The sequence below is a fragment of the Corvus cornix genome, chromosome 2 (genome assembly GCF_000738735.6).
Source record: "Corvus cornix cornix isolate S_Up_H32 chromosome 2, ASM73873v5, whole genome shotgun sequence".
Classification (NCBI taxonomy): domain Eukaryota; kingdom Metazoa; phylum Chordata; class Aves; order Passeriformes; family Corvidae; genus Corvus; species Corvus cornix.
Genome location: NC_046333.1, coordinates 70,238,971 through 70,304,599, shown reverse-complemented (window position 1 = coordinate 70,304,599; position 65,629 = coordinate 70,238,971). Strand labels below are relative to the sequence as shown.

General features: G+C 41.0%; 5 protein-coding genes across 7 annotated transcripts in view; all 5 read left to right on the top strand.

The window, feature by feature from the left end:
• Positions 1 to 6,182: 6,182 nt before the first annotated feature.
• LOC104698169 (serpin B4-like) lies at positions 6,183 to 12,071 on the top strand. Of its 2 annotated transcripts, none has more exons than XM_019279678.1 (8): positions 6,183 to 6,258; positions 7,449 to 7,633; positions 8,141 to 8,203; positions 8,813 to 8,941; positions 9,150 to 9,267; positions 9,581 to 9,723; positions 10,463 to 10,630; positions 10,769 to 12,071. In XM_019279678.1, the coding sequence occupies exons 2-8, from the start codon at positions 7,466 to 7,468 to the stop codon at positions 11,171 to 11,173; spliced, it is 1,194 nt and encodes a 397-aa protein (XP_019135223.1). In that variant the 5' UTR covers positions 6,183 to 6,258; positions 7,449 to 7,465; the 3' UTR covers positions 11,174 to 12,071. The 2 variants fall into 2 exon arrangements, with proteins under 2 accessions (XP_019135223.1, XP_019135222.1); XM_019279677.1 differs by having other exon boundaries at positions 8,753 to 8,941.
• Positions 12,072 to 12,215: 144 nt separating this feature from the next.
• Positions 12,216 to 24,841, top strand: LOC104698156 (ovalbumin-related protein X-like). 2 transcript variants are annotated; one of them, XM_019279679.3, is made up of 8 exons: positions 12,216 to 16,895; positions 17,928 to 18,112; positions 18,676 to 18,738; positions 20,040 to 20,168; positions 20,937 to 21,054; positions 21,847 to 21,989; positions 22,273 to 22,428; positions 23,172 to 24,841. In XM_019279679.3, the coding sequence occupies exons 2-8, from the start codon at positions 17,945 to 17,947 to the stop codon at positions 23,583 to 23,585; spliced, it is 1,191 nt and encodes a 396-aa protein (XP_019135224.3). In that variant the 5' UTR covers positions 12,216 to 16,895; positions 17,928 to 17,944; the 3' UTR covers positions 23,586 to 24,841. The 2 variants fall into 2 exon arrangements, with proteins under 2 accessions (XP_019135224.3, XP_039405288.1); XM_039549354.1 differs by lacking the exon at positions 12,216 to 16,895 and having other exon boundaries at positions 17,879 to 18,112.
• An 8,507-nt stretch (positions 24,842 to 33,348) lies between these two features.
• On the top strand, positions 33,349 to 37,879 carry LOC104698155 (ovalbumin-related protein Y-like). The gene is made up of 7 exons (XM_010413337.4): positions 33,349 to 33,519; positions 34,157 to 34,207; positions 34,820 to 34,948; positions 35,717 to 35,834; positions 36,071 to 36,213; positions 36,549 to 36,704; positions 37,478 to 37,879. The coding sequence occupies exons 1-7, from the start codon at positions 33,352 to 33,354 to the stop codon at positions 37,877 to 37,879; spliced, it is 1,167 nt and encodes a 388-aa protein (XP_010411639.3). The 5' UTR covers positions 33,349 to 33,351.
• Positions 37,880 to 48,687: 10,808 nt separating this feature from the next.
• Positions 48,688 to 55,222, top strand: LOC104698154 (ovalbumin-like). The gene is made up of 8 exons (XM_010413336.4): positions 48,688 to 48,725; positions 50,143 to 50,326; positions 50,929 to 50,979; positions 51,550 to 51,678; positions 52,330 to 52,447; positions 53,117 to 53,259; positions 53,437 to 53,592; positions 54,689 to 55,222. The coding sequence occupies exons 2-8, from the start codon at positions 50,159 to 50,161 to the stop codon at positions 55,082 to 55,084; spliced, it is 1,161 nt and encodes a 386-aa protein (XP_010411638.3). The 5' UTR covers positions 48,688 to 48,725; positions 50,143 to 50,158; the 3' UTR covers positions 55,085 to 55,222.
• A 10,100-nt stretch (positions 55,223 to 65,322) lies between these two features.
• LOC104698153 (serpin B10-like) overlaps positions 65,323 to 65,629 on the top strand; it is a 7,700-nt gene continuing 7,393 nt past the window's right edge. The window contains exon 1 of the mRNA XM_010413335.4: positions 65,323 to 65,413. The gene's annotated coding sequence lies outside the window, so the exon portion shown is untranslated. The remainder of the gene's footprint in view (positions 65,414 to 65,629) is intronic.

The window sequence follows — 65,629 nt, the reverse complement described above, 5'->3', positions numbered from 1 at the left end:
CTGTCAAGACATTCTTGTTTGCATCCAGTGATTACTCAAGAACACAATAGCAGGGACTACTTTGCATGTTCTGCATGAAATAGTGGTTCTTGGAAGCAGAATGTGTTAAAGTCAAGTTTTCTTTAATATCTTATTCTGTATAGTAAAAGTATCTTGTTTTAGGAAGGTTGTTGGTAAGTGACGCTGGTCGCAGGTTCCCCGTTAGATTATACACAAAGGTTTACAACCAGCTGGGATACAAGTGTCTGGGATTCACAAGGTGATGTGTCTGGGTTACAGCCAGGCCAGAAAAGAAAGGGTTGTCAAATTTATCCAGGATAATATGAGAGCAAAATCTTTATCAATGGTAAAAATCAGTGGAACTGATGGAAAGCAGAAATGTGAAGAGATGTAGAGAACTTATTTTCAGGACAGTTCAGTAGTCCTTGGTTACCCCAGGAATGTAGGAATTTGAATTGCAGAATGATGAAATGATTTATTGTACAAATTCCATGGCAGTATGTGGAAACATACCATTTACACACCAATATTATTCTGTGGCCTGAAGAAGAACCTTTTTCCATGGGAACAAATTCTCTTTTCTCACCTCATCTGGAGCTGAATCAGTTTACATTGGCTGAAAATTTGACCCTGCGTTTTCAAGTTATCCACCTGCCAGTTCCTCACAGTGCTTGGCTGCTTAGGAAGGATATTTTCAAATCTCACTTTGTTTTCAAAACTCGGTCACTAACAATATGTGCACAATATTGGCAAATACTTATGCTCCATTTCTGGACCTATGATACATCTGATTTCACTAGCCGTAAGGACTGGCAAGAATATCCACACTAACATTTATACAAATAACATATAGGACTACTGAGCCACTGCACAATTTGACTAGCTATGGAAATCATACCACAAGGGCTGTCGCAGGAACGAGGAAGAGCAATTATTTTTAACATCCAGAATGATGGCCAAAAGCAGTACCTTTCTCCTCAGAGTGGTGAAAATTACACAATGTGCTACAGGGCTGAGCAGCCCTGAAGGGTATTTCAAGTTTCCAAGTCCATAATTTGTTAAAGTAGCTCAGTAGCTACCAATACCCACAGGTTTTGGGTAGTGTGATTAGCGCAGTGTTAATGTCCTGGCTATGAGTACATCTACAATAATTACATTTTATGACCAGGGATACACTCCCAAATGCTACGTCTTGTTCAAAGGATAAACTGACTAATAAGTACTTGAACAACTTGGCCATCAGCACATACCAAGTTTAAAGATAACTGGATGTAACAGTTTTAATTTACAGTCAGGACAACTTAGGACAAAGTTGAGTTAAAACTTCAGGAATAAGGAAGAACAGAAATGGAACAGAGGTTTGGAAACTCTTTGTCTAGAAGCTTCAAAAACAGGTTCAACAAACACCTATCAGCTGTAATCTAGATCTCTCATTCTACCTTAGGGCAGCAGATGCACCAGGAATCTCAAAGCTCCTTCCAGCCACAGTTCTGTCATTTCTAACCAAAGTTAACAACAACAGCTCCATTGCATGAAAATATTTATTATCTTTTTCACTGTCTAAGCAATATAGAGAAACAGACTCATTCTTAAAATGCAAAGGAAATTTCCTATTTTCTACTGCGTCCCACAGTGATGACTGACAAAAATAGTCATGCACTGAGGCAGAACCAGGAGAGGAATATGTATGGACATTCTGTATCACACGGCTTTGAAAAATGCACTTGCTCTTAAGGTAAAGAAATATGGCTTATAAAATGATTTAAATTGCCACAAAGAAATGATATCCAGACATACTATAAATGAGATCACTCACAAAGCCTGAATCAGCATTATAAAACAGGGTCATCATGCAGAAATATTTATCTGTGTAGTCATAACACCTTACACTATGGAAGTCCGTTAAGAAGACACATGCAGACATCCCTGCCTACAAATGTAATTTCCTGTTAGTCAAAGCTCATGAACAAGTGAGAAAGGGTGTGAGCAGAGAAGGTACAACAGGCAGAACTGGCTGTATTGCTAGAGCTGTTTTTGGATGCTGATAAGTGAACCAAAGACGAAGAATATTTTCGTGTTATTTTGTGTCATGTCTAAATTTCCCTGGAATGTAAATGGGGTTTACTGTAATCATGGAAATGCTTCTGGTGCACAAAGAAGTTCAAGTGGAAAAACAACAGCTGTGGGCTCCCCTTTTCCCTGGTGAGTTGAATGGCCAGCATGAGGTACCCCAGGTCTCTGCAAAGTTCACACTCATCAATTCCTGCACCTTGTTGCCAGTAAATCCAGTATTGGAGAGTCAGCAGACAGCAGTGCTATTTATAAGCTGATACTTGGTTTTCAATAGGTTCCTGACTCATACAACCTGAAGATCACAGAAATGAATATCAGACTCTGTTCATGTGGTGCTTCCCAGATGAGCTGAGACCATCAGTAACATCCGAAATCTCTCCAACTTTCTCAAATTCAAGAGGTATTTTTCTGTCACGCTAAAGTTTCTGTGGATCACCACAGACACTTTATCACCCTAATTGCTCTGATGTACTGTATAAGACTCATTATTTGTTGTAGCAGTTGTCTGACAAAACAGGGAGGGGGGCCCTCCTGGGCAGTGAAAATCAAAGGAGTCCTTGTTTTGTTCTTGTTATTCAGCAACTCCACTTTTCTAATGATACCTTTACTCACAGGCAACCTCAGACAAATCAGGTACTCTGTAATTACCACCTGAGCAGGGTGGTAGCAGAACGTTCATTTTGTAAGATGAAAGGGACAAGAAAAGCCTTTGGTGTTAAACTTGAGATCAGCCTCTGGTTCCTCGACAAGGATCTGCTTCCCTACTACGTCCTGCAGACACCGACAGCAAGGGAAGTGTATGGCTGCAAACAGTGAGAAAAAAGCCAAGGGAGAACTGTAGACATCCAAGTTTCCTGCATTCTCTTGAAGCAAAGAATAATCACAAGGGGTACGCTGGTGGTCTGTTCTGCTACAGAGTGAGTCATTGCTTCTCGATGTGAGGTTGTGTTCTGCTGATTGACATCAGCAGCTGGATCTTTGTTCCTTGCTTTGGCCTTCCTGTGCTTATCTCATCCATGTCATCAGAGCTCTTTGTGGTTTAAAGATCATATAGAAAAGTCTTCATTACCTTGGTCCTGGCTCCAAGACCATCAGAAACATTAAAAAAATGTTGCTGGAAAATGAAGGAAAGATTTGAGAATTTCAGCCCAAATAACTGCAAACAGGTAAAGAGTGCTGGACAAAACTTATCCCTAAGGACGTAGTGCTACTTACAGTCTTATCTAAATGTGTGGAATTTTAGGTGTAGAAAGCAGGTCAGTCTGCAATCCATTCCTCTGTGCCTGAAAGCAACTTTACTATGACAAGCATCTGACCACCAGCTAAAAGGGCTGTCTTTGAAATCTGCATTCTTGACAGAGTAGTCTAACTACCTGAAACAAAATCTGTCACTTCCGTTGTACTTGCAGTGCTTTTACATCTCCATCTTCCTTTCCACACAACGCATCTCAGCAACTACTACTCTGTAACCTTTAGAAAAAGTCCTCCTGCTATTTATCCTTTCCTGTTAGGAGGCTTATCCATGGAAAGGAATAAAGAGAGTCTCCTGATTCTGAGACTACTGCGACCATCTTCAATCCTCTTCATTTTTCTCTGACCTGCAATGAACCTCTGCATTATTTAAAGAGCAAGAAGGGAGTCAGAGATCTGGAAAATCCAGTGCAGGTCTTAGTCCAGCCCTCTGTTTAGCAGGATGATATGTAGCTTTGCCTTTCCCAGCAAGCACTTGCACAGTGAGTCTCCTAAAAACCTACAATTCAGAAGATCCTTCAATCTAGTTGAAAAAAAACTCCTGGGTTTCTCAGACATTCCCATTAAAAAACTATCTGTGACTAAGCCACGCTCTAACCTACACTAAACTAACCTAGAAGAGAATAGGAAAGCAGGGGACTAGAAGAACAGCAGAGAATGTTCCTTTCTGGGAATGAATGCCTGTCCAGCTCCATTATCTATAATTTGACCACTGACAGAAAATGATTCATGTGAAGCAAATCTCCACCAAATGGAACAATGGAGCCACAGTTAATCTTCAGATTAACTCAAAATGAATTAAGAACAGGAGTGCCTACAAAACCAGAGGAATAAAAAACAATGATGAACAAACCTGGAGAAACCTGTTCACTTGAGACAGTTAAGACAAGAGCTCAAAAGTGTCAGAAAACTAAGCAGTGGCTAAGAGTGTAGTGTTTCACTCTGAGAGCATATTAGATAACTTGAACTTTGCCTTAAAAGATTCCTACACAGAAGAATGTATTTTAAGTGTGCTTGTGGCTTCAGCACATACCCCTGTGCCCAAAGGGCATTATTTATCATGCTTCAGGATTGCAATTTTCCATTCACAATATTAATTTGGATTAAAAATTGCCAGTATCCAACCAAATACTTGGTTGTGTCTTGCTGCTTGAAAATAATTTCCTTTCTGTTCTGGGAGACACCTGGATGGTACCCTGACTTAAAACTGTTACATCTTGCAGCTCCTACCTGTGTATTTTACCCCTCTTATATTTCACAACATTTTTCCTCCAAGTGTGCTATGCCTAGTGCCCAAAGTCAGAATGCAGAGAACAGCCCATCACCACAAGAAAGGGAAGAGCATCTGCCCAGTTCTGCTCTGCAGTTCCCCTTTGGTGACAATGTGAGTTTTGGGGCATCCATTCAGTGCAGGTAGCTTGGGGTGCAGCTGCAGGCCGAGGTCTGGGCGGGAGCCCCAGGCAAGGGGCCATGAAGTGCCCATCCAGTGCAGAACAAAGGGCACAGGCACCTATGGCCTGGCCTCAAAGACACGGCAGGAGCCAAGGACCTTGGACTTCTCCACACTTAGATTGGGAGGGTGTAAAAGTGCAGAGTTTCCTTTGTTTGGGGTCCCTCCTTGGAGGCACCAGCTTGAGCTGGTATTTTGTTATTGCACCATGATTAAATTATTTTAAGGATTGAGATGTCTGAGGCTCTGTGATGGTAAGGAAACCTGGTGTGACTGTGTGAGTGTGGGGGATGCAGCTGCAAAGTGGCCTCCATCCAGCTTGGGTGGTGCAGCTGTGACTGCCAGAGTGGCTCCTGGATGGTCAGACAGGGAAATTTCCTTAGCACTGAGGAACAGGCTCAGCAGGTGGATTTTTAAGTGACTGTGTGGAGTCCAGCCAGAAGCCAGGAAAGCAAGCCAGATGCTTCTTTGGGAAATTTTCTTGCCCCAGTGTTGAGCAAGTTAAACCAGACTCCATGGCTTTCATTCCTTCAGGCAAAATCTGTGCAGGTCTGACTCTCTTGTTTTCAGGGCTTGAATGAACACTGTGTTTTTAATTTCTATTTCCTCCCAAGAAAAAGCTCTGGGAAAATTCAAACCGAAAGAGAATTAAACCCATGAGTACTTTATGACTGATAGGAAACTGCCTTCAGAGCTTCCTAAATACCAGATAAGCATAGTATCTGGTTGGGTTGATATGTAAATATATGTTAGCAGTGATAACTAAGTACTTGTAACAAACCAGCGTTGTAAGTGTTAGTGCTTGCATATACTCGTGCAGATACTTGCTTACCCACACACTATATCAACCTAAATGTGAAGAAATATTGTTTTTCAGAAAATAACACCAGAAATATACTACTTCTTATAAGTAGGTTGCTCTGTCCCTGCTGCCTATGCCTTGCTGAAGCAACATAAGACAATGATCAGACTTCCTCAGAGACACAGACAAAAATGAGGAGTAATGAGAAGTCCTGGACTAAACTTAGGATATAGTTTAGCCCAGAACTAAATCAGTGGGCTGGTTATATCAGTATAATTGTTTCTACTACAAAAACTATATATTGCATTCATTGGTGCCACTTCTGATGTCAAAACACATCAAAATTTGAAAAATTTACTTTTTACAGGTAAAACCCCCTCTGAAATCACCTTTGTTTCTAGGAGTTTGCTTTCTTTTTTTATAACTACTTAGAATTTTTTTACATCTTAGTATCCATTTAAAATTGTGACTACTTTCTGAACTCCTAGGGATATGGAAAAATTCAAGATTCCACAACAGGTCTCCTAATTATGCTAACTGGTTGCAACAGACAGGAATATGATTCATCATGAGTGAAATTTATGCTGCCACTGGGAGTGGCAATGGTTTTATATCCCATTGCTCCAGAGGCCCCATCAACAAGCTCGACTGTCAAGTTGACACCGTCAGTCCTGAGGAGAAGGTAAATATCTCCATGATCTTTAATTCTAAATGACAGAACTAGGAAATGTCTAAGGATTGATATGTCCATTAGTAATATACATGCATGCTTGGTACATCTATATGGCATGTGACATATTTTAAGAAAGTGAGAATATTTCCAAGTTGCATACATTAAAATTTATGGGCTGTGTGATGAATCTGTGCTTAACTCGCACAATGGAACTTCTAAACTTTCCAAGTGTGTGTCTAAAGATTAAAACCATTTGCCACTTCTTCTGTATGACCCAGACTAGTAATTTATAAGAGCATAATCTTTCTAAAATGCTCCATCTTTCAAATGTTTATATGGATAATTTAATTCTTCTTGTGTATTGGGGAAATATGTTTACTACATGTGTGGAGGAAATTATTCAGACACAGTTAGAATCAAATCAAAAGTGACTTAGAATAGTGCAACTTCTAAAATACTGAACTGACTTTCTTATAATCAGATGCTTCTACAACACTTTACTGGGTGAAGACACTGGGAAAAGTCTGTCACAAGAAAGGAACTCTGTTCTAGGTCTAAGATATGAAGAGTTTTGCAGAACACTCAAGATGATCTCCTTGTAATTATTGTGATTGTAACTGAAGGGTGCTTGGAAAAAAGAGTTTCAGCTGCAGATGAAATAAAAAAATATGACTGAAATTTTCTACAACTGCACAATGTGTCTTAGTTGAAAATCTTACTAAATGAGCCTGTCTGTAGCTCCATTTTCTGTTGAATATTTGTTAAGCAACCAGTTTTAGAAGGATACAGTATGTGAGGCACAGCTGACTAATACAAAGTTTTTAGAGAGACAAAGAATAAGATATGATCAAGGGTGTAATTAATAAGTGCTATGCCTGGACAACTCAAGGCAAAACGATCAGGATATAAACTGAGCTGGCAGTGTGGTTAGGACAAAGTTAGGGCTGAGTGGCAAAGCCATAGCTTTTGAGTGAGCTGGAGAAGCAGCTCAACTCAGAATACTGTTTCTGCAAATGTGTTTCTTCTGCTATGCAGGGTGCTGGTTTCCAGATTCACTGTGAAATCCCAAATGTAATGAAAAGGGAATTTCCATGAAATACAGAATAATATAGCCAAGCTATTGCAAAAAACTTACCAGGGCATCTAAACATAGCAGGTGTAAGGATGAGAAGCCTAAATTATTTTTTCCCATGTTTCAGGTGACCACAGTGCCACGATGTGCTCTCTCAGTGCTGCCAATGCCAGGTTCTGTCTTGACTTTTTCAGAGAGCTGAGAAAAAGAAAAAGAAATGAAAACATCTTCTTCTCCCCGCTAAGTCTGTCAGCTGCCTTTGGAATGGTTGTCCTTGGAGCCAGGGGCAGCACACTAGAACAGATTGAGGAGGTAGGTCTTCTCTGCTTTGAAAAGGGAACAATGGCAAGATATGAGCCAAGAGGCTGGTTTTACCATCTGATACAATTCCTAACATCCAAAGGATTGATGCACACAGAGAGCCCTTTAAAAATACATTATGCTGTTCCTAATACCAAACTTCTTCAGACTAAGCATTATTATTGAATTGACTGTTCAATGAATACACCAGTGCTAAAGAAAGTGTTTTGGAGGTATCCCTGCACTCTCCAGGGCTCGGAAGAGTTCCTTCCCTTTAATGTGGTTTTCTGCCTTCTCTGGACACCCAAAGCCTCCTTTCTCATGTAGAAAGATTTGAAAGATTTCATGCACTCACCATCTGCTAAAGCTACTTGTTCACTTGCAAGGATCTTATGGTAAAGAACAAAGGGGCCTTTCCCCAGGGACTATGTCTGGCTGTGATTTGGGACAGGCTTGCAACACTGCTTTAGCTTTGGAGTACCGCCACTCAGCTGCATTCACCCAACATTTACATTGCAGGTCTTTCATTTCAGAGAAGTTTTGAGCAGTACAAGACAGGAAAACAGATACCCTTCTGAGGAGGTAAGACACAATTGCAGCTCTGAGCTGAAGCAACAGGAGCCAGTTTGTCAACCTTTTTCCTTGAAGGCAATCACTTAATCAGAAAGCACAGCAGGGCTGATAAGCCTCTCCATCTAGATTTGCAGACCTACTTATTACTGGTCCTTTATTAGTTATTTAAGGGGCCTTGTGAGATCACACATTTCAACAGCTTAGCCTTCTCATTACAGGTTTCTAACCAAAACAGCAGTGCCAATCTAAAATGTGATAAGTTATTCAATTGCCACCTGCAAAAGTTTGACTACAGAGCATGCTAAAGGCACCTTGGAGGTTGCTTCTCCCAGTCTCTAGACCAGCAGCCCTTTGCTTAGAGTGCACAGAGACATCACTGTAGGATACAATGTAGTTTGGAGGTGAATTGGTGTGGGCCTGAAGGGGAACTGTTTTGTCATTCTGTACATCTGGCACGGGGGGATAGGTGGTGGTGTCCTGCTGCATTTATTCCAATGCCTCTATCAGCTGGGTGGAGTAGGGTTTCTCAAGCAGAGAGAGGCTGCAATTCACCCTCAGGTCCAACTTTGCATAGGAAAGATCAAGCCTACCACGAAACATCTGTTTTCCTGTTTGAAGTGTGAAGAAGATGAAGGAGTCCATTCCCAGTTCCAGGCTCTGTTGGCTGAAGTCAGTGAACCCGGACCAGGCTGTTGTCTCACCATTGCCAACAGGCTCTTTGGAGAAATTACTTATCCATTCTTCCAGGTAAGTGACTGTGGTGTCCCTTGTAACAGCTCCTAGGAGTGGGGAGCTCAGCAGAATGTCTTCTGTCATAAAGCACAAAGGGACATATGCCTTTTTCACTCATTTCTTTCTTGCTGGTCTACTACATGGAATTATCCTGAAGCCATGAAATCATCTATCTTATAAACTCATTGCATTGCAATAAACTTCTGCAATTTGTACTTTCCAGCAATACTTGGATTCCACAAAGAAATTCTATCGAGCAGAACTGGAACCAGTAAATTTTAAATACACTGAAGAAGAGGTCAGAGACAAAATTAACTTCTGGGTTGAAAATGAAACAAAAGGTAAAGAAAAAATGTGCAGGTTGGCTTGCAGTTGAACCACTTAGGAATATCACTCTCCATTTTTTTCCAAAGATAGCAAGATTTTTATGTATTAAACATCTGCACTATTTTTTTTTTCTCAATAGGAAATAAATGTAGTAAGAGGAACAAAAATACTTTGAGTTCCTTGTTTTCAAGGCTGTACATAAATTTCTTGTCATTTGTCTGACAGAATTATACCACTTTTCAATTTTAAAGAAATTACTATTAATAGTCGAAGTCAGCTGATTGCCAGAACAAAGTAATAATTCTTCTTAATTCATTATTTTTAAAGGTAAAATCAAAGACCTATTTGCTGCTGGTTTTATTGATCCCTCTACTGTACTTGTCCTGGTCAACGCTATCTATTTTAAAGGAAAGTGGGCAGTAGAATTTAAGAAAGAAGACACAAAGGAAACATATTTCCACCTGAACAAGGTACAGTATGGGCAGGAACTGAAGCAGCTGGGGGATGGAGGTCAGATGTCTGTCTCCTGTACCAACAGAAGAGGGTTTTTCTCCTTTCTGTTATCCCAAGACAAAACAGTGGTCTTCTGTCAGAACAGAAGGCTGTATTTCTGTCCATTTTCCTAACCAAATATGTAAATGTTTTTACCAATTCATATCAGAAGTTGTTCTTGTGCAGCTGAGATCCTTGTTGGACCAAATCCACTGAGTACATGCACTAACTTTGTTGGGGATTTTGCAGCTAAGTGTGCTGTTTCAAAAATAGTCTGCTCTCGAGATTGAAACTGAGGATTCTGTTTCTCTGCTACTATTTACGAAGAGAACAGTACGTGCTTTCGGGAAAAAATATACTCAAGGCAAATTATCTCAGGGGAATGTATGCATTATTCATGATGAATTTAATTTATGGTTGCATCAGATGTATCAGTTTCCTCATCTGACGCGCCAAAAAAAAGAAGGGTGTAACGATGAAGTTGTGAGTAAAGTAATTTGGCACCATTAGAAAGGGAAATGTAGCTTTTATGCTTCTAAAATGGATAACTTCATTGGGACTACAGCTGAGAGGAACACATCAATGTTACAAGTACATTAAACCCATGACCAGTTTAAATAATGCTTTTGAACTGAACTCTAACCTCAATACTGAAACCAATGAAAACCAAGGTGATAAGTTTTGTATTTTCCGATTAATATGTTTCATGTGTTTCAGAATGAGAGAAAGATTGTGCAGATGATGTTTCAAGAAGGGTATTTTAACATGGCCATCATAGAGGAACTGAAAACAAAAGTCATAGAGCTCCAATACTTCAATAATGAACTAAGCATGTTCATTCTTCTTCCTGAAGATGACTGTGAGGACTTCACTGGCCTAGAACAGGTAACACTTTGTTTTCTATCTAGTACTGTACATAGAGAGCACTGCTCCAGTGTGGTCAGAAAACAAGTGGGAAAAACTGGACTTCCTTTCCTTGCATTCATTGTGGTGCCAATCATTACTATCAATACCCCCTTACAGCTTGAATGTGCCCTCACCTATGAAAAACTTGCAGAATGGACCAGCTTGGCTACGATGCAACCGCTGAGAGTGAAGGTGCACCTGCCCCAGTTCAGGATGGAGGAAAGTTATGTTCTCAACAACACTCTCAAGGAGATGGGAGTAATGAATGTTTTTGACTGGGGAAAAGCTGATTTGTCAGGAATCTCTATGAAAGATGGCTTGGTTGTGTCCAAGGCCATCCAGAAGACAATCGTGGAAGTCAATGAAGAGGGCACTGAAGCAGGTTGTGCCATGGGGCTTCTTGCAATGCCTCTGTGTCGCCCAGTAACTTACGAGTTCAAAGCTGACCATCCATTCCTCTTCTTCATCAGACACAACCAAACCAACACCATTCTCTTCTTTGGAAGATATTCCTCTCCTTAAGAGGAGGTTATATTGGAAATTAGATCTTTCTCCCCACTTACATCCCAACTGGCAAGCAGTAAGGACGAAAGAGAAAACAAAAGACATTTCTCTAGATTTTATCCCGAAGTCTGGTTTGCTGTAAATAAAAAGACTTTCTGAGAAGACCCAGATTAAAGATAAAACCCTAAACCCTGTGAACCTTAGGGATGTTTTACTTTTAGGAGGCCTTACGAAAATGACACCTACCTTAAAATACACTCTGTGGTATTTGCCAAAAGGCTGTAGTCCTCTAGAGACATCTGCAAAGAAAATTTTACTTTGAGTCTTTCCTAACGCAGTATGGATCCAATAAACCCATGACTTTAGTGCCCTAAAGACAAGTGACACATTCTCTCACATGAAGTAGACAGGAGGATAGGGATCTGCACTAAAAGCATAACCTCAGGTACTTGGTCTCTTTTAGCCTTACCTAGCTAAGGTCTCAAAGAAAATACCACTTTATAGGGGAGTAGCAAAGTATTCCTTCAGGCCTCCTATTAAATATTGATTGGAGGCAGTATTTCAAGCTGGAGCTGTCAGGGTTTGTTCTCAGAGAGCAGAGAAGACAGAATATTTTTTGGTGTAATTTTGCTTGTTCTGAAGAAGGGAAGACCCATTGCTTATTTTTTTTCTGTGAAAAACCCTATATGTGTAAGAAAATTCTCCAACTTCTTTATAAGCTTCCCCATAACAGAGTTTCAGAGTAATGGGACAATTTTCTGACAAAGCCTGCTGTGTGATGACTGGGAATGATACACATAATTTCCACATCCGCCATTCTCACTCTAAAAGCCAGCTCTGTTTTTCCCTCAGGTAGTGTGAGTTTCTTGTCCCAGCTGTTTTATTCATTATTAACATAAAAAAACTTTAAAATCTCTGGGGATTGTATTTATATGGGTAACCTGTGTTTGTTTTATTATTTATTATTATTATTATTTTTCATGATAAACCCACTGCAAGCTAAATATTAAATGTAGTAGTCTGCAGAATTAAGTGGACAGAGGAATAGTCTAATATAGCAAGTATAAATAGTGATAATCCTTTTCAAAAATGTAGATGACACTGAAGTCTACCTTCCACTTTTAAATAGTCATCATGCTGAGTTTAGGCACTGGACAATTCATTAGGGTGCATAAACCCTGAGTCTGTTCCCTCTGTTACGTGACCACTATTAGTTGCCTGACTTGGGGATGAGCAGTTCTCTGGGACGCAAACCAAGAGGAAAATTTCTGGTAAAGCTAATTTGCTTGCTGATGATCTAGTTCCCTAAACCACCTCCTGGATGTTGTGCAGTAGGTGGTAGGAAGGAATAGCACAGGGTCACAAGAAGGGAGCAGCCTGCCCAGTGTGGCAGCAGGCAGTGTCCAAAATCCACAGGTACATGAAGAATACTTGCTTTTATAGGAAAAATATTCCACTCTTTGATGACTCACTTCTCCTTTTCCTGTTACTCACTGATGGGGAGAAGGTAAACACTGCGAGCATACTGGTGCCATTGTAGAACTGATGATTCAAAGGGCTCTTCCAAATGCTGAGATAGGTAGGAAAAATTACAGATTGAATTGCTAAATAAAGCAGGCCCATTATAGTCTGTGGAGATACCTCATATGGCTGCAATTGCAGTATGAAATACAGCCTGAAATAGTAAAATTACCTGTAGGGACACAGTTTTCATATCAATTAGCTGGTAAGAGAACACAAAACACAGGCTGTTAGCTCTGATAAATAAAGTATGCAAAAACCAGCTATACATGTTTTTCAACAACTGCCATTGGAATTTTATGTAGATCTGGTTTGTCTTCACTATAAATTACTAAGGTTAAAATTAAAAAAGAGTATGAACCGGATTAGAATTTATTAGCTTGCACAATCAGGCCTATATATTTTCAGATAAAATGTAAAAGAAAAAATTAATGTGATAAAGGCAAGTGCTTTAAGATATTATCCCCAAAAGCACGAGTCTCACAACAGGAATTCTGTATTTCAATTGTAATTTTGTTTTACAATTTTTATTAAAAAAACTTGCTCTAGGGATATCTAGATAATTCAGAACCAGCAACAAAATATAGTGTAAATTATAATAAAAAAATCTATCTTCTCCTTATGTCATCATTTTTTCTTATTGCCATTTTAATCTACAAGACATCTAAAAAATGTGGTGGCAAAACACCAGAAGCTGGAAAGTAGTCCCCTGCTGCTCTTGTAGTGGTAGCAGTTCCTAGTGGGGAGGGCAGTGCTCCCACAAAATCAGAGATGTTTACTTAAAAATATAAGCTAAGCCCTCTACTCTAGCAGCAAATGCTTCTTCTGTGGGAAACTGTAGCTTGTAAAAGTGCAATGCCAAATGATAGAGCTTGCAGAGCAGAGAAAAGTTGGAAACTCCAAATGCTGTCTGGAGCAGATATATCCCTGAGGGGCCTTTCCCTGCCTCCTCGCCAGGGACAGGCTCGATGCCAAGTGTTGAACCACGCCAGCACACATGACAGCCTACAAATGTGTAGACTGGCAAAAAGCAAAGCAAAAGATATCAAATACTATTTGCATAATGAACCATGGAAAGGTACACACATTTGTCCCACACTAGAAAGATCTGTGTCTTTCACAGTCTGATTACTGAGTGACTCTTGATTTACATATTCACATTTCCACTGAACTCTATTCTCTCCGATGGTTGCAGTTCTCCCGAGTTTTCTCTGAAATTGTGCTTTTCTTTAAACAGTTTCTTAGTACCCATGTATAACATAATTTTTATTATATCTTCAAAAGCTTTGCAATGGATAGACAAGAAGAGTAAAAGGAGATTTTTGGATTGCCACTGAAAAAGCCAAAGAGGGCAGCTTTGAGTCACACTTCACCTCCACCCCCATATGAATAAGACTAGTGTTTATTTCCCTCAAAATCTAACTGGTAGAAGGTTTTATGGTAGGAAGTCCTGGTTCCTTATGACACCAGTAAGAAAGACACTCAGGTGCAGTAAAGTGCACAGTCTGTGTGATGCAGATGGACAGGCCACCCAAAGCACAAGCAAACATTACTCTCGAACACTGCCCGGTAGTGCCTGAGCCACCAGAAGAAATTAAATGTGAAAATGAGAACAGAGAAATGCTGGAAAGAGCTGTTTTCCCAGCTCCTTGGTGTCTCCTTTTTTATGCCAACATCAGGGAAGAGGGGCAAACACCACGTATTGGTTTAGGCACAAAGGGCAGCAGAGTCCTTGCTCAGCCCTTTTTTGGGACAAACATGGATATGAAACAGATTTTAACTCGTTTGTCTTGCTTTGTTTGAAGTACTACACTTGTAGCTTTTGAATTTCAGGAGAAGCATCTGTTTTTCCCAGGCAAAGTTACGAAAGAGCAGTTGTTTGTTGGTGACTGCATACAGATAGCCAATGGTGATCAGAATTTGCATCTACTCCTGGGCTGATTCAACCACTTTTGCACTAGCAGTTGATGTATTAAAAATGCCCAAAATTAACCCAAGGTTTTGCAGTTACGGACTGTTTTCTGGAGAAGTTGTACTGCCCCAGCCATGATTGCTGGCAGAACCAGACTTTCTTTCTTCCATGAGCTTTTCTACTTTGGATGTTTTAAACCATCTTGCCTGTCTTGGCAAAGTAGTTTTTCACATTAGGGTAGATTACATAATTCAGTAACTGAGCAGTTTTCTGATGTTCAACCACTGTACCTGTGCGTAGAGATTGTTGTGGTGAGCGTGTTCCATAGGTAGACATATGAAATGTAGAGTGTACAAAGAAGGCAAATATATTACATGGGACAGCAAACCAGAAAGACCTACATGCCCCCTCCCAGAAGAGTTGGTGTAACAAAATGTTTTTTGAGAAAATCTTGGACATTGTGCAAAGAGATGGCCATTTTAGCAGTGTTGGTTGGGTCCTTCCTGGACAATCTCCATGGAGGTCCACACAAACAAATTGAACCATAGCCTGCAAAGGAATGTGGGTACCCAGGAAAATTCTTCATGGAAGCCCTAAAGATGTGCTTGAGCAGCTGCTGAGCAATAGCTGGAACTCTAATGTGAATATGTGAAAATGGGAGAATAAGAAAAGACACATGACAGCCCTTTGCACACAAAACCTGTGCCCTCAGGCAGTAATGGTTTGATAAGTATGGATAAAGTAAAAGCTACAGCAGCCCAGGTCACAGAATAAGGAGCATTGAACAAGGTGAGAGGAAGGCTCCTTCTTATCTTCAGCTTTTCCCATCCTTATTGCTGCTACAACATCCTCATTCTGAATTGGGAAACTAAAAGCCACCCCAATTATCAGGCTCTGCACACACATCCCTGCATTTCAGCAAAACAAACAGCACTGTTAAGGATAAAGTAGCTCCCATTCCCTTTCACAGAGGGTGCACCTACTGTTGTATGCTCTGTGACTTAATATGTACAAATTTGTATTTCTCTTATCCCCATCGCCTTTACAGATGCCAGATTTGTTTTTTTACTGTTCATCGCGTCTATTATTCAATAAAGAGTAATAGCTTTTTACAATTGAATTATATTTTATATTGTGCATTATGATTGTCTAACAGACCATGAATGTTCCTGCAGACAGATTCTGTAGCTTATTCACCTGCCATAGTTACAAGGTATGGAAGATCTATGAGAATGGCCTGTGCAACTACCATGGGCCTTGTTGCCATGACCTGCACAGAATGAAAATTAAAAGCTGACTCTCAGTCATCCTTTAAATCCCACTGGCTAGTTTACACAAATTTCTGAATACCTGAATACTCTGGGGTCAGGCTTACAGCCCAGGAAATAAGTAATTCCTGACCGTTCCTCAAATCTCTTCCTCTTCCATGCCCATCTTCAGGCCTCTAAGTCATCTCAACACTGTTGTTCTAAATGTTTTCATCAAAATGAGGTTTTAGCAAAATGTGCTCTCTCCTCAGAGCCCTTCTCCCCTCCTCCTGCACACCTATGCTATAGACCCTCATAGTTAGACCTCAGGTAACATACTGTAGTCTCACCTAGGCAAAGAAATAGATGTGGCTGTACTTTTAACAAGTACAAGCTATACACCACACCAGTCTCTGGACTCCAGGAACATAATTCTGCATTTTGTCAGATCAAAGCACCTTTCAGTGCTACTTCAGTCTTGAAAAATAAACAGAAAGTTTTGGGTTCTAACATGGAAAAAAAATCCATTTCAAAGCCTTCTCAATAGAATGACCATCCTGCAGCTGGCTTTGCTCGGAATTACATTATTTTGGCAAGGTCAGATGGCCACCATTCCTGAGGAACTTCCCTCTGTCCCACTGCACAGACGCTGCAGTGGGTCATTGCATATCTACCAGACTTCCAGCAGTTAGCCCAGCATCCACCTTTCCCTTCGATTTGTGGGAGTACTGTGTTAGACTGATCTCAGCACTGACAGTGCCTCACAGCTGAGGAGAAGAGAAAGTTACAGCAAAAGCTTAAATAATTCTTTTTTAAATCCAGTTTTACTTCAGTAAATAAAGGTTGGCTTGCTGAAGACAGAGTACCAGCTTGAAACTGCTCTGCTCAATGTTTCAAAATGCAATTAATCAAGAGGTTGTGACAAAAGGCAGTGAGTGAAAAGATGACTTCTTGAAGGCAACAGTGGGAGTGTCTCAAATCGTGCAGTATATATCACCAACAGCTCAGGGAGCTGTTTAGGTTCAGCTGGATTATTACATGCCTCTTTGAAGTCTGTGGGGTAAGTATTTCTCCAAGAAAATGTCATTTCTAATTTGTATTCTTTAAGATGTACAAAAAAGTGATATTATGTTTAAGAACTTTAAGGTAAATATAAGACAGGTATGTAAAAAGACAGCATATACAGTAATTTTGCCTTGCCTTATCAATATATCTTGCACTGTTTGACTGTCAAATACTTTTAAGTGTGCAAAATACATGGCTTGTGCACCACAGCATTGAGTAGAAAGAGTTCTTTTTCACTGAAAATCTGTTGTCACATCAAAACTATCCTTCTATAATTTTAATCATTGGGAATAAAGGCATTTCTCTTTTCTCAATCTCGCTCCCTGCCAAAACCCATATATTCTATATATATTTATATATGTGTGTGTATACATATATATATGTAAATATATGCATGCTTGTGCTAAAAACCATCAGCAGAGATTAAATATCTGAAACAGGACTGCAGGACAGAACCCCCCTTAATTTATATGTCAGCATCTAAGCAACTGGCTGGGTTTACAGAGCAACTTACTCTTATTATTCCTATAAATTAGAGGAAAGTAACCTCCAAATTTATGGCTGGTTGTACTAAGCAACAGTAAGAAGTGTATAAAGAGTATAGTGAGTTGACCACATTTGATTTAAAGTTCAAGAGCAGCCACAGAAGAAATGAAATATTAAGTTTGCATTGTCTCAAACACCATTCAGAACCCTCTGGATGGCCACAGGGAAACTCATCCATTCAATGTTATATTTATCCTATCGAAGGGTGGATGGAACTTTCTATTTCCTAAAAGGCAAGTATAAGGTACTATCTTGCTAATGAGATAGTATCTCGCCACAAGAAAGCAAACACATGTTCAGCTATAAATGGGTCAGGAGTTGCAATATTTCTAATGATCACAGAATTTGTAGGCTTCACCTCATTCACTGGTTCAGCATCACAAAACCAGCAAGGAACTGGCAGTTTCTGGGCTATTGGCAGTACTTTTCAAAACAAGCACCTCATATCATGACCATAAAGTCATATTTCTCTTTGCTCTAGGTAACACTGATTTCACAATGGGTTCCATCAATGCAGCAAATGCAGAATTTTGTTTTGATGTATTCAAAGAGGTGAAATTTCACCGTCCCAACGACAACATCTTTTATTGCCCCCTGAGCATGATTGCAGCCTTGGCCATGGTCTATCTGGGAGCAAGAAATAACACTGAGTATCAGATGGAGAAGGTAAGCTACATAAAGGGGTACAAACTCTCTTTGATCCCATTCAAAGAGGCAGCAGATTATCCATTTATATCTCCCAAACCTGCCTAGAAAAAGAATGGCTTTCCAAACTGTGAGGTTTGGTTCTGGAGCTACTTTTCACTTACTGCATTTCCCCATGAAGGGCAAGAACAGCCTTTGGTTTTCATTAAGAAAGAGCAGTTTTGGAGAATGGTTAAGGCAGGTCTCTTGCTTCAGCTTATATTATCTCACAGACCTGATTCCTTCCAGGTGGAAAGGACAACCTGAAACATACGAAAGATGAAATTTTCAGAAAACAAGAGTCAGAGTTATAAATACAATGCAGTAAGGCTGTAGCTGATTTATAGATCGAATGCCATTAACTGGTAAAGAAGGGATTTAAGCTGAAGATCACTGTCACAAATTTTCAGTGTGGCACCTGGTTTAAAGCTCACATGAAATTTCTCAGTTCATCCATGTGCTAATCAGACTTGGTTAGTGAAAACCTACAGTTTTAGCACAAACATCAGTGACTTCACATTCCCAATTTCTACTTTCAATTGCAGGTTCTTCACTTTGACAAAATTGCAGGACTTGGAAGTATGCAGACCAAGGTACAGAAATCTAAGGTACATTGATTTCTCTTTCACATTTTTCCTGAGAATAGACTGTTTTAATTGTGCTTCTAGTAGGTTCAACACCTTCCCAAACCTTTGCTAATTCTCTTAAGAGATGTAAGTTAAAAAAAAGTACAACAAACTACCAAATCCCAAAGAAAAACAGCAACAAAACAAATGCCAAGCAAAAAACCAACAACAAAAACAAACAAACAAAAACCCCAAAACACCACCAGAAAAAGAAGGCTGCACATATTGTAAGTGGCAGGATGCTTTGGGCACCAGGATGCACTTTTATGTAAATGAACTCCACTCCTGCAGATGCTGGTGGGGTACTTGAAAGGGTCTCAGTACCTGAAGCCAGGGTACAGTAGGCAGACTTGCAGCTGAGACCCCAAAGTGGGACAGGAAGATGCTACAGTAGAAAAGAGCCCAGAATCCTCAAAGGATGGAAAGTAACCACACTCTTACAAAGCTACAGGGACTTTTCCAGACTCCAATTCCTACCTCTACCCCAAGAGAACCATGAGGGGTCCCAAGGTACTGGGATACCACCTGTATGCTTTTGCCCATCTGCTGCCTCTGTAAAGGTAACAAAAGCCCTGGAGCCTGGTCTGTCCCCATTCACTTGGGATCCAAAACACAAGGAGGGACTTAAAAAAAGATGAGACTTTTTTTTTTTTGATAAAGGTAGTATCTAAAGCTAGAGCATTTAGGGGCTCATTAAGCATTTAGAAAGGAGCAGTTCAACACAATTATTCTCAAAAAATAAAGTCCCAGCTACTGTTTATCATTGTGCAATTTCCTTACATGCTTTTAGCCTGTGTCACCTGGAATACCATTCTTGAGACAGGTGATTCATTTTTTCACTGTGTTTCAAGACACTTCCTGACTCCCTTGCCATCTAGCTCTCTTCTTCCATCTGCAGCTTCTGCAAAAAACTGTCATGGAAATGCAAGCAGCAGCTGGGAATTAGAGGCTGTGTATCTATGACAAGTCACCAGTTGCACTAATTAACACCTGCATTTTTCTTTTTTCCACCTCATTCCTGAGCTACGTGATTTCAGATTCATCAGTGAAGTTTTTTGCTTGTTGCCACTAGAATGAGTGGCATCATAGCCTGTGAATGAATTCTACATCATTAGTTGCTTATGCTGAACATCCCTCCCACGGAACTCTCAGACTGTATTACATGTTCATTTGCAAATGTTCAAACACTGTGTGTTTTCCCATGTTATTTGTACCTGATTAAAAAATCCTCTTATAAAATAACCTAAGAGCTGTGCTTTTCTGTCTTCTTATCAACAACTCAGTGTGGCAAGTCTGTCAATATCCACCTACTGTTTAAAGAAATCCTCTCTGATATCACTGCACCCAAAGCCAATTATTCACTCCACATTGCCAACAGACTTTATGCTGAAAGGACGAGTCAAATCCTACCGGTAAGTGATCTTTTGCTAAACCCTGTATAATTCTGTAATCCAGGAAGACTGGCCAGAGCAGGTGATCAGTTAATCCAATGGTCCCTACTGGTGTGGATTTGCATGGCTTTTGCCTTTGCCATGGCCCTGGCAACAGTCTAAATGGAAAGCAATTTGAGGCAAAAATATGGCCCTATTAAAAAATGAATGGAGTAATAAACAAAATTATTAGTAATGTAATTCCGCATTCCCCACTTGCTCCCCCAATGCATTTCATTTTAATTGGTTGCTTGGTTTTTTTCCAGAAAATAATTTGACTTTGGCATTTTCTTTGCTTGAAAACTCACCTCAAAAACAAATTTTGAAAGTGTCAAAATCTTTCTTTCACATTTCCAAAACAAAAGATACAAATATTCTAATCGAAGGAACTTCTTACCTTTAAAAATAAGGAAAAATGCTTCAAAAAAAGGAAGTGGACTTAAAGATAATAAGACAGTCTGAAATGAACCTGAAAACAGTGGGTTTGGATTAGGCTTTCTTCCTGAAAATACTTAAACTTCTGTAATATATGCTCTTAGCTGGTCACGTAGTAAAGATGTCAGTTCTGAAATTGTCATAAAACACAATAATTTTTCTGGCTCAGTTTTTGCAAATTCATTCAGGAAATAAGCAATGAGAACACCTTAACCATGACATCACTATAAAAATCCTATTAGCCATATTTTATTTCACTTTCATACTGTTTTTAAAAAATTACTAGTTTGGTGGCTACAATTGGTGTCTTTACAGATCTACTTAAAATGTGTGAAGAAACTGTACAAATCTGGTCTAGAAATGGTCAACTTCAAAACAGCATCTAATCAAGCCAGACAGCGCATTAATTCCTGGGTGAAAAATCAGACAAATGGTAAGTCAGACAAGATTATGAAATATACTTCCCTCTGACAACTGTATTTTAGCAATCTCTGAGAAGACTAAACATTAGTGGAGAAATTTCCTCCTCCTGTCCCCATTAGTGGATATTTTCTGTGGAAAGATATAACTCTATTGCACCTGTGTGGCAGTGACAGAGTGCTTTAAATCCATCTGGCAAGGAAGGGCAGAGGTGCCACAATATGCACACATAATATGCACACTTTATATGCACAATTTTTGTGTCTGGAGAGCTTAACTCATGCAAGGTTAGTCCCAGCTTCTCTAGAATATTGGCATAATTTACAAGGATGTGCTGGAAGATAAGAAGTGGACTTCCAGGGGAGAAAGAAATGCACACTAAGCTGATGGTGGGAAATAAATGTTTCAGAATCTGGTGTGTATTTATTGTGTTGGGGGGGGGCTGGGGGGGGAAACGAGAGTGAACTGTGAGAAAGAAACACAGTGAGAAAGAGAAAATCTGTGTTGGTCCTTCCCTCTCCCTTTCCTTCTTATCTGTATAAATCTTTTTTTTTTTTCCAAGCACTGGTTAGAAATATTCCTAGGGATCTATAAAACTCTTGAACCTACCTGTTCTCTTGCAGAAATGTCTGGCCAGATGACAGTCTTTCTGTGTATTATTAAATCATCCTCATGAACCTTAATTCCATGTGCAGACTTTTGGAGAAGGAAAAACCAAGTGAAGGAGCAGTATATTGATTGACTTCTAAAACACAAGACTACTGCTATGAAACTTACCACTCTGTGCCCTGCTTCTCTCTTACAGGACAGATCCAGGATTTCCTTGAACCAAGCTCTGTTAATCTCCACACTGCGCTGGTCCTTGTGAATGCCATTTACTTCAAAGGGATATGGAAAACTGCATTTAAGGAAGAAGACACTCAAGAAGTGCACTTCAATGTGACAGAGGTAGGAGGGCACAGACACACTTCTGGCCAGCTGTGTATTTGTGGTATTTACAATTCTGTTGTCATCGGCTGGGTGATTTACCTGGGTCCCTCGCTGTCAGATTTACAAAAGCTGTGTCTGACAGAGCACACCAGCAGATGAGACAAAAATGGAGTCACAGGTCTTCTCCAAAGGCAGCGTGATTGAAGATTGAGTCCTGTCCTTTCACAGGCCTTGTACATTTGTCTGACCAAAGGAAAGAATTGCTCCCACATGACATCATCTCACATTTCTGATTTTGCAGCAAGAGAGCAGACCCGTGCAAATGATGTGTCAGAACGGCACGTTCAAAGTGGCAAGAGTGGCTGAAGAGAAAATTAAGATCCTGGAGCTTCCATATGCCAGTGGAGAGCTGAGCCTGTTGGTGCTGCTGCCTGATGACATCTCTGGCCTGGAGCAGGTATGGCCCTGGCAGGGCAGGCAGAAGATTTATGACTTCAGTGGAGCTTGGCTGCTGTCAGACCTTTTGCTGACCATTGACATCCCAGCTGCCCACACCATGGCTGTGTTGGGCAGGCAGGGGAGCACGAAATCTGCCCAGGTGCTTCCAAGTGCTCAGGCAGAGCCTCTTAGGAGAGTCCTGAACTCAGTTTTATAAGATGAAGGTAAAGCAGTGTAGGGCTGCTGCAGCTCTGCAGAAGAGGATGGGTGTATGGGCAGTGTTACAAAACTATATATCCGTACTCAAGTAAGGGAAAAGTTAATGCAGTCTACAATATATGAACAATTACTCTTATTTCAGCAATATTTTTAAATTATAAAGTAGAGTTATTAAATATGTAGAAGAGTTTGCATTTGTTAGGTACTATAAACTGCAGGTAAATTTTCATGTCCCTTTTTTTGCAATCTCTTTCACAAGCTGACTAATTTACTAGGCTGTGAAACTGTTGGGTTGTACCTAATGAGACACAAGACTAGTTGGACAAAAGGGGATGTATCAAGTTGGTAAAGAACTGAATAAAAGGACAGTGACAGGCAGTACTATAGAGGCAATTAATAAACTGCAAGAAGGATGTCAATAGGAAGTGCTTCAGGAACCATTCTGGTTGGGGTTTTACTTTTATCATAGCCTTGATAGAAATGAATGGTACGAAGAAGTTGGATTTGCATCCCAGGCATTTAATTCCCTGCCTCTCTTTGCAGCTTGAGAACAAAATCAGCTTTGAAAAACTTACAGAGTGGACCAGTTCCAAGGTGATGGAAAAGAAGAGAGTGAAAGTGTACCTCCCACGCATGAAGATTGAAGAGAAATATAACCTCACATCTGTCTTAACATCCTTGGGTATGACCGACCTGTTCAGCCCCTCGGCCAATCTCTCTGGCATCTCTTCAGCAGAGAGCCTGAGGATATCTGAGGCCATCCATGAAGCGTACCTGGAAGTCACTGAAGAGGGCACTGAAGAGGGCACTGAGGAGGCTGGGTCAGCAGATGACACAGAAGACATCCAACACTCTTCTGAGTTTGAAGAGTTTAGGGCTGACCACCCATTCCTTTTCTTGATCAAACACAATCCAAGCAACATGATCCTCTTCTTCGGTAGATATTGTTCTCCGTAAAGAGAAAAGGGCTGGAAATAATGCTTGCCTACCCCCTTTAGTATTCTAGTATAATCTCGTATCCTCACTATTTTCTCCAAGTGGAAATGCTACTCTAAGTCATGACCTTTCCTGAAGCTTCCATAGCAAAGACGCACCTGAAGGTGAGGAAATAGCAGTGTGTTTGCTCCTTTCCCTTCTCAGACTGGTTTCAGTGTTGATTGAGCTCAGCAAAGACTGAGCCCACAGAGAATAGAGGCACTCACAAGCCAGGCAGGGGTCAAATGAATGGGTTTCACTTGAAGAACTAGTTGCAGACATGCCTCCAAGTCTTTGGTATTCCATTACATGGAAAGCCATGGGCTATGCTCAACCCACTCCTTGGTTCTATCCTGCTAGCAAACCCATGTTGCTCCTGAAACACCAGCTTTTAGATCCCCAGTCTGGAGGAGATGCTTGTGGACAAGATTCTGCTATGCAGGGTATTATTTGGTGCCCACATAAATTTTTTTTTTACTTAACTGTTGGGAAATGGTGCACATATCCACCATCACCACAGCTGTCCTCTCACCTGAATACTGAATTTCTTTCAGTGGTTCTCCAAAGTCATGGAGAGTTTCCCTTCCACTGCGGAATGTGCAAGGACATCTAACTTTCTCTAGGTGCAGTTGTGCCTTGTCACAGAGTATAGATTCAAAACCTGAAACATGGATATCTGGGTGATCCAGATGATCCAAGACTCAGAACTGCCAGGCAAAAGAGTTGTCTGAATTCTTGTTTAAAACACTGTAAGTCACTTCAAATTTGAGAGCATTTTGGTTTTTGTGAAAAATCCTGTAAGTGGTGTTAAAGAATCTGATCTCCACGTGAGTTTTGTGAAAAAACACAGCTTTTGAAATAATTTCTGTCTCTGTTGATCTTGCTTAGCAAGTAAATTTCAATTTGTTCCTGGAAAGCTCTCAGATGTTAAAAACTCAAATACATTATTATTCCATGAATGTAGCTGGGCTTCTCTATTCCCATGATAGTCAAGAATACATCTCCTGTTTTCAAGAAATACATGAGAATTCTAATATTCTCTTTTTTTCCTCTGTGTCCACTAGCATCTCCAAATATGGATCTTTGGCACAATATTACAACCTGTTTTCATTCTAATCACATATTACTTATTTTGATGCATATAATTGATTTTTTTCTTAAAATAATAAAAGAAAGTTACAAATGCTTGTCATGAAATTATGTGAATTTTCCTAATTTTCTGGATGGCAAACCCTTAAAAATATTGTTACATTGGTAACTGTTGTGAGCAAAAAGGGATTTAGTACCAAATCCTCCTGTTTTTAGAATGAATAAAGTATGTAGATATGAAGTTTCCTACACATTTATGAAATAAATGAATGCACATATCTAGAGTTTGATTCCTTTCTGTAGTACAGATTACCAAGAAATAGCCCAATGGAATATTAACTTGTTCTTATTTTTTTTTCAATACAGTTCCAGTGGGCATTAAAGATGAACTGATGATTAGTCAGATAAATACTTCAAGCAAAAATTATTCCAGCAACTCTGCCATTTAAGATGATGAAATCATCTGAAAAATCATATGGCTCCAAGGGCTTAAGAAAGAATAAGTAGATGGACAACTCTTAGGCCAAGCATTTCCCCACTGAGAGTTTTGAGAGTTCTGTTGTTAATATCAGCTATTCCAATTATAAGGGACAGGGAAACCCTGGATATATGTATAAACTGGGGAACAAGACACTACAGAGAAGCCCCACAGGAAGGGACCTGGATGTCCTGGTTGATGGCAAGCTGAACATGGGTCAGCAGTGCCCTGGCAGCCAGGAGGGGCAGCCCTGTCCTGGGGTGCATCAGGCACAGCATCACCAGCTGGGCAAGGGAGGGGATTGTCCCGCTCTGCTCTGCACTGGGGCGGCCTCACCTCGAGTGCTGGGGGCAGTTTTGGGTGCCACAATATAAAAAAGACATTGGGGAACATCCAAAGGGGGGCTGTGAGGATGCTAAAGGGCCTTGAGGGGAAGAAATACAAGGAGCAGCTGAGATCTTGGTTTGTTCAGCCTGGAGAAGAAGAGATTGAGGGGAGATCTCATTGCAGTCTACAGCTTCCTCACATGGGGAAGCAAAGGACCAGGAACTCATCTCCTCTCTGGTGGCTAGTAACAGGACCTGAGGGAATATCAGGAATTTGTATCAGGGTAGACTTAGGCTAGATGCTAGGCAAAGGTTCTTCACACAGAGCATGTTTGGGCACTGGAACAGGCTTCCCAGGGAAGTGGTCATAGCACCACCCTGACAGAGTTCAAGAAGTGTTTGGACAATGATTTCGGGTACATGGTGTGATTCTTGGGGCTGTCGTGTGCAGGACCAGAAGATGAAATCCAATGATCCTGTTGGATCCCTTCCAACTCAGGACATTCCATGATTCTATGATTCTATTTCCATATTAATATATATAGTGTGGCATGACAAAAGCAGATCTGTAGAGGAAAGAGGCTGGTGTTACCTGTCTGACATCCACATTATTTGAATATCATCAGGGTGTTTGTGATACAGACGCAGTTGTTTTTCAGTGGTAAAGACAGCTATTTCACCAAGTACTCTCTAATTCTTTTTCTTTAGGAATTAAAGCAGTGGTCTAAACTGTTCCAAGAGATGCAAAATTTCAACATCTCAAGGCTTGCCATAAGCAGTTTAATCACTTTCTGCATCTCTTGTAGCCAGAAGCAGTTGATCCATTCTGTTAAATTTAAAAGCCTGTACACTTCAACAATAAGAAGACTTCAAAATGGTTATATTTGAAAACTTTCCTTTCTATAATTATTAAACTGGACAGTGCTTAAAGTACAAAGATATGCCTCGGTGACCAGTGTCGTTTCCTGAACAACAGCAATGGTCAAAATGAAGGAATGGGAAAAAAGCAAAGGGGCCATGACACTCAGAGGCAAGTACAAAGCTTCCCCTTTCCCAAAAGAAAAGACAGGAGGCAGGAAAAAATGCAAATTCAGAAATACTGTACGAAACCTGTATCTTGCTTTAATACTTGCTTTTAATAATATTGAAATGCTCCACATTTTTTGCATGAAAAAAGGAAAAAATAAATATGCCTTGAAAACCTCCTTGTTGCTACTGGCATTTTTGTCACAGTCTTCCAGTGGGTTTTCTGAAGAACTGAGACCCTTTTTCTCTTACAGACTGCTGAGCAGTACCAGAAATAAGGCTTAGCAGGTAACAAGACAAAATCTGAAATCTTCTGCATCTGGTGGTACAAATTGCACCCCTCCAGAAAGCACAAAGAGATAATCCAAGGGTCTGCCACTGTGCGGCAACGTTTCTCTTCATACAGCATGGAAACAGTAGCCGCCTGTGAAATGTGCCATACACTCCCATCCCGAGTGCCTCATCCACACCACAGTACTTTCTTTGCACATTAATGTGCAATAACCCTGCTCTCTCCATCTCCCTTGAGACCTTCCTCTGAATATAACATACAAGCACAGAATAGCTGAGATTGGAAGTGACCTCTGCTGATTTTCTATTCCAAGCTACCCCTTTCAATCAATGCACAGCAGCTACAGAAGATTGCTTGGGACCATATCCTTCTGTGTTTTGAATATTTTCAAGGATGGAAACTCCACAGCCTTTTTGGGCAACCTGGATTTACCTCCCTATCCATAAGAAAATGTATTTTCTTATGTTTAAATGTAATTTCTTCTATTTCAGGTTGTGTCCCATCCTTCTTGCCTGTTCTCAGGAGAAAGTCTAGCTCCATCTTCTTTTTACCCTCCCATCCAGAAGGTTATGCACGTGGATAAGATCCCCCTGCACTTTCTCCTCTCCACGGTAACAAGTGCCATGTCTCTGAGCTTCTCCTCTCATGTCAGATACCTCAATCCCTTCATTATCTTTGTGGTTCTTCTCTGGCCCTGCTCCAGTACATCCGCATCTCTTTAGTACTGGAAAGCCCAGAGCTAGACAGAGCATTCCACCTGCGGTCCTACCAGTGTTCAGCAGACAGGCAGGAAAACCTCCCTTTACTGGCTGGCAATGCTTTTCTACGGCATCCCCTTGTGCTCTTGACTTTCTTTGCTACAAGGACACATTGCTGGCTCACGGTCAACTTGGTGTCTGCCAGGATTCCCAGTTCTTTTTTGCAAAGCCAACATGATGGCATGGACCCTTGTGCAGTGACATTTCTCCTTTTCTGCAGCAGTCTTTCCCTGCAGGAATAATGTCAAGAATCTCAGTAAGCTACTATTCAGAGGAGAGGAAGGCTTTGTGGAAGGATGTCTGTGTTGAAACAAACCAAGAGATTTATCCTATTTATCCTATTCTGTGCAAAAGAAAAATGCTATTTTTCCCAGGATCATGTGCTGAGATAAAGGACATGCTGGGCAGACTTCCAGTGAGTGATGGGAGGTAAAATAACTGGGCAATGTTAGTCACAGGCTGCCACAAGCAGGCTTCTCTGTGGGGAGGGATGCTGGTAACCAAGCTCCCACGCAGCACAGCCAGTTAACTGTTGTGCCAGTGCCAGTGGCCACCCATCGTGCCCTATGTGTATGCTGGGTGGAAGGACCCAGTTACCCTGCTGCCCCCTTAGGAGCCAGTGAGTAAGGCCATCCACAGCCTCACCCTGGCTGCTGGCTGATTCCATGGACTTGAGGGATGAATAAGGGACTTCACATGAGCTGTGGTGACTGATAAAGGGACAGCTGTGTGTGCTGGTCCAGAACCTGTATAGCTGCAGACCCTGGTTGTTCTGTGCACTGCTAAGCAGATGCAGTAAGGGTGATCCACTTGTGATCAAATCCCTCACAGGATCCTTCTGAAGTTGCCTTCACTGGAGAAATTTACTCTGCCAACACTGAGGTATGCACAGCCCTGTCACAGCCTGTGAGTGACCAAGGCAAGCAAAGATGCCCAACACTTCAGGATGGCATGGGGCTGCCAATGAAAGACATCAGGTGGGCTAAGAGCTCCGGTCTGAAGGAGCTTGCACAAGACCACTAAATTTTCTTCAGACTGAGGGAAGAACACAGTCCTACAGGACAGCTGAGAGAGGAACCATCATTGATAGCTGCAGCACCAAGGTCTGCAATGGCAGCTAACTGAACAATCACTGGCACTCACTCTGAGCAAGACAAACATGAAACAATCAACATGCTCCTTCCCACTGACAAAAGAACAGCAGCATGGATGCGAACGAAATCTTGAGCTCTGCATGGGATGTTGTGATTGGATGAGAAGCTTTGGTCTGTGAGCTGACCTGGACTTCGTATCCTTTTGTAAAGGTTCAAGTGTCCAAGAGTCTGTTGGTTTAGGGACAGCACCACAATGAAATGCCTGGCAGAGGAAAGGGCAGCAGAGCCTTAGCTGACCTCTTTCTTGGGACAAGCATTGTCAAACAAGGGTATGTGGATAAACACATCATTTTGTGTTTGTGCTGCACTACACAGCTGTGCTGGACAGGGCATTCCATTATCTTTTATCCATTTCAACTGCAGGAAGGTTTGCTTAACCTCACTAGACTCCATGACAGGTCCACAGTGACCCCGTTATCTAGGCACCACCTCTTATATTCTTACAATTCTGTGCTGATAGCTGATCATAATCAAGATTTTTACTTGTGGAATGATTTAGTTGCTTCTGCAACTTGCTTTACATTAATCATACATTTGACCAATAAATAATAAAAATGCTAACAAAACTGGTAACCTGGGTTGTGCATTGACATGCTTCTCGAGCAGTGGACTGCCTCTTCTCTCCTGTAGAACCAAAACATTTCTTTCGTTAATGAATATATTCAACTCAGAAATATTTTACTAACAACATTAATGCTGTGAGTTGGCTGTGACAAAACAACTGTACCAACTCATGGGACATCTTTGTAGCTACCAATTTACAGGCTGTCTATGATGATAGAAATGTGATTCAGGTAGATGGTGCACAGGTGCTAAGGTGGCTCACATATGGTGAGTTGAAGCACACCACCAGACAGTTTGGTTGTCAAGGGAAAAGATTCAAGGCATATTTGAATGTTACAAGTGGCAGGGTAAAACATACTGGCTTCTCCTTTGCCTTCTGAGCTGTCAAGTATACTGCAATGGACCATGGCCATGAGTGTAGAAGACTGTTTCAACAGAAACAAGGCAGTCTTCAGATGGAAAGGCAGAAAGAGCAGCAGCTGCAGGAACAGATTGCAGTCTAGGGAGCACTCCAGCTGTGTGGTTAAAGGTTCACCATACACCGGCACATGCACCCATTTGACCTGTTGTCCTCCAGCAAGGTGGGACCTTTTTCAGCTAAATGGGATTCACAACAGTGGTGACCAGTTTACACACTGCTCCTGTGAGAGAATAGCTCATTCTCTTTGCAGTGATTCTCTCTGCAGTGATGAGCCACCCAAGCAGGTCAAAGTCTAAAGATCTTTCCTCAAAAGCACTGTTCCACCATAATAAAAGTTGTGTCAGACTGGCCTGGACCACACACTGTGCTGTGTGAAGTACGAGTGTGATTTAAGTGCACCAGTCCAGACCAAGCTCTTCACAGTTCCTATTGCATGAGCAACTTCAGCTGAATGGGACTGTGAAGGACTGTATTAGGGAGAAAAGTAGGGATGATTCAGAGGCTTTCCTCTTGCACAGACAACTAAAAGGGTTAAAAAGTCCAACCCTACTCTCCTGAGGCATAATTTGTTCTAGACAATTTCAGAGCCATTTTGTGTATTGACTTTGGATTTCTGTTTTTAAATTACATGGCATTTAAGAGGTCAAAGCAGTTTCTTTTATTGTCTGTCCATTCTTTTATTTCAAATGAATTATGCAACTGGTTTCTGCTTGCTATTGTATATTATGACTGTCTTGCAGACCATGAATGTTTCTTCAGCTGGTTTGTTCAGCTGATGTGCCATGAAGTTGCCTGTGGAAGAATGTAAGAATAGTAAGAATGGTCTTGTAAGAATGGTCTCTGTATGTACAAAAGGCACATTTTGAACTTAGCATGTGGTGCTGTGACCTGTGGAAAAGAACAGCACACCTTAAACTACCCTTCAAAATTAAAGTGGTGACTTCAAATCCTTTCCTGGTAGCATCTGTCTTGGATCTAAATATCCTGATGCCTGAATTAAAAATTGTCTTTTTTATTTTCTCAACCTCTCTTCTCCCAACACATTTTTATTTAGCTCTGTAATTCTTCTCTATATAGATGCTCTGAAATTGCTTTTGAAATTAATTTGTATTCCCAAAATATGCTCACTGAGGGTTTTGTTCCACTGATGTGCTGCACAGACTGTGACTATGTCTGAAAGACACAGATTGCTCTGTAGATTACTCTGGAATGAAAAACTGCTTTGTGAAACACCGTGTCTGAGGTCTCTTACAAAACAGCAAAGGATACCAGGCAAATACATATAATTTCTTGCGGAAAAATCGACTTCGGTTTTATTAAATTTGCCAACAAAGATTGAAAGGATATGCTTTTTCATACGTTCCTTGGTAGCAAATTTTCTCCATTTCTTAGGAAGAGCTAGGGATTCTGGTGGGAAGAAAGACAATGGGACTACTGGTAGTCCAGCCAACAATGGGAGAAAAATTGCAATAAATACAGTCCAGCATATGCTGATTTTACCAAAATTTGCGAGTTCACAGAATGATGGCTCTGAGATGGACCTGGCCTGTCACTACTCAAGACAGAAGAGCATTAAGGAAAATAGCACAAAATTCCTTACAGATATTCTGCAATACTGAATTCCTCACCATTTTTTAAAATTTCGTTTTCACAAGTTATGTTACAATATTTGTTGCCATAACCAAATGGTACTTACTATTCAAGTTCCAATGAATAGATTTTATCATTATTTTTTCTTCAGTCATTTCAATGTGCTCTTGTCTTTTCTGCAAGGTGTCATGTGCTGTGATGAATAAATCTTCCTTGTAGGAAACTTTAGGCTAAAAACCTTTCATTCAGGCTTTTTTTTTTTTTGTTTCAAAGAATGGACTCTTTCCAAGTAAAAGTGCATGTCTGACATTGGGCTCCATCCATCACTTTATTGGATTAACACAGAACAAGCAGCACGGGGCGTGTCACAAAATAACACAAGATATATTTCAAGGGGTTCGTCAAGTCTGCCCCAAGTACAGCTGAGAAGCTGTGCTATACCTTCCCAGGTGAATCTGATAAGGTAAGAATTTATTTCAATTATGATTTAAGTTCTAATCTGCAAGGTAAAAAACAATTATCTTTTACGTTACTTGAAATTGTATTGATGTAACCTCATGTTTATGGCCTTCAATATCAGTTGAAGAAACCAATTAACAAAGGAATCCTTCTGCAGAAACCTTACCTCGACAAGGTAGAGGCCTTGTCAAGTCTCTAAGGGGGGGAATGATGCCTTAGGCTTTAACTTTCATATTTTTCAAATCCTGTACTGCCTAGTGTGTAACTCTGAAGTTTCTTGTGGCCTGTTAGCTGCTGTTCTGTCATGCTAGTTAGACATAACAAGCCACTCTAGGTTTGCTCTCCCAGGACACCCAGATTGTCCTAGGCCCAAAATGTGTAAGAGGAGGGCAAACTTTAGGTAGCTACATCATTAACTGAAGTTTTAATTGGAGAATTAACCCTGATATGCAAATGAACCAAACTTATAAAAGTGTGAAGAACTCGTGACTCAGGGTCCATCTTGGCAGTAGCCTCTGGACTCTGCAGGGTGTTTGTTTGAAGGCCCTTCAAAGAAATACCTACCTTTATTCCCTTATTCTTGTCTAGTCTCTGTTTTTAGGTGGCCACTTCAGGCATCATACCTTTGCATGTGTCTTCTGTATTATTTTACTATTTCACAGTCTGCCATGCATAAAGTCAAAGTATTTGTCTTTATGAACTATAGTTTTGTTTACTAACTCTTCCACACTGAACAGCTGGTGATAAGTTACAACAGACTTTCTTCCTTCTTCCTCTATCGCTTTAATTTTTCATTTAGTATTAAAAGACAAAATTGAATTTGTTTAAATTCCAGGGGTTATGTAAGATATTCTCTGAATGAAATCAAGGAGTGCAGAATGTTCAAATGACCTCATCATTCTACAGCTCTGTGTTATCTTTAATAGTTACGTCTTCAAAAATAAACAACAACAACAAAACTCCCAAGCATTTGCTTCATGAATCTGTTTCTTCACCAAGAACATAAATGGAGCTTAAAGCCTAAAGTATAGTAGTAAGCAGAATAGGTTAATAATAAAAAATCTACCTCATATTACCTATATAAGCAGTTCAATTTAGAGAGAGAATGAGCATCCATTCTATCAGGGGAACAGTTAGATGCATTGTTGTTCAAATTATCCCACATTAAGAGATGATTGTCACATTAATATGTCGATTCCATAGGTACTATGATACATATGACAGAGTACCCTGGATTTTGTTCCCTAACAGCTACAGAGGGAAACAAATTGCTTGAAGATCTGCAAGACCTTAAGTTATAAGTGGTATAAACACTATACTGTTTCATTAGACTTTGAAGTACTGTATTTTATAGCATGTGTCTTCTTTCACCAGCCTAAGCACAGATGGCAGATGTCCAGCACTTTGATTGCTCATGAATCCAAAAGCATGTCCGCCTTTTAAATCCACACCACTGGATTCTGTTTGCTGAAAATACCCTGTGCACTAAGTTTAGGGTCCATGTGCACTGACATTTTTGCATTACAATTGACCTATTTCAGCACAGTAAGTCAGACTCTTTCTTTTTCCTTCAGACACCAGGGATTTCACGATGAGCTCCATCAGTGCAGCAAATGCAGAATTTTGTTTTGATGTATTTAAAGAGGTGAAATTTCACCGCAGCAATGACAATGTGCTCTTTTCCTCCCTGAGCATGCTTTCAACCCTGGCCCTGGTGTATATGGGAGCAAGGGGTAAGACTCAATCCCAGATGGAGAAGGTAAGTTATTTACGTGGGTGTAAAGTGACCTCTATTTCTGCTACTTGTAAAATCCCTGAAAAATATTATCCACTGATGAGGTTCTCACCTGTTTTAATGCACAAGAACTAAGCCAAAGTCACAAAATGGAGAACTGAATCCAGAGTTATATGTAGAAAATAATAATAAAAAAGTGTATCTTTTCAATATAACAGGCAGTTGACTTAAACATAAAAAAAAAAATCTCAGGGACCATAGCAAAACAGATTACCAGTCAGGCAATTTTATTTTATGATTTTTAAATTCTGACAGGTTCCAAATAATGTAAGCAGATTTTCTTTTTTTAATATATAAAGAAGATAAATCCCAGAAACACAGGAAGACAGAGTATTTTTAGCAATACATAAAACGTAATTCAATTAATTTCTAGACATTCACTAGAAAAAAAGTCATCTAAGCAAAGAGTGGTATTTACAGTTTCCAAGCAGATCACAGAGGGCATAGACCAGTTGCAAGCTCACCTGTATCTATTTCCTCAGTTAGCATAATTTTTTTTTCCTGAGCCAACAATTTTATCTCAAGCAATGTGTGTAAATCTTGAATTCACATTATTTTTGGTCATGCTTCTCATTTCTACCACTGATATTGTCTCTTGCAGGTTCTTCACTTTGATAATGTTACAGGAGATGGAGACATTACTGACTCCCAGGTAGAGAAATAACTTAATCTTCCTTTTTGTCTTATTTTCTCCTCAGAGCAAAAGTAGAACTGTTCTGCCTCTCCTTCTGGCAGTTTCAGAACCTGACAAAAACTATGGTAATGACTTCAAACCGAGAGGATCTGTGGAGAGAGGGAAGGAGGGTGTAATTCACCTGTTTTTTAACAAACAGGAAGACAGCAGGTTGCTTTTTTTTTTTCAGCAGAATAAGTAATGGCATGGGGAGAATGCTTTGGGCACCAGGGTGCCTTCCCAGGCAAGTGCTGCTGGGGGATGGACTGTGAGCAGGGCTCAGCACCCTGAGCCAGGGTACAGCAGTTTGATTTTCAGCTGGGCAGGAAGATGCTGAGCAGAGAAGACTCCAGAAGTCTCAGTGACAGGAACACAACAAATCTTATAAAAAGCACATTTCACGGGGCTTGTCTTGACAAGGATGAACGTGCCAGTTCAATGCACCACCACCACCACAGCACCAGCTGTCCCAAAGGTGACAGTGTGTGGAGGAAGACTGCCCTGTAGCATGACTCTTAACTGAAAGGAACAATACTTTGGGATCTTATTTCCTTATGCAATCTGTCTTCTTTTTCCATGTCATCACCTCAGTGTGGCACTGCTGAGTACATCCACAAATCATTCAAGGACCTTCTCTCAGACATCAGGAGGCAAAATGCTACTTACTCACTCAGGATTGCTGACAGGCTCTATATTGACAAAACATACCCTATTCTTCAGGTGAGTTACGTTGTGAACTGACTTCCATGAGATTTCCTGTCAATCCCCTATGACTCTGCCCTAGAGATGCACCACCAACAGTAGCCCACTCTGTTGGTGAAGAGGTGGTTGTGGGCCATGAGGAGAACTGGTACAGAATGAGTTTGGACCTTTCTGTGACTGTTAAGTGAAGGCAAAAGGTATAATGGCATAAAATATGCCTATGTTACAAATCACGGGGAGTAAGCAAGATTGCTGTTAATTTACTAGAAAAATGGCTTTTAATGAAAAATATAACTTTTAAGGGAAATTTAATACATTTTATTACTTGAAATAATGGAGACTGCAATTGTCAAATTTGGATTTTTTCAAAGCCAAATACGAAATCTTCCCAGTGAAAGGAAGCTTTGCTTTTGAAATCTAAGAATGTGAGAACACAGTATTCAAAATAAAGAGAGGAAGGGAAGGAGACAAACATTGTCTGTCCTTAGAAACGTGTTAAACTGAAACTGTTCTAGTAAAACAAAGAAAATATATCAAAATTTTAACTTAGAACCCTGTGTCATCAAAAAGTGCCAGACCTATATATGTGAAGCAGTCTTTCTTGTACAGCTTTAAGATTCAGTTACGGGAAGATAGCTGTGACTGACATCTTCAGTGTCTGACACGTTCAAACCCAGGACATCACTGTTCTTTAAACCATTCTGCTTTATTTCATAATCTTGTGTTACGCATCCATATAATTCCAAGCTCTCATCAGTCTGACAACTGTAACCCTTCTTCTTATAGGAATACATAAAGTGTGCAAAGAAATTCTACAAAGCAGAACTGGAAGAAGTTGACTTCAAAACAGCTGCAGAGGAAGCAAGACAGCTCATTAATTCCTGGGTGGAAAAAGAGACAAATGGTAAGGACTAAAAAATGGGTAGCAGGTATTTTCCCTCACCTACCATAAACTATACCCTTGTCTCCCTCTCCTCATAATCTCTAGAAAAGGTGGGTCAAGCAAGAGCAGGTTGCTTATTGCTATGAAAACAAAACTCCACAAAGCAGGAACCCCCACCCTCACCCCCACATCGCAGATATTTGTGCACACCAGAGGAGCTGTATCTTACCCCTCTCTGCCCTGTCTCTTTCTTGAAGGACGGATCCAAGACTTCCTTGTGTCAGACTCTGTTGGTCTGGATACTGCACTGGTCTTTGTGAATGCCATTTACTTCAAAGGGATATGGAAAACTGCATTTAAAGAAGAACACACTCGGGAAGAGCCTTTCAATGTGACAGAGGTAGGAGGGCACAGACACACTTCTGGCCAGGGCAGCTGTTGGCTCACACAGGCAGCAGTCTGGGTGTTACAAATACATGTCACAGGTTGGGTGATTAGCTGAGTCCCTCATTGTCAGTGCCTGGGCCTAAACCCAAGTAGTGTTCGCAAGATCTGTGTCTGACCAGGCTTCCAGGGCATACAAGTAGGCAAGAGAGGAAAATGGAGACACAGGTCTTCTCCAAAGGCAGCGTGATTGAAGATTGAGTCCTGTCCTTTCACAGGCCTTGTACATTTGTCTGACCAAAGGAAAGAATTGCTCCCACATGACATCATCTCACATTTCTGATTTTGCAGCAAGAGAGCAGACCCGTGCAAATGATGTGTCAGAACGGCACCTTCAAAGTGGCAAGAGTGGCTGAAGAGAAAATTAAGATCCTGGAGCTTCCATATGCCAGTGGAGAGCTGAGCCTGTTGGTGCTGCTGCCTGATGACATCTCTGGCCTGGAGCAGGTATGGTCCTGGCAGGGCAAGCAGAAGATTTATGACTTCAGTGGAGCTTGGCTGCTGTCAGACCTTTTGCTGACCATTGACATCCCAGCTGCCCACACCATGGCTGTGCTGGGCAGGCAGGGGAGCACAAAATCTGCCCAGGTGCTTCCAGGTGCTCAGGCAGAGCCTCTTAGGAGAGTCCTGAACTCAGTTTTATAAGATGAAGGTAAAGCAGTGTAGGGCTGCTGCAGCTCTGCAGAAGAAGATGTTGCTATATGCACCAGTATCCATCAGGTATTAGACGAAGTAGCAAGATTTTTACCACTCTGAGCAATTTCAAATGTTCACTAAAGAAAAAAAAAATTATCCTAGGGGAAATAAAAAAGGAAAGTGATGAAGAAAGCATTCCAAGAGCTGACTAAAAGGAAAATGAGAAAAGTAACATTAGAAAGGAATAAAGTTGAGGAAAGGGATCAATAAAATATCTTCCAAGGGAAACAGTTCTAGGGCCCATATTTTCTGATGTTTTCAAAACTGTATTTTTACAAAAAAAAGATTTGATCTGATGAAGAAATTTCCAGAAGAAAAAGGTTTGAGGAACTTCCTCAAGACAGTTGAGATACTCTCTGTAGTCAGGAGGAAGCATACAGGATAAACAAATGCATTTAAGTATATGTATCAGTTCTATTATGGACACAAAGTAAATGGAAAACAACTGTAACAGGTGGTAAACACAGCTTTTAAGGCCATAGAACTTTTGTCTCAGACATTTCATTCCCTACCTCTCTTTGCAGCTTGAGAACAAAATCAGTTACGAAAGACTCAGGGAGTGGACCAGTTCCAAGGTGATGGAAAAGAAGAGAGTGAAAGTGTACCTCCCACGCATGAAGATTGAAGAGAAATATAACCTCACATCTGTCTTAACATCCTTGGGTATGACCGACCTGTTCAGCCCCTCGGCCAATCTCTCTGGCATCTCTTCAGCAGAGAGCCTGAGGATATCTGAGGCCATCCATGAAGCGTACCTGGAAGTCACTGAAGAGGGCACTGAGGCAGGTGGCTCAGAGGTTGTGACTGGAGACATCCAACATTCCTCTGAGTTTGAAGAGTTTAGGGCTGACCACCCATTCCTTTTCTTGATCAAACACAATCCTAGTGACATGATCCTTTTCTTTGGTAGATATTGTTCTCCGTAAAGAGAAAAGGGCTGGAAATAATGCTTATGTTCCCCTCAGAAACAGACCCCCTTTACTCTAGTATTGTAGTATAATCTTATCTCTTCACTGTCTCTAAGTAGAAAGCCTTCAATATCTAGGGAGATATTCCTGAAGAAGTATGTGACTTTTCAGATCTTTGGGTGCAGATATTTCTGCTTACACAAGTTGTACTCAGGACTTACATCCAGGAATAAATGAGAATTTCAAGAAGAAGCTTAGAAGTATCTTCCATTGTGATTGAATAACTTAAGATTCAGGACCAGTGTTTCGATTTTTGTGAGAAATTCTGACACTGATATTGAGAGTCTGGTTTTTCTATAGGAGTTCTCTGAAATAAACACAGCTTGCAGAATAATCCTGTTCATTTGTTGAACCTGTTATGCTACCATCCTTGAATTGATGCCTGGACAACTTGAAGATGAAATTCTTAATTTCAGCAAATCATTCTTCTTTGAGTAATGCATTTGTGCTTCTTTTTGCTGCACATACTGTAAGGCTAAGGTCTCTTGTTCTGAGGGGGCATACAGAAAGTTTACCATTTCCTCTTAAATCATCATCTCCAAACACAACACCTTCCTGACTGATACAATTTCCCATCTTCATTCCCATGACATGTCATTGATTTTGTGAATGTCAATTGTTGGTCCTTCTATTTATTCTAATAAAAGCATTGCAAACTAAACATGTCTCTACCTGTTCTGGGTTACTGCACCACACAATCAAAATACATGATATAGTGGGCCATGATTATTGACAGAAGGGGTTTAGACTAGGATTTAGATCCTATTTTCAAAACCAGAATGTACCCATATATGAAGTCATTAAAGAACTTCTCTTTTTTTTTTCTAAAATTCTGAGTTTAAGCAAAGTAAGCCCTACAGCTCCTATTTCTACCTTGAGCTTATCTCCATATGACATACCAAATAACTCAGTTTTTTTAAATCTGCTATTGTATTTCCAAATAGTTTTAAAAGATTTCCTCTTATTGCCGTCAGTAAATATATTGAGGTGATGCCTAAGAGATACAACTTCAAGAACGTGAGAAAAGTCTTTTTCTTAAAAGGTGGACAGCTTCAGCTGTCTAATACCCACAAGAAACGTGTGAGGAAATCTTTGTTACTTCCTTTTGGTAACATAATCCCCTAGAGATATTATTTGTTATTTCACAGTCTTTAGGGGGAAGGTTCTTCAGGTTGCAGTTTATCCAATGGAAAGACCTATCAGTGTTAATCACTGACTTAAGCAGTCTTCCTTCTACTGGCATATGTGTGCAGAACTGCAAATCACAGTACTTAAAAAGTGTTTAAAAAAGGGAGACACTTGGCATTATTTGGAGCTGTCTCAAACATTTTCAAAGTAAGTATTAAATATTACTTGAAATGATGATGCTGACTACAGGGAAACACATCTTCTTGGCTGCTATGAGGCCTATGGGAGAATGGCAAATACTGGTCTTCCCAAGAGAGTTACAAGGGATCAGGTATGGTTAACACAAGTATTCAAGCAAAAAAGTATTTATATATATATATATGCAATTTCAAGGTTTACTGTGCATATCATGTTCTGCTTCCCTTATAGTCTAAAACAGTAAACAGAGTTTTGCTACAACTAAAACAAAAAAGAAAAAGGCAGGATTGACTAAATACTGTTCTAAGGAGCAGAAGGTGAAAGTTTATAAACAATTATAAATCTGTTATTAAACTGAAACAAGCATATCTGTCACTTTGCACTTTCTAGGTACAATGAAAATAAAATTAGTATTTATTATATGATATAACATGAATATAAAAGTAACTATTCTCTTGTTTAATTGTTCCTTTGTTTGATGATTATTTTAAAGAAAAGAAATTGAGAAAATCAATGGTAATGAAATAAAATGAATTAAATGGTATTTGGTTTCCTAAAACTACACATGAGAGAGGCCCATCGAGCGTCCTCACTGTGAAACAGAGCTATTTGGCTCATTTTACATGGGGCCGTTAGGTGTCGCTAGGGATACAAAATGATGTCTCAAGTCTTCTGACAGACAGACATCTGTTGAAAACTAGGTTTGGGAGCTTAATGTAAATTTCAATTTTGTTCTTAATTTTTGGGTAAGAAGATGATTATGATCAATATACTGAAAATGTAGACCAACGGCACCGTGCCTGGAACCCAGTAATTTTTGAAGAAAAGGACAGAAATATTATTTGGTGAAAGATTAGAGGCATTTTAGGATGTCTCTGTCCTGGATAAAAAAATACCTCAGTCAAGCACTGGAGTAGGGATAGAGCTATTTGGTTTATGAAAGAGAAAACATCCTCCAAAGAGGCTAAAATGAGAGGTAAAAGTGCAGATTCAGCAAGGCTGAAAAAGATCCCTGTATCAATGGCTGAGCCCAGTACTGTGCTTGTGCATTGCTGGTCTGGGCCAGCAGGACCTGCTGCAAAGGCACTGCCAGGGTTTGTGTGGCTGCTGCAGCTCCCATGGGAAGCAATTCTGGAAAGAGCAGCATGGAGGGTGTTACAAAAGGATGAAGGAAGAGCAGCTGTGTGGAGAGCAAACACTGCCTGCTGTTTCCCAGCTCTGAAGTCCAGCAAGAGTTCAATAACATGAATCCCAGATCCCACAAAGCTCCCACAAAGTCTAGGTATTGTCCTATAGTTCTTTTTATTCCCTGGCAGCATCACTGAAGTTGGTATGTCAATAAACTGCCATCTGTCCGTTTGCTACACTCCATTTTCATGATGTGCCATGTTGTTCTGGATTTACTGTACTGCCAGGGGTCTGTGGAGCAAAAACAGATACATGCACAGGACAGCATTTGAAATGCTGTGTGAACTAAGTGTGCCTTTCCTTCTCATGTCATTTGGGAAAGGGTTGGAGAAGACTTATCTTCCCTGCCCTTTGGGGAATATAATTTTCTGAGACCATTCCACATCCCTCTGCATCTAGGACTTGCGAGAGAGGCCTACCTTCTCATAAGCAAACCAAACCCATGGTTGAAGGCACAAGATTTAGCAGGCATTATGCTGTAACCACAGTCACTAGAGGAAGTGCAGAGAACCTCCTGGACTCCATGGCAAAGCTGTCCTGGGTTCCCAAATGGTATTTGAGAAAGCACAGCATGCTGAATCAAACTGAAAGCTACATGCCTGCTAGAAAGGCTTTGACACAGAGCAGGGCTTTCTGTTTCTTGTGGCTAGTGAGCTAAGATTTATCAATATGGAAAAGGGACAGCAGAGAGGGGATTGTCAAAGAGCAGCAAGGGTGGGCCTGCTTGGCAAGGAAAGGGGATCCAGGGCAGGAGGTGACAAAAAATCAGAAAGGCAGGGGCTTTCCCCATAAGATATTGAATGCTGCAGTTCCCTACACTGCTGTCCAGTGATTCCCAAACAAGCCTGTGGTGATGAGGTAGGTCAAATATCAAGCCTACAGGTTAAATCCATAAATCAGAGTCTGTAGTGTTCCTGACCAGAACGTTATTGTACATCGAGGAGTTAGTGCCCACATAAAAATGGATCGGATCAGGCTGATCAGTGTGTGCAGTTTTGTGCTAAGTTATGCTGCACATACTTCTCGGTATCCAGGCAGAAGTTCAGCACTATACAGTGCTGAACATATCATGTGGCTGTGGGCTAAGCTTCACCTGCTAATCATAATGGAGAACCTCACAGATGATGCTACCGGCGTATCCTTGTCTTTATCTTGAAGTGAAGCAGCATTTTTCTGTATAAGTGTACTTTCATTCATCAGTAGAAATGATAAACAGAACCTACCTATAAAAGTGTAAAGATCACACCACCAGTGAACCTCTGCATGCATGGGATATGCACAGTGTGCTGCTCCCTGAATAAAGATCCATCCAATGCTGCACTGCTTGGGGATCTGACCACTGGAAGGGACATGAATTTGTCTATGCTATCTCCTTTTCCCCTCTCATGTCATTTCCAATAAAATACAGTTTAATAATTTCCTTTCTAGTAAGTTTTTTCTAATAATTTCTAGTGTCCAAAATGAACACTTGGAATGGTGAGTTACAGTGTCCATCTCAGTGAGGTTCATGGCCAGGCACAGGCATGCAACACAGCAAGGACAAGAGACTCACAATCAAGAGACTCAGTTTAAATTCTTCTCTTGAATGAGGAGGATGTAGACCCCCATGGAGGACAGATTTGACACAAACAGTGCTCTAATTCAAGGCTTGGCAGCAGCTTCAGATGTGCCTGAGCCCATGTAGTCAAACTTGTAGGGTAGGGATGAACGTTCTCCAGAACAGAGGTTTCTGAAGTCCTGAGTGTTACAGAGGCAACGACAGAGGATGGCTATTTGGTATATCTTCTAACACAGGAACTTAATGGTATTAAAAGAGGTTAGTAGAAAGCAGTTAAAAGAACATCAACACATAGAGGTAGCTGACAAGAGGTAGCTGACAACAAACAGCTGAATGATGGAACTCATGATCAAAGAATGCTGGAGATGATAAAATTTTACATGATTTTAAAGGGAGACTGAACAAAACCAGGGAAGAGAAATCCATTGAGAGGAAATAAATATACAGAAAATACTACCAGCTGTTTGAGTTCCAGGACTGACAACAGCCAGTGTTAGGACCCTGAGAGCACAACCAGCTTCGGCAGAAGATTTCCCCAACACCCTCTGCAAATGGGTCTGGAGCCTGTATTGGGCACTGGCACCATTTGAGAAAGGAGGACATGAACTGTCCTTGGCCAGTTGCAGCAGACCCTGTAATGAATGACAAAAACTCACTGTATGCCAAATCTCCAGTTAGAGGAGAGCATACAGCACCTCTGCTCGAGTGTAATTAAGGAAGAGTGGACAGAGAAATGGGACAGATGTGTTTGGAGAAACAAAAGAGAGAAGACGTGGATATTATTAAGAAGGGGACGTTACTAAGAGCACAGCTGAAGGCACACTCTTGGGAGTCACCTCTGGGGCACTGCAGCCACAGGCAGCTCAGGCTGGGGCAGTGACACGCCAGAGGGACTGCAGCCTGCTGGTCACTTATGCTAAAGCAAGGACATCCCTGTGGAACTACAGCCCCTGAAGCAGACTAAAGAACAGGATAAAAGTGAGCAGCAACGGCTGCCAGAAATAGAGTCATACACCAACCCTGACCTCTTCCATTATCTCCTGCTTCACCAGAGGGACTGGGGAGCACTGAATGTAACAAGGAAGCCGAAACTAGTAAGCATAGCTTGTTACATTGGTTTTGTCAATACTCAAATCAACAACAAAAATTTTATGTTAATCAGCAAGAAATTAGGTGAAACTCCCCAGGTCAAGGCTGTTGCCCATGACAGAAGCCTGTTTCAGCCTAGACATAGCACTGAAGTACACTGTAAGTTCCTGTCTCCGGTTCTGCCTCCTGACAGACCTCAGACCCAAGCCTCAACTCCAGGCCCATCTCTTTTGCTCATAAGTGTATGACAGAGCTCTGAGTGCACTAATGAATTTCTAATAGTCCTGCTCAGCCATACCTGGAGCCTCTCCCACACCTGTGACCGCAGGAGCTCTAAGCTATGTGCTGGACTTTCAGTTCCCCTCTGTATTACATCAGAGGTGTGTGAGTCTGCAGTTCAAACACAGCTGTGCCCACTCCTGGCCAAGGACTCCTAGAGTGACCTTGGCCCTGCCCTGTGATCACTGGACCCAGACCTACCTCTCCTGTATGAATTGGCTTTGTAGTCAATGTTTTCTTTGCACCTGCCTCATAGCCATGACATTACCTTATGATCTGGAGTGCCCGTGATCTCTGGGCCTGCTCTGCTCAGCTGCTGAGCCCTGGCTGGTGAGGCTCCTGCACTGCCAGCTGTGGCATCCCCCTTGACTCCTGGTTCGGTCCTCCTTGGGAAAAGCTGGCCCTTGCCGCTCCCTGACAGTGAGCTCAGTCCTCCCTGAGCTCTTTGCCAAGCACTGAGGAGCCTGGGTCTCCAGTCACACAGGGCCTTGTCCTCACAAACCTTCCTGATCTCCACAAAGCACTCACTCATTACTCAGGGCCAGGCTCCTGAGTGAACCCTCTTCCACCCAGCCAGACCATCCTTCCTGGCTTTCTCCTGACAGCCTCTGCGGCCTGTTGGGGTGACCTGACCACCTCACTCAGTTCCCTACCTCTTGTGCCGTGTCCGTTTCCTATCCACTGTCCCTGTCTCTACGTCCCCTGAGACAGCCCACTAACAGCCCTCAGCCAGTGTGTCCCTCTAAAGTGAGTCCCTGCCAAGTGCAGGTCTCCCTATGGAGCAAGAGCACACTGTCCTCAGAGGGGAGGCTGCTGGTCTGAGCCCTGAAGGCACTAGAAGCCCTCAGTGGCCCTGATCTTCCATGGGACCTGTCCCACCTGCCCAGAGCCCAGGACCTCATATGAACCCCCAAGGGGACATCAGCCCCTGCCCCAGCGGCACCACATCAGGGGCTGTTCTCCTGTTCCTGCCTGGCCGTGAGACTTCTTGAGACCAACTTGTGCACTGATTTCCTGGCTTGAACTTGAGCCTACTCTGTCACCATTGACCTGCCTGGTAGTCACTGGATCTGAGTGCAGCCCTCACTTGTGGAGAGACTTCCCAGCTCGATTTTGGACATGCCCTGTCACTATATTGGCTCATGTTCTGAAGGCTTGGTTGGACCTGTCACCCTTTCAGGGTCTGTCCTTTTCTCTTGCTCAGGTGCTTGCTGGGACCTGCTCAGTGAGCCTCCCATTCCACAGGGAGCAAACTCTCATTGCTCCCTAACCCTAGGCTCTGTAGATGCACCATGGCCCTGGTTCTTCTCACAGCTGTGTCCATGGCTGTTGATGGACACTGTGACATTTGGTTCCATTTCCCTGTGGTCAGATATTGTGCTGTGGCATCTAACAGTGAGGGCACTGCCCTCCCTGGGGGCTGACTCTTGGCTCAGCTCACTGTCCTCATGGAGCAGCCCTGCTCCTGCTGCTTCTGGCAGTACAGCCAACTTTCCACCCAAAATATTGCCTGCTTATTCAGACTATAGCTCTCCAATGTGACTACAAGGATATTCTAGGAGATCATCCTGAAGGCCCTACTGAAGTCAGGTGTACAATATCCTCTGCACTCCCTTTGTTTATAGAACAAGCTGCCCATCCTAGAGGCCAATAATGTTGGTTAGGAGAGATTTGTCCTTGGTAAATCTGTGCTGGCTTTCCCCATCATTTTTTATTCCTTCGCATGTCTCAAAATGTTCTCAGGAGGCTTTGCTTGGAAGCCTTCTGCAGGGATTTGAAGTCAAATACAATTGTACACCAGGGTGTTAGCGACCCACATAGTACCTGACAAGAGAAGGCACAGGCCTGAACTTGCCGAGTGTGTAGGTTGGCTCCCCATCCTGTGCTGTCCTGCACATTGCCTTGGGCTGCAGGATGACCTTTGTGTGCAATCAGAAGGGAGGAACCTGTAGGTAGCTCCCACTCAGCATGAGTGACTGCATCCCCTTTTCACGGCGATTCCAACATCAGGGAACAAGTCTGTTGGTTTAGGGACAGCTCCACAATGAAATGCCTGGAAGAGGAAAGGGCAGCGGAGCTGTAGCTGCCCTCTTTCTTGGGACAAGCATTGTCAAATAAGGATGTGTGACTGAACTGTTCATACTGCTTTGCACAGCTGTGCTGGACAGGACAATTCATTGCCAGCTGTCCCAAGTAATCTTCCAAGTGCAGGAAGGTTTGCTTACTCTCTCTAGACCCCATGTCAAGCAGACTGTACAAGACCTTTTAGTGTTGATGCTATGCTGATAGTCTGCTCTGATGCAGTTTTTCATTTGCTCTTGGGTATATTCTGTTGCTTAAAACTGGCTTTGCATTAACTCCTGGTCTGAGCACAGAAAACCACACCACACCCCTCAGAAAGAGCATGGCTTGCCTTTATCATACATTATCACAGCAGAGCTTATTATCCTCCACACATTTGCTTATTGTGGGTGTGTTCTGAATCTGAAACTCCAATTCTTGGGAGAGAAAACACGATTTTTGTGTAACTTATGGAACAAAACTCTGCATTAAATGCAAACAACGCTGTTCTGCAGGTCTGGAACCAGGACACTATACAGAAGTCAAATTCACCAGGTATAAAAAACCACTGGGGTAATTTTTATTCTATTCTTTCAGTGTGATGATGTGAAAAAAATGATTACTGATAAAAGTGCAGCTTCTTCCTGAATCTGTTTGTAGGTCCTAAAATACAGGGTATATGTCATGAGCTGGACTTGTGATACAGGTCTGGACACTTCTGTAATTCATGTATGGCAGATCAGACTAAGGGAATGGGAATCACGGTTGTGTAGCACAGAGTCTTGAAGGACATTTGAAAAGCAAATTTCACTGAGTTAAATACCCTGACCAGCTCTTACATGCAGCAGTGGAAGACCAGTGTGGTAGAACTAAACCCTGATGAACACAAAGTGGTCCTGAACAAAAAAGGGATAAAGAGTGAAAATAGTGGCATAAATCTGAGATGCACTATAAACAATGTGAGAAAACAGCTTATTTGGTGAAGACACACAGGTTTGAAGAATCAGAGTATGTCACATTGGAAGGAAACTATAAGGACATTGAGTTCAGCTCTCTGCTCCTTGCAGGACTTCCTATAAATAAACCATATGAAAGAACATTGTCCAGACACTCACTGAACTCTGACATGCTGGGTGCTGTGACCACTTCCCTAAGGAGCCTGTTTCAGGGTGTGACTGACCACCCTCTGGATGAAGAACATTTTCCCAGTGTCCAGTCTAAGCTTCCCTTGATGCAGCTTCATTCCATTTCCTCGGATCCCATCACAGGTCATCAGAGAGAGGAGATCAACACCTCCCCCTCCACTGCCCCCATCGAGGAAGTTGTAGGCTGAGATGAGATCACCTCTCAGCCTTCTCTTCTCCAAGCTGAACAAGCCAAATCACCTCAGACGATCCTTGTAAGTTTTGTCCTTGAGGCCTTTCACCATCTTTGTCACCACACTCGAGGTGAGGCCACATCAGTGCAGAGCAGAGTGGGAAAATCATAGAATCATAGAATGGTTTGGGTTTCAAGGGACATTAAAGATCCCCCCCAGGGTCAATCACCTCCCTCAACTATCTGGTGATGCTGTGCGTGATGCACCCCAGTATGTGGTTGGCCCTTTTGGCTACCAGGACACACTGTTGACTCATATTCAACTTGCCATCTACCCAAACCCACAGATCTCTCTATGGAGGGCTGTTCTTAACCTCTCATTCTCCAATCTGCACTTGCAATGAGGATCAGCCCATCACAGATGGAGAATCTTGCAGTTACTTTTGTTAAATTAAATACATATGGTGACTGCTGAGCTCTCCAGTCTATCCACATCTCTTTTTGAGACCCTTGAGGGAGTCCACAGCTCCTCCTAGTTCAGCATCGCTGCCATATGCCCACTTTGGCACGTTCTCTTCATCTTTTTCATCATCAGCTTAGAAGGATAACTGATAATCATTATTTTGTGGGCACAAAGCTTAAAAGGAAAGCAACGTGTGATACATACCCTGTGACTTGAGGTCGAGGCACACCTCCCACTATTTAATATGTCAGGTTTTCTTCTGGCTGCCTAGCACTAGAAAGCACTTCTGCCTGTCCTGATGTCTGTGTTACCACCTCATGTCCTGAGCTACACACTGACAGGGAACAATTCATCAAGGGGAATGTAGATTTATATGGCACATTTATTTTCACAAGAGAAAGCAGACTGAGGCAAAGAACACTGGACTGCCTAAACTTTTGGCAGCAGTACAGGAGCCTACTCTTCATATCAGAGATCACAGTTATGTCCCATATATTCTGAAGAATTATGTTGTACAGACTTTGGGATCTCCCTCCTCTCTTCCCCCATTCCCCCCCCCCCCCCCCCCCCGTTTTAGAAATCACACAGTGCTTTGCAGAGGTCAGAATGGTTTCGTAACTGTTTGTCCATTCTATTGTTTCAATACAGAACAATAGCTTTTGTAAGTGAAATGCTTTTATAACTGAAATATATTTGCTATTGTATATTATGATTGTCCCACAGACCATGAACACTCCTCTAGCTGGATTTCACCGTTCCTCCATCATCTGTCAGGCCATTGAGTTACTCATGGAAGATCTGAGAGATACAATGCAAGTGCATACACAAATACATTTGGAACTGACTGTTTTTTACTTTGTCTAATTATGGTCTGCTGTTAACCCCTGAGAATAAAACACTTCACTATAAAACCACACTCATACAAAGAAAATGTTTCTTTTTTGACTTTCATCTCAATTGTTTTTGTCACATGCACACTTTTTTATTTCCCCAGTTTTGTTAGTAGAATAAAAGGCTAGGTCCTGTTCTCCCTTCTATTCTGTCTAGCATGGCCGCATTTTGTACATTCAAAAAGGATCATCTGAAAGAGAGTTCTGGTCTATTACTACAACCATAATAATAAACTGACTAATTACTGACATATTGACTAATAACTGCTAATTATGTGTGACATCACTAAGGTTTTCACATTTTTTGTTTTTACTGCCATCCCCCTATCTACTTGTAAATGAGGCATTATTTCCTGGCCTTTTCTCCAGCCCAATGGCCCTGATGTACTGGTGAAAAGCACTGTAATACAGAATAAAAAACTAATATTTGTTGTCCCTTTCATCGAACACGAACCCATTGAAGCAAAAAAGTGACCTAATACCATTAATTTATTTTTATGGTGTCAAAAGTCAAACTTCTGAAGGGCAACAATGGGTGGGTCACAACTTGGACTGTATAAATTCCCCAGGGCTCAGCCAGTATACCCACATACAGCTGGAAAGCTGTATTGTCTTTGGTGCTGAGGCTTGAAGGTAAGCATTTCTCTAGGAAAATTTACCTTTTCACTCTATTATTTCTTGTTTCTGACTAAACTTAAAAAGAGATAAGTTATTGTTTTGTGTTTGATATTTTTCAGGACAGAATATTTACGTGATATTCTCTACAAATATTACCTGTGTATATGCATTCTACACTATTTTATTATGTGGAAAATCTGAATATTTGTGGCTTTGGGGAGATTTTTAAGTTATTCTTTGTGGTTAAAATATTATTTTGTGCTCAAAACATGATTTTATTTCAGAGCATCTTATCCTCCCATTCAGTATCTTTTAAGATTGATTTTGACAGACAAGTAATAAGTTTTCTCGCTTGACCTCTGGTTCAAAAGAGTGCATCGAGAGCAGAACTGTAGCGTTAAGTGAATTTGCTAAGTTTTTTATAGTGTGAAATTTCTCTAAGAGTTGCATTCCTGAAAAATACGGTTGGTGAACACAAGACAACATGGAAAGGTGCATGGGTGGACAGATGTACAGTTTTTAAACAACTTATAAAGTTGGGAAAGTGAGAGAAATAAGTGTATGTCTGTATGTGTATATCGAAGAGGACAGTCACAAAACACTTTGGTGGAGCTTAACACTACAAAGAGAAACTTGAGAGCCCAGCATTTAGCTCCTACCTAGGGGGCTGGATTTTGAAAAACAGCAATTTAATTTATCAGACAGGTTATAATCTGAGAAAATAAAGCATAATTAAGCAAAGCAAGCTATATCTGAAAGCACAATACAATGAAACATGAATTTTGTGCATCAGTCTTGCTCCTAGACTAGGTGACTTTAGATGAATCGTATTGCCGATAGATGCTTCCATTACTAAAACAAGTGTAAAGCTATGGGCCTTTGAAGATCTACTGACAGTAAGTACTGTGCAACAAATAGATACTTTACTACATCTACTTACTTTTAAAAAATAAAAATGGCCAGCCTCTGCTTTTACCTGTATCTGTCCAAACCTAGAGCAAGTATAATTTGCACTTAAATTTCCAGCTTTGCAAGTATATCAAAGAGATAATATTTACTTGTTTTCATCAAGCTACTATGAAGTACTTAGGAATTCTAGCTCTCAGTGAGTGAAAATAAGTACAGACAATTGTTGTTTGACTGCTTTGAAAAGGTAAACAGAAATCACACACAGATTCCAGACCTCTGAGGAACAGTTACAAAAAAGGTAAATGTATAGAAATGCAGAAGGAAACAGATTTGTGAAAACAGAGTTTCTAACATGCAAGAGAGGTGACATAGCAAAGGACATGTTAACATAGAATGATTTCCAAACTACTTGTTTATATTTTATTGCCTGAAAACTCCTATTAAAGTGTGTGTGCTGTGTGTGCTGTGTGTGCATGGTATTCCCACCATTACATTGTTATTGTATTTCTGCTCTTTGCTCCAGGCACTGCTGTTGCACAATGGGCTCCATCGGTCCAGTGAGCACGGAAGTTTGTTGTGACATATTCAGGGAGCTGAGAAGCCAGAGTGTCCAGGAGAATGTCTGCTACTCCCCTCTGCTCATCATTTCAACCCTGTCCATGGTCTACATAGGTGCCAAAGATAACACCAAGGCTCAGATAGAAAAGGTGAGACTACATTTAAGGATTTAAACCCTCCTGCTGCTCAGGATAATGTTGCTCGGAGGCTAAAAAATGTGTGGTGTCACACATGGTGACACAAAAGCTGTGGCCACCTCAAACTCCCATAGTGTTAAACAAATGCATCAGCCTGAAATCTTGAAACTGGATTTAAATTTTATCATTGTTAGCAGTAGAATTCTCAAAGATGAAAACACATTTGAGTGATCCTTTGTTTATATAAGGAAAGCAGACAAAATCTCTAGGGAAAGAGCCAAAACATATTCCCAGACTGCAAAGTGTTTCATGTGCTTCCTACAGCTCTCAGTATCTTGAAAGAGAGTGGCTGGCTTGTTGCCTATAAGAAAGTTGGTATTATTGGTAGCACACAGTGGAGCTGAATCCTAGATGTTCAATAGAAAAAAGGATCATCTAAGCAGGCAACAGTAGGCATGGCTATTCAGAGATGGTACAGACAGATTGCACTTTTTGAGTCATGCAGCTTCTCTGTTAGTTAATAGGTTTGCTTCAAACATTATGTGTTAATCTCAGTTGCATAACCTTTCTGTTGTCATACCAGTTATTTCAACTACTGTTATTCTTAATTACAGGCTATCCACTTTGATAAAATCCCAGGATTTGGAGAGAGCACTGAATCTCAGGTACAGAAATAATTTCATCTCCCTCTCTATGTCAGTTTCTCCTGGGAGCAAAAACTATCAGATAAAGTAGTCTCTTAGCAGTTCCAATCCTACTCCAATGTGCAGCTAGTACTCCTCATCCAGCATTTGGGAAACACTTCATTCATAAGAATGGACAGGGGAGGAATGTAAAAGAGGATTCAGAGCAAGCATAAAATGAAACCCATCACCATAATATTGGGCCAATAGGGGGAAATTGTAGATATTTGTATGATTAGGCAAAGTAGCTGGGTGCTACTGGTTAAACAGGACTGGTTGGGAACAAAGGAAAGCCTACGTGATCTGCTGGAGCTAGATTACCGTGGCAGGTAATTAAAAGCCCCCCCGCCCCCAAAAGGTATGAGGAAATTACAGTAGAAAACCATCACCTAATTGTATATATTACAAAATTACTACATCAGCATAGGATGAACAGTTTTATAAGAAGAAGCATCTGAACTACTCTACTCTTTTCATATAGGATGTAATACCTCCTCATTATTAAAACCAGGATAAATCATCTATCTTTTTATTTGTATTCATGTCAATCAGTGCGGCACATCGGTGAGCATCCACACTTCACTTAAGGACATCTTCACCCAAATCACCAAACCAAGTGACAATTATTCGATCAGCATCGCCCGTAGACTTTATGCTGAAGAGAAATACCCAATCCTGCCGGTAAGTTGCTCTAAGATGTGATCTGAATGTCAAAGCTGTAATTTTCTGTAATGCAAAAAGCACTGTAAAAAGTCCAGGTTCTGCTAAAGAAATTTTCTTCCACATGGAATGATTCTCTCTATCACAGCCCTAAACCTTGGGAGCCTTGAGAGAAAATGTGACTAGCCAAAAAGATGTTTGTGCAAAGTACAATAAAGATCCAATCAGGTCAAGGTATAATTAATAAAGGTAATTTTTGTTGGCAAGAGATCAACTCTTTTCTCACCTTGCAAAACAAACCTGAAAAATAACTTCAGGTTCTCAAAAATATTGCAAGGTTTTCCATTGAAAGGAACATTTAATTTGAAATTAAAGGAAAATACCATTGCAAAAATTAAAATTTTAAATTGGGCAAAATGAAAAAAACCCCATATTTAACTGAAGTGAATGTTGGTTTTGGATCAAACTCAGTTCGGGAAAACATTGATTAAAATGTTAAAAATTGCTTGAAATTGTGCATGTGAAACCTTAAGATGCTTATAAACTAGCTTATGGTTTACTGATTAGCCTTAATAAGCATATTGCTCATATCTGTTAATTTCACTCTTGCCTTTTGCATTTGCAAAATGCTTTGACATTCTGATCTGAAAATGGCATGCTCTTTCTTTGCAGGAATACATACAATGTGTGAAGGAACTGTATAAAGGAGGTTTGGAATCTATCAGCTTTCAAACAGCTGCAGAAAAATCCAGAGAGCTCATAAATTCCTGGGTTGAAAGTCAGACAAATGGTAAGAGGAAGCCAACTATCAGCATAGGTATTTTCCCTTCTGCCACCATGTTTGAACAACATATGAGAACACTTAAGTCAGGTGCTGAAAAACCAAAGCCTTTCCCTCTGCTCCTTCTCCTGGAGAATAGATAAGTTTCCAGATACAGAACTAGCATATAACAATTTTTTTTTCCTCAGACACACTCCTGTTAGAGGACTCTCTCTATCTGTAGAGGCTTTGTAGAAATGTAATACTTCCATTCCTGATAAAAGGGACAGTACTAAGATATGCTTTGTACACATTGATAAATTGTTTGACACCAATGTTTCAACTTTTGTTTGAAGCAAAAAGTATTAAATGTTTGGTTGGGAGACCATCCTGGGATAAAAGGTTCCAATGGTTCTTCCTGTTGTCACAAAATACACTCACTTTGTAACAAGTAAATCTCTGGCTCTTTTATCTCTCACTATAATTCTTTATAGGGAGAGAAACTACAGCCATTGTCAAAGGCAGTAAGAAAATCAACCTTGGAACTACAAGATAACAGCTACAAAACCAGAATAATGTCCCTGCTACACCCTCCTTCCCACAAGTCCTGTACCCTCCATTTAATGTTGTAATTGCCAAGTAAGATGTGTTATACACAGATACATTATACATGTTCTTTCTTCCTATGCATTCTTGAAGGGACAATCAAAAATATCCTTCAACCAAGCTCCGTGAGTTCACAAACTGACATGGTCCTGGTCAGTGCCATTTACTTCAAAGGATTGTGGGAGAAAGCATTTAAGGAAGAAGACACCCAGACAATTCCTTTCAGAATTACTGAGGTATGTGGGCGTACAACACTTTAAAGGTGTCCCCTTCTAGAATTTATGAAGGGAGTAGACAAGTTGTTGTACAATCTTCCTGAAAAAGAGCAATTATCAGCTTTAACCGTAAATAGGCATTTCTACACTCTAGGAACAATCTTTGTGAAAACTGTATTGTTTTCTTCGGTTTTGCAGCAAGAAAGCAAACCTGTGCAGATGATGTCTCAGATTGGTGCATTTAAAGTGGCAGAGATCCCTTCTGAGAAATGTAGGATCCTGGAGCTTCCATATGCCAGTGGGCGGCTGAGCCTGTGGGTGCTGTTGCCTGATGACATCTCTGGGCTGGAGCAGGTATGGCCCTGGCAGCTGGGTTTCAGAAAACTACAAACATGGTGAAATTTAGGTGCTGAAAAGCTCTTCACAACAAAGTTATCTTAAAGCACATCACCAGCACAGACCTGAATATTGGCAACATGGGATTGTTGCATAGAGGCATGCAGCTGTCTCAGTGGTCCTGCAAAAGTTTGTGCTGAGGATAGATTGCTAAGCAACTGCTTTAGTGGGTAAAATTTTCGTCACTGCAGAACAGATTCTTCTCAGATAAGAAGCTGCTACTCCAGCAGCTTGACCCCCACAGCTTTTATATCTCAATTCCTGCATCCTGAGGAGCTTCCTGAGAAGTTCATATTAGCTCGAGTATTTGTAATTATTGAATAGTTTGACAGCCTTCAACATGCTTCCTTCATACCTTCAAAAATTAAACTATCTAAAAATTGAATATGAGGGGTACTGGAATGGTTAAAGCAATGTCAGAAAGTAAAACTTACATGACATATTATTATTGATATGGACAGAATATGGGCATGGGATATTGTCATTGGCCGGAATGCAGTTTGAATAGGAACAGTTATGTTATAAATCAGCATTCATTGAAATGATTGCACACTAACTTAAAGAACCTAAATTATAAAAACAAAGAGTCATTTGAACACAGCTAGACTTCTTCAGTAGTAACTGACAGCTCACTTATTACTGATGAAATTTAGCTAGGTTCAAATGCCTCTAGATACTACAGGTATTAGTAATTGGTTACCATTAACATTTCCTTACTTGGAGGTCTTAAATGTAGATAGAGCTTACAATTCATAAGCACAGAATGATTTTGGAATATAGTTCTAAAGAAAAGAAGATAAATAGGCAAGATCTTTGGTGAAATTTGCTGAGTAGCCATCTAACTAAGACTATTAATTTGCAGTAAGCCTATTAAAGAAATAGGAAGCAGGACAGAGAAGAGAGAGTCATGGTTTGCTTTCCTCTTCTAGACACATGAATCTGTATATATCCTGAAAATACACCATGGCAAGAGCAGTCAGTTTAATGGTACTGCATTGCTACAAAAGAGGTTGTGCTCTCATCCCAAAGATCTAATTTGTTTGTTTCCTTGCAGCTTGAGACCGCAATCACCTTTGAAAATCTCAAGGAGTGGACCAGTTCTAGTAAGATGGAAGAGAGGAAGATTAGAGTTTATCTCCCCCGCATGAAGATTGAGGAAAAATATAACCTTACATCTGTCTTAAAATCCTTGGGTATCACTGACCTGTTCAGCTCATCAGCCAATCTCTCTGGCATCTCTTCAGCAGAGAGCCTGAAGGTGTCTGCAGCGTTCCATGAAGCATCTGTGGAAATCTATGAAGCAGGCAGTAAGGGAGTAGGCTCATCAGAAGCTGGGGTGGATGGCACAAGTGTCTCTGAAGAGATTAGGGCTGACCACCCTTTCCTCTTCTTGATCAAGCACAACCCAAGTGACAGCATCTTGTTCTTTGGCAGATGCTTTTCCCCTTAAAGAGAGGAAAGCTGAAAGAGTTTCTGTCCCTCACAGCAAGACCTAAAGTGCTGCAGTATCAAGTGTAAAAAGAAACACAGACTTTATCTTTCATCCATATTTTCTAAAACCAGAAGGCTTTATTTAAAACAAAAAAAAGGTTAAGGCAGAGAAATTATGCCATGAAAACAGCCTTTGCCTTTCCTTTCTGCAGAGTATTATTATTTACTCATGGATGTTCAGGGATTAAAATTCTGACTTAAAGTAAGCATGGTCATTAACAGAGATGCTCCTGGTGCAATTTAACAACAATAGTGCCAAATCATCACACTGAAAAAACACAACACCTTTTTTTTTGAAAAAAAATGCGGTCTTCTAACTAAGCCAGGTTTCCCTATGGACAAATTTTATGGTGACTCCTCTGGAATAAGTCACTCAAAATTTCCTAGATTAAACTCTAAACTACCACCAACCATACCTACTCTGACAAAGCAATTGAGTTTTCTTTCTACTCCTGATACTGCAATGCTCTTCCTCACTTTCTAAAGATGCATTTTAGGAATTTTATAATTCATATTTCTTCTTAAGTCTCTGTGGCACAATCATCATGACCAAACATGGCAGGTTGCTATTCAAATTTTCTCCATATATCCCTGCATAAATGGGTCTTGTGGATGTACACTTTTGCTCCTTTAATCGTAATAAAAATTTATTTAAGCAAATGCATTTCATTTGGAGTATTTTAAGTACACCTAGGACAGGGTAATCCTGGTTATATGTACAAATCTGGGGCTTTGGGCAGATGGCAAGCTGGACATGAGTCAGCAGTGCCCTGGCAGCCAGTGGGGCCAACTGTGTCCTGGGGGGCATCAGGCACAGCATCGCCAGCCAGGCAAGGGAGGGGATTGTCTCACTCTGCTCTGCACTGGGGCAGCCTCACCTCGAGTGCTGGGGGCAGTTTTGGGCTCTACAATATAAGAAGAACATCACACTGCTGTAGTGTATACAGAGGAGGGTGACCAAAATGGTGAAAACTCTCAAGGGCAAAACTTACAAGGAGTGTCTGAGGTCACTTGGCTTGCTCTTCTTGGAGAAGAGAAGGTTGAGGGGTGACCTCATCACAGCCTACAACTTCCTCAGTGGGGCAGTGGAGGGCGAGGTGCTGTTCTCCTCTGTCTAGTGACCAGCAAGAGCATGAAGAAATGGAAAGAAGCTGTATCAGCTGTGAGGAACGATCACATTAGGAAAAGTTTCTTCATCCAGAGGGTTGGTCGCTGGAACAGGCTTTCCCAGGGATGTGGTCATTGTGCCATGTCTGTCAGAGTTCATGGAGTATCTGGACAATGCTCTTAGGCATATGGTTTATTTATAGATAGTTCTGTGAGGAGCAGGGAGTTGGACTCAGTGATCCTTATGGGTCCCTTCCAACTTGAAATACTCTATGTTTCTGTGATTCTTCTATTTGAGTTGGTGCAATGATTTCAGAGAAGTGAGAAATGAGAGTCTGTCTTAATTCTGGGTAAAGATGCAATATTGAGACCAATTTTCTTCCAGGAAGGGGCCAGCATGACCCTTACTCTCTTATTCATGCCATTCAAACTAGTCAGATACAACAATTCCTGCACAAACCATGATTCATCCAGTTTCTCTGAAACAGGAGTTGATAAGCAGTGTGGAAGGCAGCTGGATATGTGCAGAATCTACATGTCACTGAGATACAGCACTGCTGCAGAGAACACAGGAGAAAGGGAAATGTGAAGGTGGTTTTTACTTATCCTTATGGTGTGCTTACAAAGCTGTATGAGCTTTTATTCAGAAGCTAAAGAGAATAATCATGCTAGGAGATGGGATGTCTACGGCGAGTTACAGTTTTTCTCTGGATTTAGTTATTCATCTCTTTGTCACTGAAGAGAGAAAGGAAACAGAACTGTGAGGAACTGTCACAAAGAAGTACCAGGAAAGTAAAACAGAAAGATTTTGGGGAGTGCAGTTGCTGCAAGAAGGCTATGCTCTTTCCTGATTCCAGTAGGTACAGCATAGCACCAGTGCTGGGAGGACTGTGGTGGAATGCTTTTCAGTTCCACCACACAATATTTGCTTGTTCTACTTGTTCTGGCTTCTCCTGCTCCATCCTCCAAAATAACACATACTTTGGTGGGACCTAGGGGACACAACTTGCTGGTAGCAAACACGGTCTTGCAAAAGAACAAAGATAACATGACACCACCTTCACGGGTGTGTAAATAGTTCAAATATGTTCCTTCACTTTCCTTTATCTTAGTTGATTGCTGATCAAGAGATAACAAATGGGGAAATTTATTGCAAGAGAGCTAACAACGTGTTTAGTATTGTCCTAGAGTTTCTGTTGATCTGGTCATGGAAATAGGGCACCTAAATTCTTAAGGACACTTAAATTACAGCAGATTTGTTCTACTCTTCTGCATTATTTCTGCATTATTTCCAGGTTGTTTTAGTTTTTATCAATTAAAACATACTTCTTCACAAACAGAAGAAATGAAGAAGTACATCTGCTCCTGTACATAGACAGATATTTTCAGTGCTACCTCCCGATTTCTGTTGACTTCAGCTGCCAGCACAGCAATGAGCAGTCATATTCTTGTCCTCAGCAGTCATTTCCTTAAAAGAAAAAACCCCATGTATTCCCAGTCCTGTTTTCAGAAACCATTTTGGAATTTGGCAAATCATACCCCCATTAAGGAATGGATGCTGAAGTCCTCAGATCCCTGGTAGAGAAACATTTGTTTGAATGCTAAAAATTTCAACAGCCTTCCACACCTCAGGTACTGTAGCTTCTGTAATAACAGGCACCCAAAGTACAGGCACCTAAAGGAAGAAGCCTGGATCTAGCCCCAAGCTGTGTGCCAGATATCAGACCTCCACCACTCAGCATGGAACAAGTCCTCTCCTTTGCGCCAAGAAATGAGGCTACAGCTTCTTCTCTCCATCCTCAAAGAAGCAAAATAGCACCATGTCTTAGAGACTTCAGCTTTCTGCTGCCTCATGAATTGCAGGTGCATTATGCTCTTGTTTACCCACAGAATGTCCTTCAGCACAAGTATGGAAGAAGGCTCACACTCACAGATTTAGGATCTGACATTAAAGGCTTTTATTGCTCTACCACCACACCCCACATACATTTGTAATTTCAAGCATGCAAAGAGAAAATTAATGCAAAGGATTACTGAGTTGTGCCAATACAAGACCACACTTGCTTGCTTTCTTGCGGTCTTACAATAGGAAGGTAATTCCATAGACATGACAGAATTACTGTTTATTCCAGGACTAATTGTTCTAATACATAAAAATGCAAGTAATATTGCTGGGTTGAACAAAGTCCGTTATTTGCAAAAGTTGGTCTCCTGAAGTTCACAGAGTTAGAGAGTAACTTGTGTTGGAATGGGCAGCTGACAGTCACCTGGTCTTAACTTCAAAAACACATCAGGGCCCTTCCCAGCCAAATGTTGCATATCTTTAAATTTGGAGAATCCACAATGTTAGGACTAATTTCATTTTAAATATCAATACAAATATTACTAATGTAGAAGCAGTGTAGACTATCTAGCCAGCTCAGCTTTCTCTCACCAAATGAGAGTTGGTTACACGTGAGAATGAGCCCCACCAGTTCCTTCATTTTGATTCTCCCATGCCCAGTCCACAAAGCTCTCACTGTTTTCCCTTACTTTTAAACCTCTTGGAGCCAATACAGAATTCCTCTGAAAATCCCAAGGAGTGTTTGGTCACCACGTGAACAGCAAATTCCTAGGATGGTTAAAAAGGCTAAGGAACAAAAGGGAGATAATAGCTTCATGCTACACATTTTTAGTCCAGAAGCATAATTTATACTTTATCTACATTTTATTATATGGGAATATTATTGGGATATTGTTTGCACCTGGCCTCTCTTTCCTCACTGTTACAGTATTAAACATCACAAGAAAAAGAGTTTAATACCATATAGTCCAACTGTCTTGTGAAAGGAACAAACACTCTCAAATTGCATGCTACTCTTAGGAAAAAAAATATTCCAAACTAATTTCGTGCTCTTATTTCTTTAATTCATTTATCACTTACTTTTTCTAAATGCTAGCAATAGCATCCCACATCAGGGAAACAAAGAATTTCTATTAGTGGCACCTTTAGAGAACAGGAACAGGTTCCTGGAGGTGAGCATATTCTTACAAGGAAGGCTGACTTCTTAGTCACAGAGGTAAAATTCCAGTTTAATGGCTCTGATAAGAAGCTAATGTGGAGTGGGAGAATAGTGAGGTGCCAGTTGTTTTTGTAAGGAAGGGAATTACAGATTAAAGGGGGCAGAGGAGGAGCCATTGAACTTCACAAGGCTGTGTGCAGGAGCAGTTCCTCTTTTCCTCTTCCCTCTTTTCTCTTTCCTTCTGCCTCATCTCCCTTTGATATAGTTCATTAACTATCTTTCCCCAAGGCGCTGACTATCCCCACCCTCACCATGCCCTCCTTGTTCCTCCTTGCCCTTTAGCAATCTCTAGTCCTGTGGGCAGTGAGGGAAAAGGGCAGGGCTGGAGTCAAGACATGATTCTAAGAGGAGAAATGTCAGGGCAAGGAAGAAAGTGGGAGGACAGTTTACCCCTCCTACTGCCTGGAGGGACCATCTGCTATGAAATTATGCTGTGTCAGCTAGAGAGGCCAAGATGCATCTCAGCTGCATCTGCAGGAGGTGGGGGAGAGCCCATTCCTCCAGCCACAAACAGAGAGCAGTTGCTCTGCCTTTCCTTAGATGTCCTCTGGTAACTTTCCTTAGCCTGATGTTGCCTCTGTTCCACTGAATTCAAATCAGCCTTGACCTGTGTGTCGGTCTGTCTATGTTCCCAGTAAAGAAATTAGCAACCACAGGAGCAAGGCGTAATAAAAAGGATAAAGGTTATTAAGGAAGATAAAGCCGAAGGTCTAGAAAAGGAAGGAAGATAGACCAAGAAGAAAGAAAAGTCTGAAGCAGCTGAAAGGGACTACTGCACTAGGTTTAAACTACACAGAGATAGTTCTGCTTTTGGCTTTCAAAGAGCTAAAAGCCATGAATATTGGTCAAAAAGATAATGGAGCTATTAAGATCTCCTTACAGCTGAATCAAAAGAGTTTGGAAATGGTTTCGTAAAGAGCAGATGATCATCAGGATAGTTTAAAAGAAAGTCCTCAGTGCAATACCCTGCAAGTTCACACTTTTGCAGGTCTCACAAAAGTTTGAGGAACAAAATGAAAACCTTCCATCTTATTTTACCTGAGAGCAGAAATGAATATGAGATGATCTTGTCTTGTCATCTACCAAGTCATTAATTTCTACTTGGCTATGAAAAGCTTATTAACTTGAACCATGCAAGAGGATGTCGGGTCTCAAGAGACTGAGATCCTTTGTGCTACAGGCAGGGAATGTGAGAGATGGAAAGATGCAATGGCAAAGTCATTGATAAGTCATGTTCAAGTGATGCTCATGACACTCCAGCTCAGCCAAGGTCCTTGTCAGTCTAAAGGGGAAATTCCATTCCAAGCCCTCATTTTTGGGGTTACCCTCTTCCAGGACAAAGCATTACTGTTGCTGTATGTGCACTTAATCAGGTAGTTCAGATCAGTTCCAAGGTTAGCCTAAAAAGCATGCAACTATGAAGGGGCAGCAAGTGCCAAGCAGATCAGAGAATAGCTAAGATTTCCTGTACACCTCCTTAAGTGAGTATTGGGGAAATTCTCCTGCTGAAACTCCTGAAATCACCAACTGCCTTGGTTTCTTGGGAAACTCCTGGTCATTCCACAAAGCAAGAATATTTGCAATCAAGCTGAATGAAAAATAGAGCAAATGTTTAAATGACTTTCTTAAAAGACAGTCTTTCTGATCTACCCAGCTCTGGCACATCAGCACAAGGCTCTTTTTTCAGATGGGCTCTTGTTTAGAAATGTGTTTTGAAGATAGTTGACTTGATATTCACATTCTTCATCCCGTAATGTGGCACATCCTTCACTATAGCAGTGGAAGAGGAAGAAGGGATCAGCTTTGTGATTCAGTAGCTGTGCAGCTGACATACAGTTCCACCCTTTGAGAGATTTCTTTGGAAAAATGACAGGTTTCAGCCGAAGTGCATACAAGCCACATATACGTCATTACTCATAATGCAGCACTATGTATCATGACTGAGAAATTCAGGCCACTCTTCATATTTTTGATGTCATCTGTGACCTTCGATACTTTTAAAATGCTCCCCATCTGAGTCATTCAAAGGAAAACTGCACCCTTGGACATATGGAAACAGTATGCATATTCATTCACAGATAAACTGTCCCTTTTCAGATATGGAGATCAATCCTTTCTCAGAAGTGTTGAGCTTCTTACCAGAGCAGAATTTCTCAGGACAAATACTACCTTTATTAATTACAGTGTCTAAGCTAAAGCATATAGAAGTAATACTAAAGTATGAGGAATTCTGCTGGGACTGTCAAATTTTACCACACCTTTGCTTCTCCAGGTGTGGAAAAAAATGTCTCAATAATATTTATATAGGAGCCTCACCACACCCTTTGGAAACTCATAAGGTTTTACATAGTGTTAGAGTATGTCAGCAAGGATTGCTTGGCAAGGGAAGGCTTGCAAATTTACTTGTAGGAGGTGCACAACAGATCTCTATCTACTCAGTTTCAAAATAAAGACACGTGTATTATCAACCAAAACTTTAAAGGCAAGAAGGATACTCAAATAATTAATATCTCTTAAACTTAAAACCTGTTTGAGATTTCTGGTTGATTCAAACTTATCATCATACATAAAATTCCTTTACAGCACAACCCAAAATCTGTTATACTCAGTCTAGGTAATGCATACAGGTTTTTCAGTTGACAATGTTAGGAAAAATTCATGCCATACTCTCAATTACACTATGACAGAGGCATCACCCAGAAAAGAGCCCTCCTTAGCACAGAAAATGTTATGTTTCTAGTCATAGAATACGCTGAGGTAGAAGAGACCCATCAGGATCATTGAGTCCAACTCCTGGCCCTGAACAGGACACTCCAAGAGTCACATCATGTGCCCTGAGAGTGTTGTTCAAATGCTCTTTGAACTCAGACAGGCTTGGTGCTGTGACCACTTCCCTGGGGATCCTGTTCCAGTGCCCAACCACCCTCTGGGTGAAGAACCTTTTCCTGATATCCAGCCTAAATCTTCCTTGAGTCAGCTCCATGCTGTTTCTTCAAGTCCTGTCACTGGTCATGAGAGTGAAGAGATCAGTACTTGCACCTCCACTTCCCCTTGTGAGGATGTTGAAGATCACAATGAGGTCTCCCCTCAGTCTCCTCTTCAGGCTGAACAGACCAAGCGACCTCAGTCGCTCCTCATACGGCTTTGCCTCCAGTCCCCTCACCACCCTCATGGCCCTCCTTTGGACACTCTCCAATAGCTCAATGTCTTTTTTATATTGTGGTTCCCAAATCGCACACGGTATTCAAGGTGAGGCCACGCCAATGCAGAATAGAGCGCTTATCACTCTTACTATTGTCTCATTTTCTATGCCCCCATCCTCCTTAGTTTTTAAATTTAAATCACAGAGAGATTAAAAAAAAAAAAAAAAAAAAAATCACACCTACAAAGAGATTAAAATATTCTCAGATTTCAAAACCCTTCTCCTCCCCCTGCTCCTTGTATATCCTAAAATCCTTTTAAGACTTTGGGGACATTTAAATTCCTTTCATGTTTAAAATCTACTGGCCTGCTCTGGCTGAGTCAAAAACTTGAATAGAGTGCTCTGCTGGCTGAATCAGAAATTCTTCCCTGCCAAGTAAATAAACAGTGCTTTTACTTGTAAAAAACACTTGAGGATGTCAGGGAAACTGAAGAGCTTTCCTTCAAACACCACATTTTCTTCTGATCTACCTGAAATATAGAACACGTTAGTTCTGAATTAAATAAGATTTCCAAGAGCTATACAGAGTGGACAGCTAAAATAATCTACCAATGAGCATGAAAACCAGCCATGGAAAGTTGTACCCTAAAAATACTGTGTCAGAGCAGAAGCTACCATTTTTCTGTGACAGCAAGTCTTTTTCTCAAGACCCTTAAGAACTTTCATAGGGCACTTTATAATGTTCTGTTCAGACATCAAACACATCATCTACTCCTGAACCCAGGCACTAATGAACAGAGCAACACACTGTGTAGGAAAGTCAAAATGACGTGTGCAAAGTTACACTGAAACTGGAGGAACACAAAATGCCTTTATATAGCTGAGATTTGGCCAGGGCACTGGTATCCTGCCAATATTTGTCCTAACCAAATGGAAACATGAATGACTGCAGTGAAAGGGACCACAGGTTTACTTCCCACAGGAAGAACACTATTAACACAAATATAAGTCTTCTAGTGTGCTACTGTGTTGACTTGGTAAGGAGTGGGAGTGAGAGTACCACTGCTACTGAGTCAGCAGTAGCACCATCCAATGAGCTGTGTCCTCCAGTGATGCTAGTTTAAAGGGATATTAGAAAATATTATCAATCCATCACATTGATAAAGCATATTTTGTCTTCTGAGATGAGTATAATTTTAGTTACTCAGTGTTCTAAAAAGGTAGCTGTGAAACCTTGTGCAAAAGAACAAACCTCTCATTCAGCCTAACCCAGAATTTCTGTGTAAACAGAACACCCCAGTCACCTCTTGTAAGGCAGCAAGCAGTAGCACTAGTTAGCAAATTAAGTTCACCCCCGCTTTATAACCAGAAAACCCACAGCAATTGCTCTAAGGGATGAAGTCTTTTCAGGGTATCTATCACTCTTCAACAACAGGGCTAAATTTACAAGGATTACTCAAATCATTTATGCTTTGGAAACCATTTAAGGCCAATGTAAACAGATTACAGCTTTCCCAGGTGCAATGGGAGCAATTAGTTCTGCAGTGAATATCTCTCCTACACTATGCTGCTCTCTGGAAAACAATATATACATCTAATTACAACTCACACTGAAACATGCCCCTTTTGCATAGCTACCATTTCAAAATACCTGAGGGGCAGGAAAACACCATCCAATTAAAGTAATGTGGCTCCTCACAGGTAGGAAAACAACTTCAGCAAAGCTTTCAATTCCCAAGTTACATTGATATAGAAGTTTCACTATTGTCAAGGGATCCTTTGCAGCTGTACCCTCCTACACCCTGCACCAAATTTTGCAGGCATTTCCATGGTTCATTCCTCATCATGAGATCCTTCATGAAAACCTCTGCCCTGCAACATAAGTCCACGTTAAATGTATGCTCACAGACAGCAGGTGAGAAGAAAGCTCTCCAAATGGAGTTTATGTGGAGGAAACAGACCTTGTGAGTGAGTTCTGCTCAGTGTTGGGGAGGTATCAAATTCCTATTCAGGTTTTCAGGGCAGAGGTATCAACAGCGTAGAGAGAAAAAATTAAATAAAGGGCAAGGCAGGATTTTACAGGGTGTTTCAGTTAGGGGTCAGAGTGGGGATGGACAGATACAGGAAGGGCTACAGAAGCAGGAACAGCATGGTTGCAAGGAAAACCAGGGAAAGATGTATTTTAGTAGTCCAGGAAAGAAGAAAAAGAGGATTTGACAGAATATTCATTTCTGGAATGGAAAATAAAGAATAGATCTCTGATGTGCTACATGGGTCAAACAGCTTCCAGACTGGGTGGGGAAACAGAAATGAAATCTAATCTAAGACCTACACGAAGTTCAAGTGATGTTGCCCACTGTTAATACAAGCAAGGGTCTGGTGCCTGTCTCTGAACCTTCCCATCTCACAGTTACAGAGTTTCCCTGGCTGTACAGTCTTAGAATCCTTCAAGATTAACAAACCCCATTTTTCTAAAACAGAAACCCACCAGGAATGACAAATTCTTTCTCAGAAGGAAGTGGGCAGTAGAAAAAACTCACACACAAGAAGTCACTTTCCTTTTTTTCTGTCTGTTTCTAAGAGATAAATTCTGTTAGAAAAACCATAAAAGAAGTAGGTCAGCGACTGCCTTTTTTTAAACTCTCCAAACCACAAAAGAAAGATTGTTCAAAGTAGTGTGGATTCAAGTTGTTACTAGCCTGTTGCCACAAAAGTGTTTACAGAAATACTTAAGCAGTCAGTTTTGTAAAGCTCTTGTATGGTATCATTCTTACCATCATTTCACATCTTACTCTGAGGTGATTCAGTTCTTCCACAGGGATGTGGCCTACAGGGCATATTACATTGCAGAATTATGAGTCATAAAAACCTTTGCAGAACAGGCCAGGCACACTATAAATTCATCCTACCCTTCATGTGAGCTGCAGAAACCTTGGAGACACCCAGAGCAGCAGTGTTTCTCCCTGCACAAAATAAGGTACTGTAATGATTTCTAGACACTATTTATTTCACTTGTTCTTGACTGTTGTTGCTTTGTTGACAAATGCATAGGAAAAAAGGAAGCAGGTATTTGAACTGGAAACAACTAATGCTTGGAAAAGTAATTAACTAAGATTACACAGGCATAGTCTAGAAGATGAAGGTCTTAAAAACATACAGGAAGAGCAACTTATTGTTCAGAGTTCTGTAATTT

Bases quoted from the DNA above. Each gene is read 5' to 3' on its own strand.
- LOC104698156 (XM_019279679.3), top strand. From the start codon at position 17,945: ATGGGTTCCATCAATGCAGCAAATGCAGAATTTTGTTTTGATGTATTC. The intron at 18,739-20,039 runs GTACATTGATTT...TCAACAACTCAG, and splicing joins CCAAGGTACAGAAATCTAAG to TGTGGCAAGTCTGTCAATAT. The intron at 21,990-22,272 runs GTAGGAGGGCAC...CTGATTTTGCAG, and splicing joins TGCACTTCAATGTGACAGAG to CAAGAGAGCAGACCCGTGCA.
- LOC104698169 (XM_019279677.1), top strand. From the start codon at position 7,466: ATGTGCTCTCTCAGTGCTGCCAATGCCAGGTTCTGTCTTGACTTTTTC. The intron at 8,942-9,149 runs GTAAGTGACTGT...TGTACTTTCCAG, and splicing joins TTACTTATCCATTCTTCCAG to CAATACTTGGATTCCACAAA. The intron at 9,268-9,580 runs GTAAAGAAAAAA...TTATTTTTAAAG, and splicing joins GGTTGAAAATGAAACAAAAG to GTAAAATCAAAGACCTATTT.
- LOC104698154 (XM_010413336.4), top strand. From the start codon at position 50,159: ATGGGCTCCATCGGTCCAGTGAGCACGGAAGTTTGTTGTGACATATTC. The intron at 51,679-52,329 runs GTAAGTTGCTCT...CTTTCTTTGCAG, and splicing joins AGAAATACCCAATCCTGCCG to GAATACATACAATGTGTGAA. The intron at 53,593-54,688 runs GTATGGCCCTGG...GTTTCCTTGCAG, and splicing joins ACATCTCTGGGCTGGAGCAG to CTTGAGACCGCAATCACCTT.
- LOC104698155 (XM_010413337.4), top strand. From the start codon at position 33,352: ATGAGCTCCATCAGTGCAGCAAATGCAGAATTTTGTTTTGATGTATTT. The intron at 33,520-34,156 runs GTAAGTTATTTA...TGTCTCTTGCAG, and splicing joins CTCAATCCCAGATGGAGAAG to GTTCTTCACTTTGATAATGT. The intron at 34,949-35,716 runs GTGAGTTACGTT...TTCTTCTTATAG, and splicing joins AAACATACCCTATTCTTCAG to GAATACATAAAGTGTGCAAA.